This window comes from Otolemur garnettii, unplaced genomic scaffold, assembly GCF_000181295.1.
Source record: "Otolemur garnettii isolate 467f Iridium unplaced genomic scaffold, OtoGar3 scaffold00247, whole genome shotgun sequence".
NCBI classification, from domain to species: Eukaryota; Metazoa; Chordata; class Mammalia; order Primates; family Galagidae; genus Otolemur; species Otolemur garnettii.
In genome coordinates, this window is record NW_003852642.1 from 610,710 (window position 1) to 682,076 (window position 71,367).

Genomic DNA, 71,367 nt, shown 5'->3' on the forward strand with positions numbered 1-71,367 from the left:
ATGCAAAAGTGGTAGTCTAAGTTTCTCTTTTACTAATTGCACTGCTGAAGAAATTGGGGCTTGGGCAGGTTGAGATTACAAAGCCAGCATCTCTCCTTTTGCCTTAGTGGTAGATTTGCTGTGCCTCTAGATCCAGCGAGATTCCCTGAGAGGAGAAAGGCGGTACGGAGAAAAACAGGGTGTGAGTCTGCAGGAAACAGCTGGGACAAATGGTGGAAGAAAAGTGAGGAGCACAGACCAATGAAAACTGATCATGAAGGAGGTGCTGGTTGAATTTCAAGTGGGAAAGCTCAATTCAGTTCTTGAGAAGGAGGGAGAAACTCCGATTTCCAAATCTCAAATAAGGACAGAGCACAGATGTTACCTTGAGCAGTGGCATTCATTTTCATTTTAATTTCAAAATGTTCAGGATATATAAATGTTTTTGTTATAAGGCTTGAGTCAGGGCTGTAAATGTGTCCATCATCTGAATGGTGTTCATTGCACCTGTTAGGTGGGTCTTTTCCCCCCGCCCCCTTACTCCTCTTTTATGCTTGATTTTCAATGATTTTTACTTCTATCTGTGCACTTGTGTGCCCATTGGTTAGTTCCAATTTCTTAGGTAGTACATGTAATGTTTTCTTTTCCATTGTTGAGATACTTAGAGTAGGACAATGGTCTCCAAGTCCTTTCAAATTGCTGCAAAACTCATTAATTTTTTGAACATGAAACAAACCATCCCAAAGGAAAATGGCACCCAGAGGCATTAAAAATTAATGCCAGTAAGAAGTGAAGGTTTATATTTTTTAGAGCACAGAGTCACCCCTGTTACTACTCATCTGGTGAACCACCTTTATACTGCAGAGGGGGAAACTGAGGCTCACCAATGACAGAATCACACCCCAATGACAGACTGTATTGGTGACCCACTGGGAATAAAACCCACTTCTCATTTCCTGTCTTCAAGCCCTCCACAAGGGCTACTGCAGGAGAGATATAAGTTCTTGGGCTGGGAGGCCAAGGATGAGATCACAAGTGATACTTTCATAGTCTCCCGTGGTTCTTCCTCACTTTGTAATGGATGGGGATGGAGAGGGTTATTGAATAGCAAGAGTGACCTCTCAGCGTTCACAGAGTGTCGAATTGAAATATCAATGTATTTTTGCAAAACTCCTAAGAAGTGGAGAAGTGGCATTCAGTCTCTGCTTAAAAGTCCCCAGTAGCATGAGAACTGTTTCACTGCAACTCCCCTCCTGGTTGCCATAGTAACTCTCCGTGGACACTACGAAATCTGTTCTTCTAGTGACCTGCAGTAGAACATAGGTGGTAAGAATATGAGCTGTGTGATCAAAGTGCCAGCTCCACAACAAAATAATTATATAACATTACACAAAAGATTTAATTTCCCAAGGCCTCAGTTTCTCTTTACAAAGGGATTAACACAGGCACCTGTCTCATACTATATCATGAGTTTCAATAAGACAATGTATCTAATATACAGCGTCCTGCAACACTGTTAGTCAACTTGAAAACTGATTGTTTAATTGTTGTTATTATTATCTTTATAACCCTTTGCTCCATTTAGAGGACAAAGGATATTGAATGGAAGGACTTGAACTGATATAGATTCAAGCTGTTTATATTGAGGACCTGGATTTTTGCTGAACTATCATGGTTTGTAATCTTCATCAATAAGCAATACATTAGTCAGAGATTATATAATCACTACTTTTGGGTAGTGTTGATCATTTAAAAGATAGAATTGAAGTGATAAATTACAAAAAATAATTACCTTAATTTTTAAAAAAGAGCACAGGAATAGTAACTGACTTTATCCTTTTTAAGATAAAGCAGGATAAAATTATATCTAGCAGATTGGTGAATGACAAGCTCACACCATAATTACTAGAAAAGCAGTATTGATGTTTAAGGGCACTGATTCTGGAGTTGGGAAATATGGTCCACATTTTGGCTTCACTGCTCACTAATTTTACAACCTCTGTCTAGTTTCCTAAACTCTAGAACAGTCATTTTTTTTTTATATGTGAAGTAAAGTTAAACAGGATTATTGTAATGACTGAAATGAGGTATTTAGAATAAGGTGACCAGATGTCCCGCTTTTGGCGGGACAGTCCTGAATTTTAACAATTTGTCCCACATCCTGCAGCATTTTAAAAAGTCTCGATTTTTGGAAAGAATGCACTATAAGCTAGGGAACAGCAGGAGAGTGGGAAAGGAATATATGGTTGGCTGCTTAAAAGGTTAACATAACTCCATTTGGGAATGAAGAGGTTAATGTAACTTCATTTGGAAATTAAAAGGCTAATGTAGGTGGCGCCTGTGTCTCAAAGGAGTAGGGTGCCAGTCCCATATACTGGAGTTGGTGGGTTCAAACCCAGCCCTGGCCAAAAACTGAAAAAAAAAAAAAAGAAAAAAAAAGAAAAGGCTAATGTAAACTCCCTACTCCCCTCCTGGGCAAGGTTGCCCTGGTGGAATTGGTATCAGAAAGAGACTGGCTCCCTCCCTTGCTTCTAGGCAAGGACAGTTAGGTCAGAAGGAGCCAGACAGTCTGGAACAAACAAGTAGCCCCCCCCCACCAGTAGGTGACCAGATGTCCCGCTTTTGGCAGGACAGTCCCAATTTTTAACAATTTGTCCCACATCTTGTGGCATTTTTAAAAAGTCCCGATTTTTGGAAAGAATGCATGACAAGCTAGGGAACGCAGGAGAACAGGAAGGGAATATACAGTTTTGGCTGCCATGTGGCTATTTCACCAGGATTTGAGTTTTATATTATTTTTGTTAATTTTATAATGTTGAACTTTAATAATAACAAATAATTGTTGAGAATTTATTATCGAGAATTGCTTATCAAAGTTTGCGTTGTTGTCAGGCCCCGCCCCCCCAGACGCCGCCCCTGTCAATGGTGTCCCACTTTACCAATGTTAAAATCTGGTCACCTTAATTTAGAATAATTATTGCCTCATTGCCCCCAATACGAGGTAAGTGCTCAAAAAAATTGTCATTAATGATAACAACCAGAACAGTAGGATAAGGAGGGAGAGAAACCTACTTCACATGAAAGAACAATTGAGAAAGAGAGAAGAAAAGACTTGGGGAAACATTACTTTAATTCAGTATCTATCTTTGGTTCTTTATTTAGCACATTCATAAGAGTCAAGTGCTTGGATGGCAAATAAATGTGTAAAAATATCAAAAGTTTCCCCATGGTCCTGGAAATATAGGAAGCCAAGTAGTCACTAATTATAAGTCATACATTGTCTTGTTATAGGATTCTTGACTCTGAGCTGGAATGCTTATCAGCACCTGAGAAATGAAAAATCCAAACAATGTGACAGAATTCATTCTTCTGGGCCTTACAGAGAACCCTGAGCTGCGGAAAATATTTTCTGCCATGTTTCTCCTCACATATGGAGCCACAGTGCTGGGAAATCTACTCATGGTGGTAACCATAATTGCAAGTCAGAGTCTGAGATCACCTATGTACTTTTTTCTTACCTTTTTGTCCCTTTCAGATGTTATGTTCTCTTCTGTCGTTGCCCCCAAAATGATTGTGGACTCCCTCTCTGAGGGTACAACCATCTCCTGGGAAGGCTGCATGACCCAGCTCTTTGCAGAGCATTTCTTTGGTGGTGTAGGGATCATCCTTCTCACCGTGATGGCCTATGACCGCTATGTGGCCATCTGTAAGCCCCTGCACTACACTAGCATCATGAGACCCAGGGTGTGCCACCTGATGGTGGGAGGGGCCTGGGTAGGGGGATTGATGCACGCAACAATACAACTTCTGTTCATCTACCAAGTACCCTTCTGTGGCCCTAATATCATAGATCACTTTATATGTGATTTGTTTCAGTTGCTGACACTTGCCTGCATGAACACCCACATCCTTGGCCTCTTCCTCACCCTCAACAGTGGGGTGATGTGTACAGCCATCTTCCTTGTCCTAATTGCCTCCTACACAGTCATCCTCTGTTCCTTGAAGTCTTATAGCTCTGAAGGGCGGCGCAAAGCCCTCTCAACCTGTGCCTCCCACCTCACGGTGGTTGTCTTGTTCTTTGTGCCATGTATTTTTTTGTACATGAGGCCTGTGGTCACTTACTCCATGGACAAGGCAATGGTTGTGTCTGATTCAATCATCACACCCATGTTAAACCCCTTGATCTACACACTGAGGAATGCAGAGGTGAAAAATGCCATGAAGAAACTTTGGATGAAATGAGACTATGGTTGCCAAGTAACCATCTAGTTAAGAATATAAGGTGTTTCTCCAAAGAAGATTTCTTTCAGAAATACATGAGAAGTAGACTTGTCTGTTTCCTCCCTGCAGCCAGAGGGACACTTTAAACTATACACCTCAGATTTCCTACAGTGTAGAGATTATAGTGTCGCCTGCCTGTCCCTTCCCTTATGTTCCATTGCCTTGTAACTGCCTTCTGTTTTGCTATGACTCCCCAATTTCACTCGCTGCTGCCTCCCTTTCCAAACAAACCTCAGGCCTTCACCTCCTCCCTCACTAAGCATCGGCCTTAGACCTGCACAAGCCTTTCTCATCTCAGTGCTCTACATCTCTGCCTAAGAACGAGCCTCACCCTCTTTAGGCGGCTGTTTCTCTCCAACTTCTAGTAGCAGTTAAGAGATTAAGTGGTCTTTTCTCTTGAAACTTTCCCCCATGACTCTGTTCAAAGACTCTTCCATTGCTGCCATTATTCTCTACTTCTTCCCTCTCTTAGTAACACTGATCAAAAGTATAATTACTAGTTCACTTTGTTATCTTCTATTCCTCTGTACTGGATTTCAGTGAAGAAATAACTTTTTAAATTTATGCTTGGCACCTATTAAGTTTTTAATAAGTATTTGTTGCATAATTATAGAACACAAGAGGTTTTGTCTTTCTTTTTGCTATTCCGAATCGGCAAATATAGGGAAGAACATAAGGCAGACTACAATTCAATTTAAGTTAAAAAAAGGCAGAGAGTGATTGTTATAACAACTTAATGGAAGTGGGAGACTATAATTATTTTTTGTAGGGTACTTAATAGTGGATAGTCAGAGAAGGATTCTCAAGGTAAGTCATATTTCACTTAATTTTGTGCTGGGAGCCAGCCCCCACACAACCCGTGAGTGTCCCCAGTGCTCAGCAATGATAAGAGAATGAAGAAAATAAAAAAATAGAAATAGAGTAGAATTTACAGAGTGGGCCTAGAGGGACAGTGCCCTTCATTCAAGAGGCAGCCATGACCCTGAACTCTGGATGTCCTCAGTTTTTATTAATTCTTTTGATCAGCAAATGGGTGTTTGCAGCAATAGTATATGACATCGTTGCAATTTCTCATGCACTAATTCTTCATTACCCACCCAATTACCCTTAAAATATTTTCATGACTTTACTTCTTTAAAAAATTTATCAGTAACTAACCAGATTACAGAGAGAAAATAAAGAGGAAAGAGAGCATGGACTTTGGAGCTGGATGCCATCATTTAATCCTCTATGTTACTGCAGGGAAGATAGGTTCATGCCCCCCTACTCATATCAGGAGCCAGGGAGAAAAAAGCTAAATCCTCTTATCTCACACCCTCATGACATAGATTTTCTTGCTCATGAGTCAGCTGCATGTGCTTTCCCAGTTAATCTTAAAATGACTTTCCAAGCCTTTCATGGTCCAGTGAAGGCTTTATGGACTTTTATCCTGTAGTCCTTTCTGGCCTCAGCCAGGCCCTTATAGGCCTTTTTCCTGAAGTCCTTTGATGTTCATGCCAAGCTGCCTCGGGAAGCCCCCTGTTTAGTATGTTCTTGTGGAGGCTAATAACCTCACCTATTATGCTGCACACCTGACCCTGATCCCAAAACTTATGTATAATCATTTCATTATTATATCAATCTAATTCTATTCCCGTAATCCTAACTTCCCTAATGTTCACCCACAGTTTTGTACTCTTTTGAGATTTCCTGAGAAAATGTGAACCATAAGTGTACGAGGAAGTTGAAAAGAAAAGGGATAATTGGCAAGAAGTAAATTTGAGCTTTAACTTTGTCCTTGACAATGGAGCAACTGGAGATTCCAACATGTACTTAAACATCTGCTTGGTTAGAAGGTCAGACAACATTTATGTAGTAGAAAAATTAATTTTATATCAATAAATGAAAACAGCATGATTGTCTTTGCCTGGATGTTTTAACAATAGTTTCTTGGCTGGGCGCCTGTGGCCAAGTAGCTAAGGCGCCAGCCACATACACTTAAGGTGGCAGGTTCGAATCCAGCCCAGGCCCGCCAAAACAACAATGACGGCTGCAACCAAAAAATAGCTGGGTGTTGCAGCAGACGCCTGTGGTCCCAGCTACTTGGGAGGCAGAGGCAGGAGACTCGATTGAGCCCAGGAGTTGGAGGTTGCTGTAAGCTGTGATGCCATGGCACTCTGCCCAGGGGGACAGCTTGAGGCTCTGTCTCAAAAACAAAAACAAAAAACAAAAAACAAAAAACAATAGTTTCTTGGGAAGCTTCATTTCATGTATGAACCATAAGTTTTTGTTTCTTTTTTGGAAAAAAGTAACAGTTCAGGTGGGTTTTTATCTCTGTGTACATAATCAAAATAATGTTTTTGTTCACATCTATTTATATGAAAAAGCAATCCGTTTAAGAATTGTCCAAACCATTACTTTGAAAATAAATGTTTTTTTTTTTTTTTTAAATTCAGGGAACTTTATTGATGTTACATGACAAGGTGGGGCTCCTTAGCCCCCTTCCATGCTTCAGAGGTTCTATTGCGGAAGCTGTGTCGAGGGGAGATTCTCAGTGAGGTGGGCGACTGAGTAGGCAGGGCACCCCAGTAGCTGAGGGCCTCTCTCTTCCTCTCATGCTCTGGCTTGGGCTGGTTGTCTGGGGGCTTTTATTCCTTGGAGGCCATGTGGGCCATAAGGTCCACCACCCAATTGCTGTAGCCAAATTCATTGTCATACCAGGGAATGAGTTTGACAAAATTAATTTTTTTGAAACTCTGGAATCCCATCATTAAACATAGTTTCGTGACACTGAAAATTAATGTTGTTATCAACATTCTCCATGGCATTTGTGACATGACTTCTGTATTATGCATTTGCAGGTGGTTGTTATTTATTTTCGCTACTCTGGATCATGGAGAGTGGAAATACAGTGTCTGTGTTTGTTCTCATAGGAATATTTCAAAATAAGAGCATTGAAGCAGGTGACTGCTTCGCAATATTTCTGTTTTGCCACATTGCTATTTGGGTGGGAAAGTTGCTCGTAATGTTTTCTGTCACAAGTGCTCAGCTAATTGTTAATTTAATTGTTAAAATTTTAACATGCATACCGAATTATGCATGAACAGTTAAATGAGTTTACCACTTGAACACACCGGTGTAACCAACATATGGGTCAAGGAGAGAGACATTAATAAAACTCACAAACATACTTGATTCCCTGTTTTGTTAATCAGCTTTCTTTCATCCAAATAAAATTGTGTACTATACAAACTTGTAACACTAATATATTTGTCTTTCCCAAACCTTATGTAAATACAACTATACAGAACAGAATATGAATATTTAGATCTGGATTATTTTATTGACAATTATGTTTATGACATTTATTCAGAAATGACATTTATTTATTTGTGCCATTTGCAGCATTCATCCCTTTTCTCTGGTGTTTAGTAGTCATTGAATGAATATATCAAACTATTTATACATAGACATTTTAATGGATTTTTAAGATTTGTTTTGAATTTTTAGTGTTCAGCTATTTTGCACAGTGCCATTATGGAAATTTTTTGTTGTGTGTTTTGGAGAGCATAATTAACTATTTGAGCAGGGTGAAAACCTGAGTAAATTTTCTAGGTTATAAAATATACATATGCTCATCTATTTTAGAAACTGTAAAATATGTACAAAGCAAACTCTGAATAGAAGTAAGCTCATGCAACTGTAAATATATGTATCAATCAGGAAAGTTAATAAAGATTATTTCAAAATCATAAAGGGGTCTGCTTACAAGAAAAAGATTGTAATTCAAATTTCCCTTCACTCAATAATAGACCTTTAATACAGGTTAAAAAAATCCAAAATTATAAGATGAAATAGACAAGTTTTTTAATCATCCCTGAGAGACTTTAATGTCCTTCTTCTATTAGTGAATAAAACAATTCAGTCTAAGAGTATAAAAATTCTAAATGGCGTAGTTAACACATTTGTCCTTGCTAACGTGTATGGAAAATTATTCCCAACAACAGAAGCACATATGTGATTGACAGTTCACATCAAACATTTACCAAAACTGTCATATGCTAGGTCATACAGCAAGCCACAGCAAATTTCTAAGGAATCAAATAATTCATAGTATTTTCTTTGACAATGGTGAAATAAATTTTGCCAACATATTCTTTAATTTTAACTTCACTGAGTTTGTTTATGAGTTTCTCATGTATATAGTATATTTGTGGATTTCTATTAAATCTATTTATATTTATATCTAATCTATAATTAATATGTTCTGTTCTAGTTCTGTATTTGACCTTACATATACATAAATATTAAATCCATGCATGTATGTATACATGAGATATATATGTGTGTATATATATATATTCCATATAAATAATTTCTTATCATTTTAGGCGGTTTTGTTTGTTTCCTGCTTTTAGATTTATAGTTTTATCAGAATTTTTGTAATCCTATTTTTATTTTTATATTGTTACTTATAATAAATAAGGTATAATTTACTATTCATAAGCTTTATTCTCCCTATTCTTTGAATTATCAATCTCAGGTGTGCATTCCCCCTTTTCACATTCCCCCTTTTCATGCCTGAGAATGACTTAATTCTCATTCACCACTGTCATTGAACATTTTACACTGTATTGAAATCACTACCATGTTATTGTTTTCCTACCATTAATGGACAAGATTTGTAAGGGATTTCATTACATTTAATTCACTATTTTCTAAAACTATTGCAATGTTCACAACATAGGAATCATTCAAAATACATTTAGTGAGTCAATGCAGTGATTCTATCAGCCAGTTTTGGAGACATATAAAGATACTAGATGGAAAATTATAGATTCAAATTAGGTGTTTAAACTATATTTGTAGTTATTATTTAATAAGTTGCTTTGCATCTCTTTTTAAAAATGACAATGTAAGTGATCAGGAAGTAGTGCATTTACACCTAGTCAAAAATGATAAATGGAGAAAATAAAAACAAAAATCAATAGGTGTGTATACCTGAATGAGGTCACGTGACTTAGCATCCATGTAAACATCTTTTTTTTGTTGTTGTTGTTTGTTTCTTAGTTACTGTCTTTAAAGCAATACAATGAGATTTTTAGTTTCTTGATTTAAATTACGGTATTATTCTGCCATCTGGTGGAATTTATATTTTTAACAATTGCAAAGAGAAAAGCATTTTTTTTTTCTCAGTTACTATTTTGGAGATAGACTATATGAAGACAAATTCTATCAATTACCAGGTAATTTAGCTGAGAATGAGAAAACAAATAGATGAGAGTCAACTTGGTAACACTGGTGGAAAGTAAAACATTTTGTTCTCATTATGTCCAGTGAGGCTAAACTTTAAAAAACAAAACATGGCTTCATGTAAAACAAGAAAGAATACTGTCTAGGATTTAAGAGATCTGGGCTTTATTTTCAACTTCTGATATAATTAGGCATTTTTCTCTAGAAAAATCATTAGAATTAGGATTCAAATTTTGGCTACTACACAATATTTCTGCCAACTTTATTAAATATGTTGAGAAATTCTTTGAGAATTAAATGCAATATAAGTTTGGAATTAAGTTGTAAATGTAATTCTCCAAAACTTAAAGGAAAATAAAAATGCAAATGGACTGTGATTTTTATATCTATTTAAAATATGTATAAACATTTATGTATAAATATATCTGTTTCTATATTTATCAATATTTCCTTGTATGTCTCTATATCTATATCCATATATCAATTTATGTATCCATCTATCCATCATCTATCTATATCTAAATCAATCCTTCCCTGTAGCTGTCTATTTCAAATATCAGGTATAAAGATTTTCTTGCACTGAAATTTAGGTAACACTATTCCAGATGTAATTTCTCTTTTGACAGTGGATAAGAGGAAGCATCTGATAATCAATCTACTTTCAAATTAACATTATAGAATTTCCAGTTAAATCCAGGAAGATTGAACTCATTGTGTATTTTAAAAATTGAAAAATAAATCAAAAGTTTGCACAGATCTCAGGAGTTCAATGAGATGTGACAATAATGCAAACCCATGAGTAACAATTGCTTCATATTTTTGTCAGAAATTTTTATTGTTAGATTTAACATTTTTACTAGGTGAGTAGTGGTATGTCATTGGGATTTTAATTTTAATTTCTCCGATGATAAATATTTCTGTTTTTTTACACTGATTATTGGTCATTTTCTCTGTGTTAAAAATTCCTTATTTTAAATTGGATTGTTTATCTTGTCACTGAGTTATAGTGCTATTTTAATCTGATCATTTATTGGGGCAAAATTCCCAATAAACTTATCATCTTAAACTACATAACTAGAAGTATATTCACTTTAGTTGTGCAACCATCATTTTATCTTCAATATTTTTTCTACATTTCAAACTGGAAGTCTATAACTCCCTTTTCCTTCCTCCCTCAGTCCCTGTAAGTAGCATTTACTTTTTTGTCTCTATGTATTTGACACTTCAGGGTACCTCATGTACTTGGTATCACACTACTTGCCTTTTGTGTTTGGTTTGGTTTGTTTAATTTAGTCTAATGTTTCCATTGTGTATACATCTTAAGTGTTTCCATCTCCAGAAACATTGGCCTATTGTGAATAATCTTGCTAAGCGCACTGGTGTTTTAATTTCTGTTTGAGTCTTTGCTTTCAGTTTTTAAAGCATATACTGGGAGTAGAATTGCTGGATCATATGGTATTTTTATATTCAATTATCTGAGGTACTGCCTTATGTTGTCCCATAGAAGTGTAACAGTTTTATATTCCACCAGTAATATTCAAGTAGTCAAATTCCTTCACATCCCTCATAACATTTGTTATTTTCCATTTTGTTCTTGTTCATCTTGTTTATAATGGCCACTAAAAGATGTGAAGTGAGGTCTCATTTTTTGTTTGTTTTTGCTTTATTTTATTACTGTATTTAGAACAGCTATATGAGATCTATCCTCTTAAAATTTTAAGAGTAAAACACAGTTAAAAAAAATTATAAGCGAAATGTTGTACAGCAGAATTCCAGAATTAATTTTTCCTGGAAAACAAGTTGCCATCCATTGTGGTTTTGATTTATGAGTCCCTAATTATTAGTGATATTTCCCCATGCTAATTAGTCAGGTATATATCTTCTTCAAAGACACGTCTTTTCAGCTTTTTGGCTCATTTTGCAAATGTGTTGGTTTTCATGGTTTTGTGGTTGATTTGAAAGAAGTAGTTTTTTTTATTTACAAGGAAATTTCAAATAATTAGTAAAAAGGGAATTAAAAATAGAAAATATAAATTTTATTTCTCAAAGTACTCTCCATCAAGTTTAATACATTTTTGTAAGAAATAATACCAACCATTTAGTTCACTTCCAAAGAACTGAGGGTCTTAGGAATTTCACCATGTCAATGCAGTATTTTTGTTTTCACATTATTACCTGAAACCTATATATATTTAAGAAAAGAAAAGAAGTCAGAAGGAGCCAATCAGGACATTAAAAGCGGATGCCTAATGATTTCCGATCAAATTCTTACAACATTGCCCTTTTTTGTTGAGAGGGATGAGAAGGAGCATTGCGTTTGTGGAGAAGGACTCCTGGTTTTGTTTTCCCAGGCATTTTTCTGCTAAAGGTTTTGGTAACTCTCTCAGAACAGTCTCATAATAAGCAGGTGATATCATGTGTCCATCCAAAAAGTCAACAAGCAAACCGCCTTAAGCATCCAAAAACACTGCTGTCAGGAACTTTGCTCTTGACTGGTCTGCATTTGTTTTGATGGACACCTCCCACCTCTGGGCAGTCATTCTTTGACTGAGCTTTCTCTGTAGGATTGTCAAGTACACTTCTGCCAGAAATGCTTCAGGATCTTGATCCTGCTGGTTTACAACTTCCTTCTTCAATTAGGGTACATAAAAGATTAATTTTTTTTTATACAAATGGGTGTGGTGATTTGTTCCTAAGGGTTTGACCTTCGGTATTCACTTGCCCTTTCTTTAACAAGGTAACCCTTTGTAAATTGCTGATTTCTTCGGGGGCTGGTCCCTATTAAATTGTTGTAAAGCAGGAATAATTTTTCCATTCTTCCACCCAAGCTTTACCATAATTCTGATGTTTGCTTTTGATTTAATTTTAGCAGAACTCGTGGTGCTTCGACAGGGGCTCTTTTCAAATGATCATCTTATCCCTCTTCATGTCTACAGCTTGTTCAAGCATGTTAGAAATAGTATGAGTTAATTTTTGTGCAAAAATTTTGAAATCCTTGCATAGTTTATTCATAATACGGATGTGCATGAACTTTTTGAAGACCTCTTATATGAGTATTCTGCATATTAATCACCTAGAAGTATGATTTCAAAATATTTTGGATTGGTATTTTACTCTGTTGTTAGTAGTCTTTGATGCACAAACATTTTAATTTTCTTAAAGTCTATTCTGATTTTTTAAACTTTTTTTCCTGTATTTTTGGTGTCACATATAAGAAAGAAATCTCAATATCATCAAGTTTTTCTTCTAAGAGTTTTGTAGTTTCAGCTCTTATCTTTAGGTCTTTGATCCATTTAAAGTTAATTTTCCTACCATGTAATATAAGCTTTCAAATTTATTCTTTTGCATGAAGATATCCAAGGTTTCAATAACACTTGTTAAAGAGATTGCCTTCCTCCTATTGAATTATTTTGGTACTGCAGTGCAATTTATTTGACCATATGTGTATTATTATTTCTGGGTTGTCCATTCCATTCCATTAGTCTATACATCTGTCTTATACAAATAATTCACTGTTTTTATTACTATATATTTATGGTAAATTTTAAGTTGGAAAGTTTAAAACCTTTAATGTTACTCTTTTTTAATAACGTATTAGTTATTTGGTGTCTCATACAATTCTGTATGAATTTTAGGATTGATTTTTTCTATTTCTGCAAAAATATCATTGATATTTTTTATAAAGATTTCATTGTATTTGTATTGTTTTGGGCAGTATTAGCATCTTAAAATATTTAGGTTTACCATCCATGAACGTGAGATATCTTTCTATTTGTTTATATTCTTTTTAACTTTTTAAGTTACATTTTGTAGTTTTTAGAATATCATTTTTCTCTTCCGTTTGGTTAAGTTTATTCCTAAGTGTGCTATTATTTGTTATGGTAAATGAGTTGCTTTTAAAAATGTTCTTGTGAAGTTGTTCATTGAAAGTATAGAAATGCAACTAATTTTTAAATGTTGGGTTTGTATCTTGTAATTTTGCTGAATTTTTTTTTTTATTAGTTCTAAGAGTTGTGTGTGTCGGGTATCTAATTTAGAGTTGTCTACATATAGGACTATGTAATCTGTGAAGAGAGTTAATTTTACTTCTTCCTTTCAAAATCAGATGTTTTTTCAAATTTCAGATTAATATGAAAATACATACAATTAGTTTACATTGTTTGTGTTTGTAAGGTGAAGTCCGAGTTGGAACTCCCAGCCTAAGTAACCCTCCTTCCTCCCTTAGCTTCCCAAAGCACTGGAATTACAGGGATAAGCTGCTTCACTTGGCCTTAAATTCCTTTTAATATGCTACTGAATTCAGTTTCTAGTATTCTGTTGAAGACTTTTTTATTTCTATATTTGTAATAACATTCACAATAATTTTTATTTTTTTCTATTTAATTTAATTTAATTTTATTACATTTTTAAGAAAGAGTCTTATTTTGTTCCCCTGGCTATAGGGGTGGCATAATGGCTCACAGCAACCTCAAACTCCTGGAATCAAGTGATCCTCTTGCCTCAGCCTCCATAGTATCTGGGACTACTGGTGCCTGCCAAAATGTCCAGTTATTTTTTTAGAGATAGAGTTTTGCTCTTGCTCAGGCTGATCTTGAGTTTGTGAGCTCAAGCGATCCACCTGCTTCAGCCTCCCCAAGTGCTAGGATTACAGCATGAGCTACTGTGCCAGGCCTCACAATAATTTTTTAAAACCACTGACATACGTATCTAATGAATTAAAAATAATGCACATCACATTTTAAGAGTTGAACAGCTCTTATAGAAACTGGATAACTATCTATTGCAGAAAAATGAAACAATATTATATTAAAATGGATAATAAACAGTATAACTATGACTACTTATTGTATAAGCCTTGAATCCATATATACAATCCATCCATTACACACATGATATGTGTGTATGTGTGTAAACCCACCCAGGAGTGAGAAAGCCAGAAATACAGACAACATTAAGAGTCATTATCTCTAGATTAGTACCAATAACTTTTCCTATTTTTTTTACTATTTAACAAGTATTCAAGGTCGAGATGTATTGTCTGGTTCTACCCATTTATAAGAAGATGATGGAATTAAAGTTGATGATGAATTTTTTTCCAATCTTTAGAAGAAGTTACATATAAGTAACATATCACAGGGGACATTATTTCCTCTAATTGTTTGGCTTATGTCTTCCCAGGCGGTAATTCTATCCTCTAGGGTGACTGTCTCTAAAGCCTGGGTGGCATTTATGCGTGACACAGTTTAGCACCAGAGTTTAGTTTTTGGTCTCTTGTTGTCTCTCTGTTATCACTGAATTTAGTTTTAAAATATGGGAGAGAGAAAGTTATTTCCTGGAAACATTCACGGAAATACACCTTACTACTTTTTCCAGATTTGCTATAACAATGTCAAAATTTAATTCTCAGTAAGAAATTTCTGGAATCTATTAATCTTAAGAGAGGCTATAGTAAATGAATAAATCAAAGTCTTCCATACTTAGGTGAGTCGATACAATTCTTAATTTATTTCACCTTAGAAGGAAAATAATGTATTCCAACAATCTTTGCAGGGAGCACAGTCCTGTGTAAATCTAACTGCTATGATTACTACTTAGTTCCTTTAATAAGAAATATTTGATTCATTACCTTTGATCATATTTATGAGTATTAATTGGTGTGCATTACCAGGAAATATATTCTTTTTTTTTTCCTTGATCACAATATTCTTGTCCTTAGCTCACAAACTTTAGTTTTTATAAGTAAGAAGAATTATGTCTTGTATTGTTTCATTACAGTTAGGCAGATTGCTTCCCAGGTTAATTCTTAAAGGCAAATAAAATTTGAGGACAAGGCCTACATTGTATGGTGTCTAAAATGCTCTTTACTATGCTGAGTAAGCAATTAGAAATGCGAGGTGGTTGTCACTGAAAAGGAGAAAGAGTGCACTTGACACCTTGAGTGGTCTTTCAGCTAAATGGGAATGACACCCATTCTAATTAGAATGGACCCTGGACTAATTAGGAGACTGGGAACTCTGACCCCAAGTTTGTTTGCATAAATACAGAGTGTAGGAGGTGGATTGAAAAGCTACACATGAATATATATACCTGTATATGTATATATTCTTATCCTCACATCTTTTCCACGTCTAGCTTTTTAACTCACCTCCTATATGTGTGCGTGTGTGTGTGTGTGTGTATATACATACACATACATAAATATCTTTTTATTCTTTGATGACAGCATTTCTTTTACAACTCTGAGCTGCTCAGACATTGTTAAAGCAACTCCAGGGAAAGAATGCAGATTTTGGAAAAAGATTGAAAAAGTAACAAAAGTGTGCTCAGTTATGAAATTTGCACTCAGTCTTATGTTAAACTAAAAAATATAGTTAAGGAGTAATAATAAGTGTAGTAGAATATCAAATCACAAGTATCAAATCAAAGTAGTCTAAAGGAGTGATTAAAGAAGAAAAACTTCAGTTGTATGTGAATCATATCTATGTATCTATCATTTATCTATCTATGCAAGAAATAATTAACACTATGTATCATCCTGGAGGATAAAATGATAACAACTGGATGTTCAATTTTTTCTCTTCTGTGCCACACATTGGAAGAAGAGTTGTCTTGGGCTACATATTAAATACACTAATGATATGCAAAAAGGGAAAAATGTCTGTGCATAATTTTTACCATATCTGCTACCACAGATAAACACAACAGACCTCACGTAATCTGCATGTGGACCACCACCGGCTACAGTTTGGCCACCTCTGCTAGAGCATTAATTTTGGCTCATGAAAAAGCACATAGGTTTACAGAATTCTGTGTCAAATGCTATTTCACTTTTGCAGGGTCTTATTTTAGTTTTCAGTAAGCAGCAATGATGTGATTTTGCAATATGATGGCAGGAAAGGGCAGTTGAATTATTTTGAAGACAGAACATTTAAAAAAATAATCCTGTGTATCATTTCCTCCCCAAATCTTTTCATTTTATGCTAATTTAGGATGCTTAGGTCCCATAGGGTTTCATGATAGCTACTTTTATAGGACTCAAAATGTATATCAATGTGCTATAATTTCACTGTGTGGTCTTGCTTTAATAGGAAAGTCTAACTTCTTTAGTATTACTATAAAATTGTAACATATGTATATTTTATGCTAACAGTTTATTGACTCACATACACCTTCATTTTTCAATAAGTATTATTAAACGCCTACTATGTCCTAGTGTTTCATATTTGCCCCTGTCAATTATATTAACACTGATGAAATGTTAAGTGCTAAAAAAAAAAAAGTAAAATATGTATCATTACAGATGTTGCTTGAAATCCATGTTTTCAAGGGTACGGTTACAGATAATGACACAGTTAGTAGTATGACCATGGCTATGATGAATGAATGAAGTAGAGATAAAAATGTTGGAAGAGATGAGGAAACTAAGAGGATAGAGCATTGGAAGTACGATCTGTGCATCTATTCAAACTGATTCAATACCAAAATATCTCTAACCAAATAATAATGTCTAACTAAATAGTAATTTCTCAGAAAGCAACATCTGTCCTTCAGAGGATCTGAGGTAGACTGTATTCACTATCTGACCATGATGTTGTAGAAAGATCTCCAGCATAATAAAAATGGTCTGGACACATTATTACATTTGTTTTGCACAAAATTATTCTGAATACCTGACATTGTAATATACCAAGAGCATGTAACTATTTTTTATACTTTTCAAAGTTAGGTAATAGCTGTGTATAATTAAGTATATTATTCTTTTACAAGAAAGATCTAAACTATATAGAGAGAATAATGTTACTAACTGTAAGAAGATCATTGGAAAAAGAAATTTAGAAATAGACACAGAATCAACAGAAAAGCACCCATAAGTTAAGAACAAAATTGACACAAGTAAGAAGACAGAATAACATTCAAATTTTTTAAGATAATGTGATTGTGCATATGCCCCAATCCAAAATGATCTACCAAAATCTATTATAATTAATAAAGGGATTTTATAAGTTCTGTTGATGCAGGATCATTAAACATTTTCCTGAATTTGTGATACTTGTCTATACCTTTCTACATCTAGTTAACCCCAGTATCCCCCAATAACAGAGATCATAGCTCTTCTCTGCAGTAATTACTAAGGCATTACTTTGAGCTCCATTTTCCCCCTTTCATCAGTTGTTCAACAATTACCTAAATGATTTAGTGTTATAAATGCTGTGTTTTGAAATACCTAGAAAATATGGACTCAAGCTCTTAGTAAGAATGTTCTAAGAAACCAATCTTCAAATATGGCTATTTAGTTACATCCTTGGCCTTACAGACTATGCTCGGCGCCATCCAAATAGAAATTGGATTCTGATAATTCGTGGTATGTAGAAACATCATGGATGATTAAATTATCCTTTGTGGATGATTACAATTACATGCTTACTGAACCAAAAGGATAGAAGAATTGGGTGGCAGTTTCACAAAACTATTGTGGAAGTGATGGTGATCCTATGAACAGGGAGTATACTAGTGATTTTTAACCTTTTTTATCTCACAGTACACTTAAACGATCACTTATGTTGATCAAAACAAGGCAAAAAAGGAATATACTTACTGTGTTTTGAACTTGTTTTAAAAATAATTTAATTAATGATCTTTAAACATTTTAATGGCATTTTTAGATCCTCTCACAGCACACCAGTGTGCCATGACATACTGGTTGAAAAATCACTGGAGTAGATGAAGAGGAAGTGGACATTCTTCTGAATGCCCTGGAAAGTCTGCAGATAGAAAATCATAAATTCAGGGCATCAACACTTTGGCCCAATTTACTATAAAAGAATTAGAGATATTTTACAGAAGCCATAAAATCATCATTATAAAGTTTGAGATTTAGTGGTTTCTAGTAAGTTTACAATGCTGTACAATCACAGCAATATCTAATTCCAGAATACTTCCATCATTCTGAAAAGGAACTTTGCACCCATAAGCAGGCACTCCCCATTTTCTACAAATACTCCTTCCCTCAGCAAGCACAAATCTACTTGCTGTCCCTGTGAATTTGCCTATTCTGGTCATTTAATAGAAATGAAATCATAGAATATGAGGCCTTTTCTCTGTCCGTCTCCCTTCAATGAGCATATTTTCAAAGCCCATCAATTTTGCAGTGTGCATTAGTGCTATGTCAGATTTAATGATGCCCATTACCCCATTGTCTGGATATAGCATATTACATTTCTCATTTGCTAGTTTATAAACATTGGGTTGTTTCTATCTTATGGCTACTATAAATAATCCTGCTCTGAACATTCATGTACAAGTATTCTGTGGATATTTGATTTGACTTTTCTTCACTATGTATCTAGGAATGGAAATAAGGTCATATGGTAAATCTACGTTCACTTTTTGAGGAATGGCCTAACCAGTTTCCAGAAAAGGTCCATCATTTTATTGTCTCATCATCTAAAGTGAATGAGCATTCTAATTTCTCCACATTCACAGCAATCCTGATTATTTTCCATTTTAGACAATACTATAGCTGTGCACATATCATTTTACCCAGCAGTTCCATTTCTAGAAATGGGTACTACGGCACACACCATCATGCAAATTGATAAATTGATAAGGTTATATATGCCAGCAGTGTTTTAATACCAAAATATTGGCAATACCCTATAACTCCATTGGTAAATCCATAGAAAACCATTATGGCGGTCCACACATTTGAGACCTGTGCATCTATTAACAAAAGTGAGGAAGCCTTCTCTTTAGTGATATAGAAAGATTATGGAAAAGGATATGGAAAGACAAAAGTGCCATTTTTGTTTCAAAGTAATCCTTTGTTTATATTTTAAAAATCTGTGCTCAAAGATTTAATCCCTGTCTTGATGTCTAGGCCAGTCGTGCTGGTATAGGTCAGTCACTGAAGCTCACATAGCCGGGTTCGTTAAACCAAAGCAGGACGGTGTTTTGCAAGTGAAGCAGAGCTGTGAGTGCAAACTGCCCACACTTGGCCTCATCTGCTCTGCTCTGAGGCTCTGAGTGCCTGGCACTCCACCTTCTCAAGTTCTGCTGCTCAGTTTCCTTTTTTTCCTCCTTTCTTTTCTTCTTTCTTTTGCTAAAGTCAAGAGTCATGGTACCGGATGAAGGAAACCAGAGCTCTGTGACCACATTCATCCTGCTGGGCTTCTCAGAGTATCCACAGCTCCAGGCTCCCCTCTTCCTGCTGTTCCTGGCCATCTACACAGTCACTATGCTGGGGAACTGGTGCATAATTGTGGTTGTAAGAGTCAACCCCAAACTTCATACACCTATGTACTTTTTTCTTGGCCATCTGTCCCTTTTGGATTTCTGTTATTCCAATGTATTTACACCAAAACTTCTGGAGACCTTGGTAGTGGAAGACAGAACTATCTCCATCAGTGGCTGCATGACACAGTTTTTCTTTGGCTGTGCCTTCGTGATCGTAGAAATGTTCATGTTAGCGGTGATGGCCTATGACCGGTTTGTGGCTGTGTGCAACCCTCTACTCTACACAGTTGCCATGTCTCACAAGCTCTGTGCTCTCCTGGTCGCTGGGACTTACGTATGTGGAGGACTCTGTTCCCTGACACTCACATATACTCTTCTGGAACTTTCCTACTGTGGACCTAACATCATAGATCACTTTGGCTGTGAGTACTCTGCCATCCTCTCTCTGGCTTGCTCTGACCCTTCTTTCAGCCAGATGGCCTGTTTAGTCATTTCTATATTCAGTGAAGCTTGTAGCCTCCTGGTCATCCTGGCCTCCTACGTCTTCATAGTCGTCACTATTCTTAAGATGCCTTCCACAGAGGGACTGCGGAAGGCCTTCTCCACCTGTGCTTCTCACTTGACTGCCATCACCATCTTCCATGGGACCGTCCTTCTTCTCTACTGTGTGCCCAACTCCAACAGCTCATGGCTCCTTGTCAAGGTGGCCACTGTGTTTTTTACAGTTGTGATTCCGATGCTGAATCCCCTTATCTACAGCCTTAGGAACAAAGACGTGAAAGAGACAGTCAGGAGCTTAATCACCTCCAGACTTCATTGTCCCTCAATATAATTCAAATAAATATGTTTATTGACGTTCAACATCCAACTTGTTTCATATACTTTGTTGATGACAGTTCAGCATTATTTTGAGTCAAAATATTATGTTTTAATTAATCACACATTGCTGATGCCATGGTTTTCAGTGCTTAGAATGCCTTAGCATTATCACTAGTTTAATATAGTTATTATGAAATCGGATTCATTTCTTCTCAGGAGATTTCAGAAAGAAATGTGTTTCAAAATCATCCCAATGAACACTGTGAAATCAGGCTGAAGAAGAGGAAATCTATACTTAGGGATTCACCACTTGCATTATGTTTTCTCTTTAAGCTGTGCTTAACAAGTGCTGAAAATAAGATATAAGTGCACTTACTGGACCCTACTCAAGTCCCCGTATTCAACTGTTTTGGCTCAGCAAGTTCTACACAGTGCAAGTTTTGTTCCACTTTTAATCTTAATTTAAATGAAGACCTCAGGGTCTATATTATGAAAAACATCAGCTGTCTTTAAGAAGTTGATGGTGACATTGTTGGCTACTATTTATCGGCATTATGTAATTTTTGAGTATCAGTGTAACGTGTTATGGTTCAATAAAAAGTGTTGCAATAATGCTGAGTATTAAGAATGTTATTTACTTCTAACAACGCTTTTGTCCATTACTGAGTGATACAATGATCAAGATTCATGAATTCCACTTTTCAATCCCCCATTTTCACAGCAAACTTATTCCTCGATCCAGTTTTCTCCATGTCAGTAAATGTGGTCCTCCTTTACTCAAATGCTTACATAAAGAAGGAAACGTTATTTGTTATTCTGGAGTTTCTCCAAAGCTCAGTCAGTATGTCATGTTCTTTCTATTTCCAAAGTAGATCTTCATTTTGGAGCCATCATCATTATGTCAGCATTAAGAAATTAGCACCACATTTATCTACTATTTTATTTCTTAACCTTATTGCTATGGCTTGAATGTGTCTCCCAATGCAACAATGCTGAGAGGTTGGACGTTTCAGAGGTGATGAAAAATGGAGGGCTTTGCTTTCATGGGTAGATTGATGCTGTGATTATAAGAGTGAATTAGTTCTGTAGTAGGTGCCAGTCAAAAAGGATGAATTGGGCCCCTCCTTCTCTCACACGTGTTTCCTCCCTGGTGTCCTCACTTCCACTTGGGGCCACACATGATACAGCATGAAGGCCCTCACCAGATGGTGGCACTTTTATATTGAACTTCTCAGCCTCCAGTACTGTGAGAAATATATTTATTTTTTTTTAAATTACTCGGTCCTCAGTACTGTTATAACAACACAAAATATACTAAGACCATTAACATATACTAAACTAACATATACTAACATATACTAAGACCATTAACATATACTAAAAGCCATTAAAAATAGGTTACTCATTAAGATTCTTTAGGATGTAAAATCATTTTATTGCAATCTCCAGCTTAGAATTAACCATTCATTTTCCATTATGTTTACAATGAAATTTAACTCTTTGTAAAGTGAGACATTTGCCTACCTCTCTAACATCTTCATTTTAAACTTCAAATATATACAAAAATCTATGTAACTCCCAAGGTGAGGAATGGAACATTACCAGGACCCCAGAAGCCAGTCCCAAACCCTTTCCTCTGACTCCAAGCAACAGCCAAAAGTATGAGTTTTATCCTAAGGATACTTTTGCTTTTCCATATTGATTCAATCTCTATGCCTCTCAAAAAATAAATTAATAGTCCATCTTTGCAGACTTTTTATGAAAGAAATTATGTTCCTTAATTACTTCATTTAGAATAATGGTTTCCATTTCCACCCAGTTTGCTACAAAAGGCATTTTTTCACTCTTTCTGATGCCTAAGTAATATTCCATAATGTGTATGTATATACACATATGTGTACACACACACAGACACACCATTTTTATTTATCTACTCATCATTGGGAGACACTGAGTCTGGTTCCCTATCTTTGCAATTGTGAATTGTGCTGTTATAAATGTAAAGATGTAATTATCTTTTTCATAAAATGACTTATTTTCCTTTGGGTTGATGCCCAGTAGTGAGATGGCTGGATCAAAGAGTAGATCTACTTTTACTAATTTGATAAATCTTTGTGCTATTTTCCATAACGGTTATACTAATTTATATTTCAGCAACAATGTATGAGATTTGCCTTTTTTTTTTTTTTTATAATGACCATTCTGAAAGTGGTAAAGTGGTACACACATATCATTGGTGTTTTAATTTGCATTTCCCTAATGGATTAGTGACATTGAGTACCTTTTTTTCATATGTTTGTTGGAAATTTGTTTCTTTTCTTTGAAAAATGTTGGTTCATTTCTTTTATCAACTTGTTAATTGGGTCATCTGTTTTTCTCTGGCTGATCTGTTTGAATTCTTTATATATTCTACAAATTATGGATAGCTTGCGAATATGGTCTCCCACTCTGTAGTTGATTATATCTTTTGTTGTGCTTTTTCAACATCTATTTAGATGAACAAATGGTTTTTGGTTTTAATTCTATTTGTGTAGTGAATCATATTTATTGGTTTTCATATCTCATTCCTGGAATGAAACTTACTTGATTGAGGTATGGTGATTTATTTTTGATGTGCTTTTAATATACTGTTGAGTTCAGTTTCTAGTATTCTATTGATACATTTTACATATATATACATATATATTGAGACAGAGTCTCACTATATTGCCCTCAGTAGAGTGCCATGATGTCACAGCAACCTCAAACTTTTGGGCTTAAGTGATTCTCTTGCCACAGCCTCCCAAGTAGCTGGGACTACAGGCTCCCACCACAATGCCCAGAGGTTTTTTGTTGCAGTTGTTTAGTTGGCATGGGCCAGGTTCAAATCTGCCACCCTTGGTGCATATGGCTGGTGCTGTAACCTCTGTGTGAAGGGAGCCGAGCCTATATTTCTAATAAAATTCAGTGAATTTTGAGAATCACTGAAATATGTATCTAATAAATTAATATTTCACATCGCATTTACTTGAAGGAAATTTGATCAGCTATTTGTAGAAGTTGAATAGCTATTTATTATGTTTATTTTTTTACTTTTTTATTAAATCACAACCACATAGATCATGTATACATTAATGCATTTATGGGGTACAATGTGCTGATTTCATATAGAATTAGCTATTTCTTATGTTAAAATGAAGCTCACAATACAATGGTATATTTAAAAAGTATAACAAACAATGAAACTACGGTACTTGCCCAAGATTTGTATTTGTATGTACACTAACACATTTATATGATACCCAGAAAACCAGAAATAGAACAAAGATTAAGAGTAGGTATTTTTGAATTGTTTCCCAATAGCTGATTTTTTTCTTTTGTACTTTTTGTATTTTATAAATATTTACAGTCAAATGTCTTATCTTTGGTTCGACATATTTAAAGATGATCATAGAATTAAAGTTGGTGATGAAATTATCCCCAAATCGTTAGAATAAATTAATTGCAACCAAAATGTCACAGGAGGCATTGTTTTGTCTAATTGCTTGATTCGTGGCCTTTAAGGCAATACTTCAATCATACTCTCTAGAGGGAACATCCCCAAGGCCTCAGTGGCGTATATGCATGAGGCAGGTTAATGCCAGGAGTCAGCTTTTTGCTCTCTTTTTCTTTTTGACATTGCTGAGTTTATTTTGAAAGAATTAGAGGAAGAAATCATTTCCTTAAAACATTGAAATATACTGTAGACTCTTGCCACTTTTCTTCAGGTTTGCTATTACTTAAAACATAAAAACTGACTTCTTAACAAGACATTTCCTACAGTATATTAGTTTTTGCAAAGACGTTTCAGTAAATGAATAATTCAAATTGTTCTCCACTTAGGTGAGTTGCTTTAATTCTTACTTTATTTTATTTTACAAGGAAAACAATGTGTTCCAATGTTCTTTGCAGGAGGGAAACCCATGTGTAAATCTGGCTGCCATATTAACTAACCCTTTAGTTCTAACTAGAAACGTCTGATTCATTATCTTTTACCATATTTGTTATTAATTTCTCTGCCTTAATAGGAAATATTTACACTATTTTATTTTTTAATTTTTTTCTGTGTTTTTTTAATTAAATGATAACTATGTACATTCATACAATCATGGGGTACAGTGTGGTGTTTTCATATACAATTTGAAATATTTTCATCAAACTAGTTAACATAGCCTTCATGTCATTTTCTTAGTTATTGTGTTAAGACAATCATATTCTACTCTTAGAAAGATTCACTTGTACCTTTGTAAGATAAACCATAGAAGTGATCCCTCCAGTCACCCTCCCTCCATTCATTCCCCCCTCCCTTTTCCCTGCCCCTTCCCTGTATACTTAGGCTGTTAATTAGGTTATAGCTTTCATATGAAAGCTATAAATTAATTTCATAATAGGGCTGTGTACATTGGATACATTTTCTTCCATTCTTGTGATACTTTGCCAAGAAAAACACTTTCCAGCTCCATCCATGTGAACATGAAGGATGTAAAGTCTCCATCTTTCTTTATGGCTGCATAGTATTCCATGTTAAATCATAATATATTTCTGTTTCTTTGTTTTAATAAGTAATAAGTTATCTGGATGTAGTGTCACAGGCCTATAGTTTTAACAGCTTTGGAGTCTGAGGCAGAAGGATTTCTTGGGTCTAGAAATTCTTTTTTTTTTAAATTAAATGATAGCTGTATACATTAATGCAAACATGGGGTACAGTGTAGTGTTTTCATATACAATTTGAAATATTTTCATCAAACTGGTTAACATAGACTTTGTGTCATTTACTTAGTTATTGTGTTAAAACATTCATACTCTAGTTCTAGAAAAGTTCACTTGTACCCTTGTTAGACAGATCATATAGGTGATCTTTCCAATCACCCTCCCACCACCCATCTGCCCTTCTCCCTTCCCCTACCCAAACCCCTCCCCATATTCTTTGGCTAGAATTAGGTTGCAGCTTTCATTTGAGAACTATAAATTAGTTTCATAATAGGGCTGTGTACATTGGATACTTTTTCTTCCATTCTTGTGTACTTTGCTAAGAAGAACATTTTCCAATTCCAGCCATGTAAACATGAATGAAGTAAAGTCTCCATCTTTCTTTAGGGCTGCATAGTATTTCATGGTGGGGTCTAGAAATTCAAAATTAGAGTGAGCTATTTTTTCTGCTACTACTGCAGCACTCTATCCTGCCTCAAAAAAAAAAAAAAAAAAAAAGAAAGAAAGAAAGAAAGAAAAAGAAACCTAGTAAGAATTGTTTGAGACATTGTATTATTTGCAGTTACATGTATTATTCTTCACATTAATTCTTAGAATAAAAAACAGTTCTTTCCAGGGCCTATATTTAATAATCTTACATCTTTTAATATGCTTATTACAGTGCTGAGTACATAGCCAATATATAATTGTATGGCCAAAGTAGATGTCACCACAAAGGAGGGCAAGAATGTACACAGCACCTTGAGGTCTAATTCAGGTGATCATGGGTGAAACTTCTTGGGTTAAACAGAAGATTGTGAAATTTGGTACCAAGTCTGTTGTTATAAATAAAGAGTGCAAGAGATAGGTTGAAAAGTTACACAGGTAGAAAAGATGTGTGAGAATAAGCCATATATATATGAAGTATATGCTTCTTTGATAACAATGATTTCCCTTTAAACCCTGGTATGCTCACCTTCTGTTAAAGCAATCATAGGGAACAAATACAGATTTTGCAATGAACTTGAAAAAGTGAAAAAAATGTGGTCAGTTATAGAAATTTCACTCCATCAGTTTATGTAAAACAGGAAATCCACTTAGTAATAATAAATTTAGAAGATCAAATTACAGTTAGCAAATTAATCTAAAGGAGAAATTGAAGAAAAATGCATATATATATGATAAATGCTGTACATCTAGGAAGATAAAGTCATCATAACTCCAGCGAAAACAAGAGAGCATTCAATTTTGGCTTGGGATAAGGTATATTATTTTTAAAGAATGTTATAGGGAATTGTATTTTCTTTATACCAAGTACTATTTTAGTATTTAGTAAGCAGTCGTGATGTGATTCTGGATTACAATAGTAGAAAAGGGCAATTGAGTTATTCTGATAAAAGGAAGACCATTTAAAAAATAATTCAATGTATCTCTTTCCCCTAATTATTCTTCATTCATACTAATTTTACAATGCTTAAATTTCCATGAGCTCCTTGTATCATAGGACTAACATGCATCTCAGTGTGTTGTGAAGTTACAGTGTGGTTCTAATGTAACAACAACAATGCCCTTATTAGTATTATTTTAAAATTGTACCCCACACATGTACATTATATGCCAGGACTTCATTATTCACACATACTCTCATGCATTCAACAAATGCCATTGAACACCTACTAAGTCCTAGGATTTAATCTTTGCATATGTTAATTGTACTTTATTGCGGAGCAACAATGATAAAATAGTAAATGATAACAAAGAAGTACTATATGTATAATGTCACCAGATTTTCAAGTAATTGATATTTTGCAGAGTTTATAGTTATTTATAATGACATGGTTAATGAATTAACCATGGCTGTGAAGAATAAAGTGAAGATAAAATTGTTGGAATAGATAAAATTAAGAGAATAAGTGATTGAAAAGAAAATGTATGTTTATGGAAACAAATGTAATGCAAAATAATCCGTACACAAGTGAAAACCTTAGCAATTTCTTGAAAAGCAAGGTCTAATATTGGAGGATCTGAGATTGAACAAACTGACCACCTGAGCATGAAATGCTGGTCTTCGGGATAGTAAATGAGGTGTGGACATACTGTTGTTTGTTTAGGCTCCAAATCATTCTAATGCTTGGTGTTAATGATATCCAAAGAAGAGGCAATAGATTTGCCTTATTTTGAATAACTAGGTACCTGGGTGATGAAGGGCATTGTTCCTTTACAAGGCAGTTGTAAAACGTATGGACGGAAATGTGTGATTAAGTGTCAGAAGTTCACTGGAAAGGGAAATTTAGAAATAGCTAAAAAAAGAGAAAAAGTAATGACCATTTCAGTGAGTCATTATTTTTCTTACTTTCTCTTTTGAGTACTCAGTTCTCAAATTTAAAAGGTGAGAAAAAGAAGAAATCATTGAACTTATGAAAACTATTTCTTTCAAGAATAGCATTTTACTGAACTCTGATTCATAGGCAAAGCAAGATTGGCCATTTGCATGAAGTCGGTTGCCTTAAGATACTGAGTCTTATTGTTTAAAATATATCAGAGCAAATTGACTTAGTTTCTTCCCCCAAGGACTCCCATCTTTTATTATTCCATTTATACCAATTTTATATTTGCTCTATTCCTGTAATATTAGTGAATTCTAGCTTCTGAAATAATGTAATCATTACAACCAAGTATTTTCCATAGCCCTCTTTATGAATAATCAATGAGGCTCTCAACATATCTTTGTTGTAATCCTCTTATCTGAATTTTTCTTCTCACTTCTCTGAATCAACTTTCCTATTTTGTCCTAGGAACCAAGAAAATCACACTGCTGGAGCCACTGCCAGAGCCACCTTCATCCTCTTGGGCTTCTCAGAGTATGCAGACCTCCAGGTGCCCCTGTTCCTGTTGTTCCTGACCATCTACACGATCACTGTGCTGGGGAACCTGGGCATGATCATGATCATCAGGGTCAACCCCAAACTCCACATCCCCATGTACTATTTCCTCAGCCACTTGTCCTTTGTTGACTTCTGTTATTCCACCACGGTGACACCCAAACTGCTGGAGAACTTGGTTGTGGAAGACAGGACCATCTCCTTCACGGGCTGCATCATGCAGTTCTCCTTTGCCTGCATATTCGTGGTGACGGAAACCTTCATGCTGGCGGTGATGGCCTACGACCGGTTTGTGGCTGTTTGTAACCCTCTGCTCTACACAGTGGTCATGTCCCCGAAGCTTTGCTCCTTGCTGGTGGCTGCATCATACTCTTGGGGAATAGCCTGTTCCCTGACACTTACCTACTTTCTACTGGAATTATCTTTCAGAGGAAATAATATCATAAATAACTTTGTCTGTGAGCATGGTGCCATTGTGGCTGTGTCCTGCTCTGACCCTTACGTTAACCAGAAGATCATTTTAGTCTCTGCCACATTCAATGAAATCAGCAGCCTGATGATTGTCCTTACTTCCTATGTTTTCATTTTTATCACAATCATGAAGATGCCTTCACGTGGGGGACGCCATAAAGCGTTATCCACCTGTGCCTCCCACATGACCGCCATTGCCATTTTCCATGGCACCATCTTGTTTCTCTACTGTGTTCCTAACTCCAGAAATTCATGGCTTGTGGTCAAAGTAGCCTCTGTCTTCTACACGGTCGTCATTCCCATGCTCAATCCCCTCATCTACAGCCTCAGGAACAAAGATGTAAAAGATACAGTCAGGAAATTAATCAGTAACAAATTATTTTGTCACACATTGTAAAGTCTGTAAGATTTACTTATTCATTTTCCTTAATAGTGTGGAGAACTATCCAAAAGTTATAGCATTTATAACAATTTGAATTTTTTTTCAAGTAGTAGTGTTCTTTTCATGTAACTGCCAGTTGCCAGATTATTTAACGTTGATGTCATCTAAAGTTTAGTTGGTTTGCTATAAAACAATAAGTAACAAGATAATTACATCTGTGAATATTGAAATTAAGTCTTTAAGCTCAGATTTTATTGTGGAAAGATTTCCTGTTAGTGCACAATAGCTACTTAGCTACTAAGTAATTCTTCTGTTTTTTTTTTTTTTTCCCTCCGGTCTTTGGAGAATGGGCTTATAGAGTTATTCTGAAACTTCTTAGCTTACTATGAGGGTGAATACATCAAATGCAATATAGCAAACTAAGAGATGTTCAACACAGACACTGTATATTATTATTATTTTGAGACAGAGTTTCACTATGCCACCCTTGGTAGAGTGCCGTAGCATCACAGCTCACAGCAACCTCAAACTCTTGGATTTAAGGGATTCTTTTGCCTCAGCCTCCCATGTAGCAGGGACTACAGGTGTCTGCCACAATGCCTAGCTATTTTTTTTGTTGTTGTTGTTGCAGTTGTCATTATTATTTAGCAGCCCCGGGATGGGTTTGAACCCACCTGCCTCGGTGTATGTGGCCAGCGCCCTAACAACTGAGCTATGGGCACTAAGTAACAGACACTTTATTTTAAATAAACATTTATTCTGGACTTTGTGTGGCAAAGATGTGCCTTATCTGCACTTATTGGGCAATATTTAATATTTATTATTTTATTTACTAATAACAGACACTGTATTTTAAACATTTATTCTTATTAAATAAAATAATAAATAATGAACATTACATGACAAGCACAGATAAGGCATATCTTTGCTACACAAAGTCCAGACTATTGTTTGGTTATATTTTATTGGTTAATATAAATCTTATCTGGTCATTGTGCACAAGATTTTAAAATATAAAAAGCTAGATATTTCAGAAATAGCTATTTCTAAGTCTGAATTTGTCTTTCACATAAATCTTGCTTTGTCAATAAGTTATATATTGACCCATAACAAAATAACACAAAATTTCATTGGTGCATAACATCAGGCAATTGTCATTCTTATTTTTGGTCAGTTGATTTGTCAATCCTACTAAGATTAGCTGAAGTACCTTGGCTAACCTCAGCGAGTTTGGTGTAACTAGGACTTACAATAACAGTATGAGCTGTCAATACTCATAACAGTATGAGCTATCAAAATATGTTTGTATACATAGATATACATCCATATATTATAAATCATTACTAAGAATATTCAGCTATGGCTTGGAACTGTAGCTCCTGCCTTTAATCCTAGCACTTTTGGAGGCTGAGGTGCAAACACCACTTGAAATCAGGAGTTCAAGTTCAGGCTCAGCAATATAACAAGACCCTGTCTATGCAAAAAGTCGAAAAATTATCATGGCATGATGATGTACACCCATAGTGCAAGCTACTCAGAGACTGAGGCAGGAGAGTCACTTGAACCCCATTGCTGTGAGCTATGAGGACTCCACTGCTCTGTAGCTTGAATGACAGAACAAAATCTTGTCTCAAAAAACAAAACAAAACAGCAAGAATAGAAAACGAAATTAAAAGTGACATGTATAGTCAATTCATAAAAATATATGGGTAGATAATAATCTCATGAAGTATTCCAAAGTTGTATGTATTGAAGGAATTGGTGATCTAGTATCTTTTGTATCAAACTGGATGGAAACGAAGATGATATTTCTGTGTGAAATATCCCAAGAATGGAACAACAAACACCACATATACTAAGTATACTAAATTGAAACCAGTCAATCAACACCAGTGGAAGTGGAAGTCAATGGAAATTAAGTAGGTGGGAGGGGATAGGAAGGGTGGGGCAATTTACACCTAACTGCTGCAGTGCACATATTCTGGGTGCAAGGCACACCTACACATATAACTTTAACTTAAAATGTAGAAAGGAAAATTACACAACCCAAACGTGTGTACCCCTGTAATATTTTGAGATTTAAAAAAAAGAAATGCAAAATAAATAATAATTTACACACTCAGATTATTCGACTTAAAAAAAAAGACTTTTTTTTTAAAAGCAGGAAGATCATTTTTTTTAAATCTTGCCTTTTCCCAACATCTCATGAACTAATATATCTCTTTCTAGACATTTTTAGATGTTTTTAAGCAGTCTTTCTAACTTTGATTTTTATATTTTCCATATCTCTTTCTTTGCTGCAAGTTGCATCAGTTCCTCATAGTTACTGTGGAATTTACTAAGTCTCTGTCATAACTTGGTTTCATCAGAAAGTCTTTTAATAGTGTAGTGAAGCAAATGAAATATTTTAAGAAAAATGTTTAAAATTAAAATACATGGACAAGTAAATCAAACATTATATTTATATAAAATTACCAAATATTAAAAAATAAATTTTTAGAGAGCAATAATTGTGATTTATTATCCATGCATTAGATAATAATAACTACATACATATGTATTAACTACTATAATTTTAAATAGGGATGACTGTAACAATCTTTTTAGATAGATTTCCTCATACAAATAACATAAATACAACTGTTATTTCTATGGCTAAAGGAACACAAGGGTATTGCTAATAGTGATTTGTGGCCCATTTTCATAATTAAAGGCACACTCGATTTCAGTTAGAGTTAAGTAAAAATAGTTAAATATTTTTTCCATTTTACTATATCATAAACTAGTGGGTCATTAACGTTTCATTTTTGTTTCTTATAATTTAAATTTTTCATGTAGATATCTTCCAAATAAAGATATGCTTTGTGAATACTATCTTGCCTCATGAAATCTTTATCTACATATATCTATTTTAACATTTGGAATTTCTTGTATGAAGTACTTACCACTCTGCAAAATATTATTGTAGTAAGACCACTTAACATAATGTCTATACTTTTTTTTTTTTAATGCAGTTTTTTTGATTAGGGTTGTGTTTGAATTCACCACCTCCAGCATATGAGGCCCGTGACCCACTCCTTTGGCCACAGGCACTACCCCATAGCATCCGTACTTTTTAAAAATTCTTAAGTCTGGGCAGTGCTTGTGGCTCAAAGGAGTAGGGTGCCAGCACCATATACCGGAGGTGGCAGGTTCAAACCTGGCCCCAGGCAAAAACTGCAAAAAAAAAAAAAAAAAATTCTTAAGTCTATAAAATATTATTTTTTAAATATATTATATACTATGTTGTACACATTTAACAGATCTCAAGAACATTTTCATCTTTCACAACTAAAAATTTATGTCCCATATATTTTGAGTGAACAACACCCACTTTCTCTTTCTCCTGGGCCTTGGAAACTTCCTTTCTACTGTCTGCTTTCATGAGTTTGGCTAGTTTACATCTCTTCCATAAATACCATCATTAAGTATTTGTTCTCTGTGATTGACTTATTTAATTCAGCATAATATCCTCTACGTATATCCCTATTGTCACATATGGCAAATTTCCTTCTCTTTAAAGACTGAATAATATTTCATTGTTTGTGTATACCACGTTTTCCTAATCCATCTAAATGCCTGGCCATTGTGGCTATTTTTAGGTATTGTGGAAAACGCTACAGTGACTAGGTCAGCATAAATATCTTTTCAAAACCCCGAGTTCAAGTTTTTTGGATATATACCCCAAAGTGGGATTGCTGTGTAAAACAGTAGTTCTATTTTTAGGTTTTTGAGAAATCCCCATAGCAGTTTCCATCAGGAAATTTTATAGCCCCACCAACAGTGCAGAAAAGTTTCTATGGTTCGATATCCTCACAACACTTACTAGTTTTTCTTTTTAGGCAATTGCCATACAAACAGGGGTGTGGCAATTGCTCAGTAAAGCTTTGATTTGCCATTTCCTGATGATTAGTCACATACCGCATGCATCTTTCATTATAAATATTGGCCATGTGCATGTACCTTATGGAGAAATGTCTGTTTACATCCTTTGACAATTTTAATTAAATATTTGCTTTTTTGCTATTGAGTAGTGGGAGTTCCTTATATGTTTTGCTATTAACTCTTCATAAAACATGTGGTTTGTAAATATTTCCTCCCATTTCGTAGGCTGTCTTTTCAATCTGTTGATTGATTTCTTGGATGTGCCACTTTTTAGTGTGATATATTACCACTTACCTATTGTTACTTTTGTTGTTTCTACTTTTAGAGTGATACCCAAGGAATGGTGATAAGACTAAAGTCATGAAGTTATTACTGTATGTTTTCTTCCAAGAATTTTAGTTTTTGGTCCTGTATTTAATTATTGCATCTACTTTATGTTGATTTTTGTTTGTAGTGTAGAATGAGGGTCCAGTTTAATTATCTGCATTCAGAGATACAATTTTACAAATGCCATTTATTATAAGATTATACTTGTTCCCATCATGTATTCCTGGCACCCTTTTGAAGATTAGTTTGCTATACATGTGAATTATATTTGAGACTGTATTCTGTTGCAATGGCATATATGTCTGTTTGCAGTCATGCTGTTTTAATTATTTGGGCTTTGTAATATATTTTGAAATTACAAACAAAGATGCCTCCAAGTTTTTGAAATGTTTTCTCAAGATAATTTTATCTTTTTGGGTCTTTTCTAGGGTTATAGTACATTTTAGCAATTATTTTTCTTTTTTGTTAAAAAAAAACTTTGGAATTTTAATAGACATTGCCTTGAATCGATAGATATCTTTAAATAGTATGAAATGTTTGAATATGTTGAATTTTCTAATTCATGAACATGAGATGGGAGGCATAATGTTAGTAGAAAAAATGAATTATAAATATTAGAGCAGAAATAAATGAGACAGAGCATATATAATAGCAACAGAATAATCAGTAAAACTCAGAGGATTTTGTTTTAAAAGATAAGCAAAATTGATCAAATCATAAGTGGACTAAGAAAAAGAATGAAAGAATACTCAAATAAAATGAGAAATGAAAGAGGAGATATTGCAACTGATGCCACAGAAATCCAGAGGTATTATCAATGATTACTACAATCATATTCCAACAAATTGGATAACCTACAAGAAATGAATAAATTGTTAGAAACATAGGATCTACCTACCATAACTGACTGTGAAGAAGTAGAAAATATTAACAGACCCAAGTTAGTAACAATCAAATCCTCTGAATACAGGAAATACACAACTGGATGGAATCACTGGTGAATTCTTCAAAGCATTTATGGAAGCCTTAATATGAATTCTACCTAAAATATTCCAAACATTAAAAAAATATGGAACAATTTGAGACTGATTTCATGAGAGCAGCACTTTGTTGATAGCGATGGTAAACAAAGATACTACAAGGAAAAAAAAAAAAACTATAGGCCAATATCCCTGATGTACATAGACTCATTGCTTTATTTTTTGCCTTGATATGTATTATGTATTTTCTATTCTGATATACCTGATTAAGGAAAAATTTCCAAAATGAATTGCAAGAAACAAAATTCATCTTACATAAAATAGCAAAAGAAGAATAAAAGGACTTCAAGAAAGAACCATCGACAGAGTTGCATTTTCTGTGTTTGATTCAGGTTGTGACACTGGTTGGATGACAACATTGTACAGCTTTTGTCAAACCGAACTTTATTGTGAATTCTATTGTTTTTCATGTGTAGCTCCTGGGTGTATAATTTCTAAGACTCGAGATCAATATGTTCTTAATATTCCTATGTGCTATATGGGGTCATCGTCAATGCAATCAGCTTTACTTAAGAAACATTTACAGATTCAGTGCATCATTGCCTCTTCTTCAGTTACAAAAGAGAGCCATAACCTCAGCGGTGAAACACAAATTAAGAAGAACTCAGGCCCCACATTACTACGCAAAACAGCTGCTCAATATTTAGGAATGCCTTTTGGACTTTCAACCAGTAGGAGATAAACTTTTATTAGTATAAGACACTGGCACTTTTTATGTATATCAATGAAGGCATGATGGATAGAGTTACCAAATTAATGAATATATCATTTTTTCCATAATCTGGAATTTTCCACAAACTGGTTTTATTTTAGAAACCAGTACCTCAATTGAGGTACCATATACCTCAATTTTTTCAGATACAATAGTAAATATAAACATTTCAAGATCTTTTGGTCACATCTGAATGTCTAACACATATTGTTTTTAGTTAAAAACAACCTCGATGGTATGGATAGAAAATATAGTTTATAGTACAAAGTTAACAAAAGAAAAAAATAAACAATGTAACATTGTTTAGGCTGCTCTATATTTAGATGTAACCGAAAATACACCTAAAATCTAAAGTAAAATATTTTCTCTCTCTTCTTTATAAGAAGAATCAATAAGGATTAATAATTAATAATATTCTTAATCAACAAGGATTAATAATAGCTATCTCTGCACTATGTTTTATAGCTGATTTTTTCCTTGCATATCATTTTATTTCACATTCATATAAAGTCAACATATATTTAGTATAAAGATTAATTGAGTAAAGTTAATGATACAAATAAATGCTCCAGGGCTTTAGTAAACTGATAGACAAGCAAGATAACACTTGGGACATTGTTACACCTAATTGCTTACATTGTAGCCTCCAAGGCAATATGTTGGTGATATTCTCTAGTTTCTAGGTCCCCAAAGTCTTGGGGGCATATATCTGTGGCACAGTGTGGTGCTAGGACTCAGTGTGTAGTTGTACCATTATGTCTGCTATCTGTGAGTTTTCATAACAGATTGGGAAAAAAAGTGACATATGGATTATTTAATGGAATATACTGTTGGTTCCTATTACAGTTTTCAGGTCTGTTTCTATTAATTGAATATAAAGCTGGAACATTTTTGGAGCTCGTTAATCTTAGAAATACTTTCTTCAGTAAATGAGTCACTCAAGTGCTTCTATATTCAGGTGAGTTTATTTAGTTACTTTATTTCATTTTAGAAGCAAAATACCTTCTAGCAATCTTTGCAGGAGACCATCACATGTGTAGGCTGAGGTGCCCTCAAATTCATAAGTTTGACTTAGAGCTGATGGCATTTTATCCTTATTTCTTCTTTCTTTCAAATAACATCAGACCCAGTTTTCTCATTGGGTTCCACAATAAAATTGACACTTTTGCAAAGAGAAAATAATATTTTAAAAAGACCTTACCATTAAATTTCCTCTAATCTATCTCTAAGGAGGGTAGAGAGAGTTAACAACCTCATCTGTGAATGGTAAGATGCAGTTTATGGAAACTGTGAGTCATAAGAATTGATGTTTCTGGGAAGCACGTGTGGCTCAAAGGAGTAGGGCGCCGGCCCCACATGCCAGAGGTGGTGGGTTCAAACCCAGCCCCAGCCAAAAACTGCAAAAAAAAAAAAAAAATTGATATTTCCATATATAGAGAAGAGAAGAAATAAGGAGTACTATCTTGTAATAGGAAATGGTAAAATAAAGCATTATAAGTAGGAGAATAAAATAAAAAGATGAACTTAATGTAAATTAGCACATGCTACATCCTTGGCAAAGCTTTAAGCTTGGTACAAAATCATGAATGTGTTTTTGCTACAACCTAAAATGTGTTTGTATTATACAGCACTTTCATACTTGTTACCATTTGTCACTTACCCACCTTCTGACATTTGTTGCTGACATTGTTGACATCAACAAATGCATGAACAGCTTTTTATTTGGTATTGGTTCAATTATTTCATCACTGCAGAACAGTATATACACATTTTATTGTGATCCCCTTCTAATAAATAGCATAATATGCCATTAAGAATAACATGCAAAAAAATTTAAATTAGTTCAACGTGACTAAAGAAGTTTATGGTCTTAGTACAGCAAAGCTCCAGCATATGCTGAGTAAGAAGAGGTACAAGGGGCTCTGTAGGAAAAATAAAACAAGCAATAAGTGTCAAATTTACCATTTTACAGGAATGTTAACATTTTATAATTTTTTAATAAAGTTAATTGTCTCATAACTTAGGGTAGGCAGGAATGAAGCTATAGGGAGATCTGACATATATTTACTCTAAAAGAAATACCTGCCCTCAGGTTTCTGCCCAGAGTTAGAGTGGTCCTCACGACGCCAGCTCTCTACGAAGACAGTGAGCCTTACTATTTGATAGAGATCAGAAAATACTTTTTTTTGGTTCTGTCTTAATTTTTATCATTCTATTCATAGAAATATTCTTATTCATTATGCAATTGCTATAGACAAGAACACTAACTTTTTAATTTTTTTAATTTCAATAATCGAGGGATACAATTGGCTTTTGCTTAGATAGACGAATTGTACAGTAGTAAAGTCTAGGCTTTTAGTGGACTACCACCTGAATAGTGCATGTTGTACCAATAGGTAATTTTTCTTCCCTCACCCTGCTCCCACCCTCCCTGACTCTGAGTCCATTCTACCTCTCTGTATGAACATGCACACCAATTGAATCACTCTGATTTACAAGTAAGCACATTCAGTATTTGCTTTTCTATTTCAGTTACTTAATTTAGGATAATGAGCTCTATTTCCATCCAAGTTCATGAAAAGACATTATTTCATGTTTTTGTTATGGCTGATTAGTATTCCATGGTGTACATGCACCACATTTCTTTTAGTTTACTCATAAGTTGGTAGGCGTGTAGGTTGATTCCATATGTTTGATAATGTGAATTGCAGGTGAATTAAAACATTCAATGGTAGTTGTCTTTTTGAAAAAATGACTTGTTTTACTTTGGGTTGATTTCCAGTAGTGAGATTGGTGGATCCAATTGGTAGATCTACTTTTAGTTCTTTGAGGAACATCCATACTGCTATCCTTAGCAGTTTTACTATTTTACATTTCCACCAACAGCATATGAGGCTTCCCATTTCATTGTATCTGCACCAACATCTGGGTTTTTTTTTTTTTTTTTTTTTGGATAGGGCTGGGTTTGAACCCATCACCTCTGGCATATGGGGCTGGCGCACTACTCCTTTGAGCCACTGACGCCACCCTGAGTTTTGTTATTTTAATAATAGCCCCTCATTTTTACTGGGTTAGGTAGCATCAGACTGTAGTTTTAACTGCATTTTCCTGATGATTACTAATGTTGAACTTTTTTGAATACCCACAGTTCCAGGCTCCCCTCTTCCTGCTGTTCCTGGCCATCTACACAGTCACTATGCTGGGGATCTGGTGCATAATTGTGGTCATAAGAGTCAACCCCAAACTTCATACACCTATGTACTTTTTTCTTGGCCATCTGTCTTTTTTGGATTTCTGTTATTCCAATGTATTTACACCCAAACTTCTGGAGACCTTTGTAGTGGAAGACAGAACTATCTCCTTCAACAGATGCATGACACAGTTTTTCTTTGGCTGTGCCTTCGTGATCGTAGAAATGTTCATGTTAGCGGTGATGGCCTATGACCGGTTTGTGGCTGTGTGCAACCCTCTACTCTACACAGTTGCCATGTCTCACAAGCTCTGTGCTCTCCTGGTCGCTGGGACTTACCTGTGGGGTGGACTCTGTTCCCTGACACTCACATATTCTCTTCTGGAACTTTCCTACTGTGGACCTAACATCATAGATCACTTTGGCTGTGAGTACTCTGCCATCCTCTCTCTGGCTTGCTCTGACCCCTCCTTTAGCCAGATGGCCTGTTTAGTTATTTCTGTATTTAATGAAGCTTGTAGCCTCCTGGTCATCCTGGCCTCCTATGTCTTCATAGTTGTCACTATCCTTAAGATGCCTTCCACAGGGGGACTGCGGAAGGCCTTCTCCACCTGTGCCTCCCACCTGACTGCCATCACCATTTTCCATGGGATCATCCTCCTTCTCTACTGTGTGCCCAACTCCAACAGCTCATGGCTCCTTGTCAAGGTGGCCACTGTGCTTTTTACAGTTGTGATTCCGATGCTGAATCCTCTTATCTACAGCCTTAGGAACAAAGACGTGAAAGAGACAGTCAGGAGCTTGATCACCTCCAGACTTTATTGTCACTCAATATAATCCCAAACTATGTATTTATTTGTGTTTCAACTGTGTCCAATTTATATGTAACATGATAGTTTAGCTTTATTTAAGTGAATATATAATTATATTTTAAAACAAGTAATTGCATAAGCTGTAGTTTTTAGTGTTCATTACCTCTAGTTCAATACAGATATTTTGGATCTGGTTCCCTTTATCTCACTCAGTTTAAGAAAGAATTATATTTAATTATTGTTCCAGTGACATTATGGAAGTCAGGAACAAGAAACAATTCATTCTTTCCTGAAGTAAAATGTTAAGAGATCTACTAATTGTGGTTTAACCTAAAGTTCTCTTAATAAAAGCACTGCAGTCACCCATGATTACAGCCTTTATTAGATCTGAAGTCACATCTGTTTAACCAGCTTTTTTGAATCAGTAAGTTCCAGGAAACATGTTTTTTTGTCTCCTTTAAAGCAGAAATGTTGTTCAGTACCACCTGAGTAGAGCAAAATATAAATTTAAGCTATTTCAGAGAAGAATTATAACTTTAGTTTTCAAGAGTTGGATTACCTACTTAATATATATGAAAAATATTTTTTGATATATTTAGGAAATAAATAAATAATAAATAAGTGTAAATAACTTCTATTGAATGAGAAAGTAATTTGGAATTAGATTATACCTAAGGTATGAGAATGTTGACTGTGAATACATAACCATCTTTTTTATAGAAAGCGTTGTGAAATTTTCTTTGTATGCATATTTGTGGTAACATAATCATTCATGTATGCAATGATGGCCTACCACTGGTTTTGGTAATTTGTAACTTTCACGTCTACACAGTTAGAATGTCGCAGAAGTTTTGTTTCTCATTGATAATTTTGGGATCTATTTTGTTTACTTGGCAGTCACCTATTTTTTATTTGATCTTATCCTTTTTGCAGGATAAATTCTTAAATGATTTTTAACTGTGTGAGTGCAGTCACTGGTCCATGTCCATTTTCCATCCAGTTTCCTTCCTAACTGCCATTACTATCTTCCACAGAACCATCAGTAGGTTGTTTACTTATTGTGTTCTTAACTCCATATTTTTTTTTGTTGTTGTTCATTGTTAATATGGACTGTAGCTTTTGCACAGTGGTCAACTTTGTGCTGAATCCTCTGATCTACAGTCTAAAAAAAAACTATGAAAAGTATATTTCAAGCCCATGTTTGAATCAGGACTTTTATCATTGTATCAATAAATGCAAACCAAACAGCTAAGCCCTTTGTCAAGAAGCAAGGAAGTTGTCTTCCTTTTGTAGATATACAGTTAAAGGGCCATTGTCATTGGTACAGAAAGAGAGAGATATGAAATATTGTCTTCATTATTTAAATAGGTACTGGTAAAATTCAGCTGTGAAACCATCTGGTTTAGGATATTCTTTTCTTTTTGGGGGGAAGAGATTTTATTGCTGCTACAATTTTAGTACTTGATACTGATCTGTTCTGCAATTTCATTTCTTCCTGATTGAGCCTAGGGAGGCTGTGTGTTTCCAAGAATTTGTCCATTTACTCCACATTTTCAATTTTATGTGAATAGAAATATTTATAGTATACATATTCAAAGATGATACTTTGTATTTCTGTGGTATCCATTGTGATTTCTCCATTTTTTGTTTTTGTGTGAACCTGGTAAGTGTCTTTTCTTTTATGTTTCTGGTTAATTCAGTGAGAGGCTTGTCAATTTTCTTTTCTTTTTAAAAGACCAATTTATTCTTTCAATAATCTTAGGTATAATTCTTTTGTTATTAATTTTATTTAATTCCACTCTAATCTTGGTTAATTTTTTTCCTTCTGCTGCTGGGATTTGGAATTGGATTGCTGTTCTTTTTCCACTTTGAGATGATTCATTAGATTATTTGTGCTCCTTCTATCTTATGGATGTAGCAATTTATGGCTATGAATTTTCCTTTCAGGACTGCTTTAGCTGTATCCCATAGATATTAATAACTTGTGGCCCCTTTATCATCTAGCTCAAGGAATCTTTTGATTTCCATTTTTGTTTCCTCCTTTACCCAGCTATTATGTGTAGGCCGGTTAGATTTCATGATTTTGTAGAGATGAGTGATTTCTAATTTCATTTCACTGTGGTCTGAGGAAATACATGATATAATTTCTATTTTTAAAAATTTGTTGAAACCTATTTTGTGGTCTAGGATAGATCAATCCTAGGGAATGTTCCAAGAGATTTTGATAGAAAAAAATTTTAAGTGGTTTTTGAGTAGAATGTTCTATAAATGTGTGTTAGGATCAGTTGTCCAAGAGTTCTATTTAAGACAATTGCTTCTTTGTTTATTTTTTTTTTTGGAGAAATGTCCCATTTTGTCAATACATTTGAACATATATTTGTCTGTTGATTGACATGAAGTCCCCAATATAATGTTGAAGTTCCCAGTATAATGATGTTTCTATTTATCTTGACTTGCTATTCATGACTCTGCAATTTAGGCAAATTTTAAAATATTCATTTAGAGTCTGAAGGTAATGATGATGATAATAATAAATAGGTTGCTATTTGAGGGAAAACAGATGATTAAAATTATAAAATTATTTAGAAGGATGGATATATTTAAAATATTATTTTTTCCACTCATTAGGTGCAGTGAAACTATGTGTTTAGATCTATGTTACTACCTCATAATATATTTTATAATTTTCTGTTTTAAAAATTTGAACTTTTTTTTTCTGTATTCACCATTAGGTTTTGGTTTTTATACTATTACTATGAATGGTTTATTAGTTAAATTTTTTGTTTCCATTTACTAATGGTCTGTAGATGCAAACCATCATTTTATATCTTTTTTATTTGGGTAAAATATATGTAACAAATTTGCCTTTGTAACTGTTTTTAAGTGTATAATTCAGAGACATGAATTATATTCACACTGTTGTATAACCATACTGCTATATGTTCTAAAATATAGAAACATATCATTTTATCATTCCAAACATAAACTGTATGACTATTAAGCAATAAATCTCCATTCTACCCATAACACCCTCTCTGGTGACTTATAAACTCTAATCTAGTTCTTTATGAATTTATCTATTTTATATATAAGCCTAATAATACCATTTTTGTACAGTATTTTTTCCACCTTTGCATTTAGCTTATTTTACTGAGTATAGTATTTTCAAGGTTAATCCACATGGTGGTATGAATCAGAACATCATTTCTTTTAATGGCTAAATAGTAGTATTCCTTATATCAGCAGTTTTCAACCTGTGGGTCGTGACCCACAGGAACTGCATTAATGGGCCACAGCATTAGGAAGGTTGAGAACCACTGCCTTACATGTGTCTATCACATTTTATTTATACATTCATCTGTTGATTGACATGAGATATTTCCACATTTTGCTCTCGTAAATAATTCTTAACATTATAATGGAATATAATATTTATTTCAGTGTCTCTTACCAATATACTGGGAGTGCAATTCCTGAGCTGTATGGTAAATTTATGGCTAATTTTGTGGCTGCCTGATTTTATATTTCCACCAGAAATCGAGCAGTGCTCCATCTGGGATTCTACACCCTTGCCAACATGTGTTGGATGTGATTTGCTGTTATTGAAGATTTTGTATCTCTACTCACAAACAACATTTATAATTATAATTTCTTTTGAAGGATCTCTAATCTAGACTTGCTTTTATGTAATGTTAGCTTCACAGAGGGAGTTTGGAAGTATTCCCTTCTTTGCAATTTTGTTTTTCAAGAGTTTGAGAAAGGTTGGTGTTAATTTTTTAATTTTGATAGAATTGTCAATGAAGCTATCTGGTAGTGGCTTTTCATATTGGGAAGGTTTTTGACTTCTGATTTAATTTTTTAACTTATCATAAGCCTGGTGAGACTATTTCTTCTTGAGTCAGTTTAAATTATTTGTGTGTTTCTAGGAATTTGACATTTTTATTTTAGTTATATGATTATCAAATGGCTGGTGTAGTATGTTTAACTTTTCAGGAAACCACCAGATTCCTTTCCAAAGATTTTATATTGTTTTTCACATTTCATTTCAACTGCCAGGGTCTGAAAATACAAGTTTATCCTCACTGACACTTGTTAGGGGCAATCTTTTTAAATTTATTCATTCTACATATTAGGTGTGAGGTGGTATCTAATGCTGGTTTCATTTAGCATTTTCCCAATAACTAATTATTCTGATCATCCTTTAATGTATTATTGTTTTTTATATTAATTTCTAGCCTGGCCTCTTGGATCTCAAAACATTTTTGAAAAATAAATTATTTGCTATATCTTAACAAAGCTTGTTCTTTTTGTATTACTTTGATTGTCTCCTGCCATATCTGTTGTGGTAATAAAACTATCTGCAAATATCTTCATCTGTAATGATTCATAGCTTCCTTCAGCTATTCGGCATCTACCTTTCAAATACAGGGCTAACCACTGAATTTAAAGTACCTTATTGTAATAATTCTGCACTGTAACCATGAAGAAGTATAGCATCCGTACTTAACATCCCTATTTCTTTTAACTGATTTTGTAAAAGGAAATCTCCCAATTCTAGTTTGGAGAAAGTGCACTATGGACTTCTGTATCTAACGGCATTTTTTGAAGTTTATGACTTAACTACTGAAAGCTAAGAAGAAAAAAGGATAAATACAGTTTTAGAACTAACCACACAGTTCTTCCTTAACCAAAAACGGCATGCAATTTACAAAAAAAAAAAAAAAAATTATAGAATAAGGACTTAGATGTACAAGATACTAATGTTTTGACACAATTAGTCAAAATGTAAAATATTGCACAAAGCTTTAGTTGCTTTTCTGATTTAAGGTTTGGTTTATATGCCATGCTAAAAAACATGTCAAACAGGGAGCAAACTCCAAGCATCATTTTTATGTATTAACACAATCCTTTGTTTATATTTTAAAAGCTCATTTTCAGTGATTTATTCCGTCTTGATTTCTATTAAAATTTCAAGTGGTTGTGTTGGTATAGGTCAGCCATTGAGGCCCTCATAGCCTTCTTACTTAAATCAAAGCAGGGATTTTTTTCTTTTGCTAGCCACCCTCTAATAAAATAGTTCACAATTCAGTAAACATAATAAAAACATCAAATATTTACCTTAATTAAACATTAGGCTGCTTAATTGTAGGCCACCAAAAATAGCTAAATCCACCTAGCCAAGTTATAATGTTCAATTCCTTTGAATTGTTTTGGTAATTCTGTTTTCAACTTCCTTTTTCTCTACACACATCTCAAAGTTTTCTGATCAATGTACTAGTTTTTCTTTCCTTTTTGTCTTAATGTTCACTTCATTAGTTGATTCAGCAAACACATAAATATACTCCAAATATCAGTTCTGTGAGCTACAAAGCTGTACTTCAGAATGCAGCCAGTCCTGTTGTCACACTTTCAAAACAAAGATATATTCAGGTTTATTAAAGGCATAGAAATATGACTAAAAGGCAGAATTTGAAAATATGTGTTGTATAATATTACAGGCACTTATAAATAACTGCACAAGTATAAAACTCAAAATGGAAAGACAAAAAAATTATATCCACCATATACATATTCTTTCAGTGTCTTGCAAGTGGTATTATTTTTGTCATTTTCACAAATATAACCTCTTCATTGAAATAAACTTTAATTAAGCACAAAACACAACATGAAAATGGTGTAGGAGAAATTTCATTCTAAATTAATGAAGAGGAAGCTTACTCCAATTATTTAATCATAATTCTCCTGGGGCTGGCTGTGTCCCTAAAGTCAAACAGATATATGTATAATAAACACCATGATTGTGGCACATAATTTCCAAGTGTGTCTATTACTCAAAGGTTTCTCTATGATCCCTTCATGATTTCTTAACAACTAGAAAAATGACATTGATTGAATCCTATATTGAATTATATTTTCAATAGTCACTCACCAATTTCAAAATGATAGGAATATTTATAAGAAAATTTTAATTTTGAGAGAGATTGTATATGTTGTTTGTTAATAATAGAAAGACAGCCATCAATAAAAAATATACATCAGGAAAATCTGGCTTTGGTGAGTCATCTTTCACTCATTAAAAGAGGTATGTTAAAGCCTGGGAAGATTTTTGGTATGGAAAAAGTAATATGACCTGAGTAGAGCAGTATCAACTAAGTTCAGCTAATGATGTAGACATAAGAGCCTAAAGTCTACTTTAATGTTCTAAGGATCATTGCACTGAATTTGAAATTTTGTCTTTAAATGCTATTTTAGGTACACTAAGCATTTTAGATGAATTTTTAAATATTTTTTTCCTTAAAAAATTTAATGAATTTAGAAAAAACACACACACATAAAATCAGTGAAACAGGCTAGCCATTGTATAAATACTGTGTTAATATAGGATAAAGGAAAACAGAGTAGGAAAAAGATAGTGATATTTTTATTAACCAGAAAATTTTTCATGAAAGAAGTATATAGGAAATTTCTCATTTAAAGATGATATGGTCTAAAATGGTAGAGGGGAAAAAGTGTCATTTCCATGGATTAGTAGAAATTATTATAGAATAAAATTTTCAAATGTTTGAGTGAATACAGCATTATGTTCAGTGAAAAAATAATGTAATTTTGAGATGAATATTATGAAAATCCACATAAAATAGTTTCAGTCTGATGCTTTTTGCAACAAAGTGCTTTCAAAACACTTTATTTATTATATCTAAGACTAAAGGATATTTTGGTTTGCTTTTCCTAGACTAACAAGGAACTTTGCATCAAAATAACAATTAGTGATGATAAGAATGAAGAGGAAGGAACATTCTGAAATTTCTGCTTTTGTTGGAAAGACTGACTTTCCAATAATCAGAAACCTTAAAATTATGAAAGGATAACCAAAAAACACCAGTCTATGATGAGAAAGCAGTAGGAAAGTGAAGATTACTTATCACTGTTAATGTGTATATTTGCAACTCACTTCAAGTAATCCAAGATCCTGCATTGAAAGATAAGCTTTTTTTACCAGCATATGTGACTAAATATATGAAGCTAATAAAATGTCCACCCCAGTTCTTAATTAGTTGAACATTATTTTTCAGCTGATGCTTCTTAATTAGTTGAACATTATTTTTCAGCTGATGCTCTGTTCCTATAATTAATAGTGGTATACAGAATGGAGGGCTGTTTTTTGTCACAGACAAGCCAAATGTGCCAGTTCACAGATGTGTTCAAGATGGCAGAATCATATCTACTGGGTCTTGAAATCACCTTCTGGAGTTGGGCTTTCTTTTTAGGGTTAATTACATAAAATTCCTAATATTGAGACTCATATTCTTTTACCAAATAGTTCATATTTAAAAATTTTATGTATTTCATTCTTCTATACCCTCCTTATTTACATTTGTCATATAAAGAAAGATCCTGTGATGTTTCTATATGAGAAATTATTTTTTAAAACATTATGTTTGTTGTGGTTAATAATTGCTGATGAATAAGAGATTGCTAAATTCTATTTCGTATAACATGAACCACAAAACGCCTCATGCAACAGAAAATAATCAATCAAGAAAATCTTAAGAATATCTCAAAAATATTTCTGCTGGAGATAACATTATACCATTGAGTATCTGAAGCTTTCTAAATGACCCTATGATGGCTCTATCATTGAGAGAACATAGTTATCAGTGGAATTTCTGATCAGACCACTCAGAAATACTCTTAAGCAGATGTTTAATGATACCTTCATAATGCAATAAACTGAAAGTAGTTAATAATCTAATATATGAGTACAGAGCTGTGGCTGTCTGAAAAGATATACCTTTCCTCAAAGGAATTTCCTGTTGTGTTTTTCCAGCTGCTCAGTTTTGTTGCTGCTGTTGTTGTTATTGTTGTTGCTTTTGTTATTATTCTTTCTTTCTTCCTTTCTTTTTTTTTAAATTAAGGGCCATGATATCTGATGAAGGAAACCAGAGCTCTGTGACCACATTCATCCTGCTGGGCTTCTCAGAATACCCACAGCTCCAGGCTCCCCTCTTCCTGGTCTTCCTAGCCATCTATACAGTCACTATGCTGGGGAACTTGGGCATAATTGTGGTCGTAAGAGTCAACCCCAAGCTACACACACCCATGTACTTTTTCCTCAGCCATCTATCCTTTTTGGATATGTGTTACTCCAGTGTTTTTACACCCAAACTGTTGGAGACCTTGGTAGTGGAAGACAGAACAATCTCCTTCAGTGTATGTATGGTACAATTTTTCTTTGTTTGTGCATTTGTGATCGTAGAAATGTTCATGTTAGCGGTGATGGCCTATGACCGGTTTGTGGCTGTGTGCAACCCTCTACTCTATACAGTTACCATGTCTCACAAGCTCTGTGCTCTCCTGGTCGCTGGGACTTACCTGTGGGGTGGACTCTGTTCCCTGACACTCACATATTCTCTTCTGCAACTTTCTTACTGTGGACCTAACATCATAAATCACTTTGGCTGTGAGTACTCTGCCATCCTCTCTCTCGCTTGCTCTGACCCTTCTTTCAGCCAGATGGCCTGTTTAGTCATTTCTATATTCAATGAAGCCTGTAGTCTCCTGGTCATCCTGGCCTCCTACGTCTTCATAGTTGTCACTATCCTTAAGATGCCTTCCACAGGGGGACTGCAAAAGGCCTTCTCCACCTGTGCCTCCCACCTGACTGCCATCACCATTTTCCATGGGATCATCCTCCTTCTCTACTGTGTGCCCAACTCCAACAACTCATGGCTCCTAGATAATGTGGCCACTGTGCTTTTTACAATTGTGATTCCGATGCTGAATCCTCTTATCTACAGCCTTAGGAACAAAGATGTGAAAGAGACAGTCAGGAGCTTAATTATCTCCAGACTTCATTGTCCCTCAATATAATTCCAAACTATGTATTTTTATATATGTCCAACTTTTTTCATATGTCTAGTTGAATACATTACCATTTTAGATAAGCACATTATGATGTTTTAATCAAATGGCTATTTCTTATGCCATGGTTTTCAGTGTTCAGAATGCCTTAATATTATCTTTAGTTAATACAATTATAAAGTAATGTATTCCCTTTCTCTCTATAGGTTTGAGAAAGAAATATTTTTCAAAACCATCTCACTGAACTCTGTGAAAGTCAGGATGATGAAAAATAAATTTATATTCAGAGATTTAGTACTTATGGTTTAATTTTAAACTGTGCTTACAAAGTGTTGCAAACACAGGTGATAACTGCTTGTTTAAAGTAGTTACTAGATCCGTGCTTAAGTCCTCATAATCAATTGTTCTGATGGCAAGTACTGCATCCTATAAGGTTTTTTTTTTTTTTTTTTTACTTTAAAGCTTTATTTCAAATAAAAAGTGGGTTTACATTCTATATTATGAAAACTATCAGCTGGCTTTATGCAAGTGGATGCTGAACATATTAGCTACAATGTACCCTTTATTTTTGGAGCATAAATGTAAAATATTTCACTAGAAGCTATTGAAGTTATGCTGAATATCAAGAAAAGTTCAATTTACTTCTAACTACTTACATTCATTAGTGAGTTATACAAAGATCATGATTAATAATATCTACTTTTTAATTGCCAATGTTCCCATCAAACTTATTCATTTTCACCTTTTTTTGTATCACTGAATGGGTCCACCATCCATATTTAGTCAGTTGCTTAAACAAAGGAGAAAAGATTATCATTCCAGAGATTCACACAAACAACTGTTTATAAGTCTTGTTCTTTCTATCTCCAAAACACATCTTCTTCATGTATCTGCTCTCTGAGCCATCTTTGTCATTAAGTTGATAACACGCAGCTAATGCCAAATTAATCTGCTTTTAAATTTCTTAACTTTATTGCTATGGCTTGAACATGTCCTTCAATTTTCATGTCTTGGAAACTTAGTTCCTTAATGGAACAATGCTGAAGGGTCAGACCTTTTAGAGGTGTTGTGGAATTGGGAGTTGTGCTCTCCTGAATGGATCGATGCTGCTATTATGAGAGTGGGTTCTGGTAAAAATGATGAGTTTGGACACCTTCATCTCTCATGTGCATGTGCTGTCTGGGGCTCTTTCTTCCATCTTAGACCATGAGGTGATGCAAAACAAAAGCCTTCACGAGGTGTTGGCACTTTTACATTGAATTTCTCAGCCTTCAGAACTGTGAGAAATCAATTTATTTTCTTTATCAATTACTCCGGTGATAATCTGCTATGGCAACACAAAATGAACTCAAATATTTATGAAAGCCATTAATTATATATTATCCATTATGATTCTTTAAAAGGTAACATTGGTTTATTCCATCCCTAAGAATAGAATTTCCTCATAGTTATCTTGTATTTGTGATGAAAATCAAACTCTTTGCAAAATGGGGTGTGACTCTCTGACGTGTCATTTTAAATTTGAAATATATTTAAAGTACTTTTAAACAAATACCCACGTAACACCCAAATAGGTGCACAGAACATTTCCAGCATCCCCAAGTAAATCACCAGCCCTTTTCCTCCCACTCCCAGCAACGGCCAAAGGTACGATATGTGTAATAATGATGCATTTTCTTTTCTACATAGACTTACTGTCTATGCCTCCCAAAAGTAAATTGATATTCTCTGTTTTCAAACTTTTTGTAAAATAAATTGTATTAGGATTAATTTGACTTCCTCTTTTTCAGTTTTGGATGCCCTTTGTTTCTTTCTCTTCCCTGATTGTTCCAGCTAAGACCCCAATATTATGTTCCATAGCAGGGGTGAAAGTGGACATCTATGCTAGTTCCTAGAGGGCATGCTTTCAACATTACCCCCTTTAAGATGATGGTGGCTGTGGGTTTGTTATATTATTTTCAGGTATTTCTTTTGTGCTTAGTTTGTTAAGAATTTTTATCATAAATAGGTGCTAGATTTTATTGAGTGCTTCTATGAGATAATCATATAGATTTTGTTTTTAATAATATTTAGGTGGTAAGTCTGTTTGTTGATTTGTATATATTGAACAATCCCTGTATCTCTGGGATGAAACCAACATATTATGGTGAATTATTGTTATTTATTTTAATTTGTTGCTGTGCTCTAGTATTTTGTGGAGCATTTTTGCACTTTCAGTTATGGGGCATATTAGTCTGTAGTTTTCTTTTTTTGTTGTATCTTTTCCTGTCTTTGGTTTCAGGGTGATACTGGCTTTGTAAGATGAGTTTGGCAGGATCCCCACCTTCTCTGTTATGGAACATTTTCAGTAGGAAGGGCACCAGTTCTTTTGTGCAGATCTAGTAGAATTTGGCTATGACTCCAACTATCTTTGGACTTTTTCTGGTGGGAGATTTGTTATTCATTTCATCTCAATACTCATTATTTGTGTCTTCAAGATTTTTATTCCTTCCTTATTGAAGTTTGGGAGGTCAAATCTTTCCAAACATTTGCCCATTTCACTGCTTGGAGGCAGATGAGCAATCTTGGGTGATCTATTATATTTCTATAATATCATTTATAATATTCCTTTTATTTGTAATAGAAATATCTTCCTTCTCTTCTTCCTTAGTGTAACCAGTGGTCTGTGTATTTCGTTTATAATTATAAAGAGCCAACTTTTTATTTCATGGATCCTTTTCATTGTTTTATGTTGCTGCTGTCATTCCATTTTGTTTAGTTCTATTCTGATGTTTGTTATTTCTTTTCTTCTGCTAAGTTTGGTTTGTTCTTATTTTTCTAATTCCCTGAGGTATAACATTAGGCTATTAACTTGTGATCCTTCTGTCTTTTCCATGTAGACCTTTAGTACTTTTTATCTTCTTCTTAGCATTTCTTTTAGTGTGACCCAGAGATTTTGTTTGTGATGTTACTTTCATTCAAGTAGAAAACAAACAAAAAATTCCATCTTAGTCTCACTATTGATTCGAAAATCTGTCAGCAGTAGGTTGTTTAATTCTATGTATTTGTGTAATTTTAAGGGTTTCTCATGGAATCAATTTCTAGTTTTATTCTACTGTAGTCTGCTAAGAGATGGGGTATGAGTTAGATTTTTAAAAATTTACTGACAAATCTTTTGTGATTTAACATATGGTCTATTTTGGGAAATGTTCCATGTGCTGATGAAGATAATGTGTATTCTGAAATTTTTGACAGAATGTTCTGTAAATTCTGCTAAGTTCATTTTTTCTAGAGTCCAATTTAGGTCCAGGATTTCTTTGTGAGTTTCTGTCTTGATGATTTCTGTAGCTCTGTCAGGAGGGTGTTGAAATTCCTCATTACTGTGTTTATGTCATTCCTTGGGTTCTAGTAGCATTTGTTTATGTGACTACCTTTATTTCTTTTCTTCCTTCCTTCCTTCCTTCCTTTCTTTCTTTCTTTTTTTAACCATTGTTGGTTTAAAATCGGTTTTATTTGTCCTAAGCATAGCTACTCTTGCTAGTTCTGGTTTCTATTTGCATGGGGGCATTTTTCCTACCTCCTGTTCCTTGAGTCTATGAGACTTCTTATTTGTTAAATGGGTGTCTTGAAGACAGCATGTATTTGAGGTTTTTTTTTTTTCATTTTATTTTTCCCACCTATATATTTTATGTGGGCCATATTAATATTGAAAAGTGAAATACTGCTCTAGACAACATGTTGATTATTGCCATTTGCTTTATATTCTCTCTTTTGTTACTGTTATAAAAGAGTTATGAGTTTTTGCTTTTAAGTGTCTTTTTTACCTTGGTAAACATCAACCCTTCTTTTTTGGGGTTTAAAGCACTTTTGAGCACGTCTTATAGGGCGGGTCTAGTGCTGACAAATTCCCTCAGTGTATACTTTTTTGTGAAAGTCTTTATGTCTCCTTCACTTATGGCAAGAGGCACATTCTTGGCTGACAATCTGCATAAAAAGACTGAAAATGAAAATCCCTTCTGGCTTGTAAAATCTCTGCTGAGATATCTGCTGCTTGTCTGATGGATTTGTTTTGAGTATTATCTGATGCTTTTACTTCACAATTGTAGGCTTTTCGCCTTCATTTTGACTTTGGCCTGTCTGATGATTATGTGTTTTGGCGATGTCTATTTTGCTTATTTTTATTTGTTTTTGTTACATTTAATTTTTTAGTGCGTGGATATTGAAATTTTTCCATCTACTTTCCTTCATTTCATAAAATAATTATGTGATTTATACCTTTAATATTTTAATGTAGAAATTTGCATTTTTGAATTATCCTATTTGAACCAAATTTTTTGAGAAAACAAATTTAAATGTCATATAATATAATACACTTATTATTTACTGATAAGTTAATGTGTCCATATGTCATTTAGAATTTAAAATTTTATGTTTATGATAGAAATCATTCTATAATTTTCGGTCTAATCTTTGTTAATTTTTTGCATCACAATTATATGAACCTCTTAAAAGCATTTGGCAAGTGTTTCTTCTTATACAATATGGTGAAATATTATTGGCAATGTTAACATTCACTGAAAGATGAGAAATGTTGTGTTTTCAATGATGCACACACTTTTGTTAATAGTGGTATGGAAGTTATAATCTCATTATTCATCTTGAGTTAGCTTTATTGTCTTTTTTCTTAGAATTTACACATTTTAGCTAAGTTTTTGATGTTATTTTTACAATTTTTTAAAAGAATCTCTTTCTAAAGTTGGTAGGAACTATAAATCTACTTATTTTCCATTGCTGGCATCAGTTCTTATTGCCTTGTCTCTCTTTTTTCTTTGATTTGGTATAGACATGTTTATTCACCTTATTAGTTTTATTAAAAATTCCATTACATATTTATTTCCTCCATTTTTTATTTGTTATATATTTTATTACATTTTTTATTACATGGAGCATAACATGTAGGAGATTTTTTTCTAAAAAAATATCTTTTGAATCACATTAGGTAAATGTATTATATAATCAAAGATCACTATATTTAATTAATCACAATTTTTTAAAATGGAAATTTATGATTAAAACCCACTGACATAATATCCATTTTGTGATTAAAAAGGTATCTTAAAGTTTGTGATCACAAAGCATCTGTCTCTATCTGTACGTCTCTCTGTAAGTATATTGATAGATGCACATATTTGCAGGTGTAGATTGTATATTTTTGTGATATAGACACAGTTAATGTGTAATCTATATGTAAACACATTTGTATTTTGCATATTCAGATTGTAAATTTTAATGTAGATACTATAGATTTCATGTATGTATACATATATTTTCAGGTATAATAAACATCTTTATACTACTTTATGTGCTAGGATATATTAGGTATAAAAATAACATCAATAATTAATTTCTATTGAATACTTTTAGAAAAGTTATTATTGTCTTTTTTTAGCTACAATGTGGGGCATCGATTTTTTTTCAGTAATTATTTTGACTTTTTCTGGCAATGGTAGTATTTTGCATTCTGTTTGATTAATGAAATAATAAGCTTTCTTTCTGCTTCCAGGTTCCATTAGTAGTCTTTCTCTTGCACAATTAGCTTTCACTTTCAGAGATTTTTTCATCCTGCTATATTGCTTGGTGCCTTATAGGGCTACAAATACATCAGGGAGTTAATGTTCTGGGGAAACATTCCAATTTCTAACTCTAATTATTGATGGCAGGTTGAAAGACTTTATAAGAATTTCCAGAGTGTAAAACTCCACAATGTATTTTTCTAAGTGGGCATTAAAATCTAAGCATTTTTATTTAATCAAGCAAATGCAATAAGAAATAGAGAATTGTGTTGAGAATGGCAATTTTTATTAACAAATATAAATATCTTATGTGAGATACTGATGTTCATCTATTCATTTCACAAATACTTTTTTTTTTTTTTTTTTTTGGTTTTTTGAGACAGAGCCTCAAGCTGTCCCCCTGGGCAGAGCGAGTCTCCTGCCTCCGCCTCTCAAGTAGCTGGGACCACAGGCGCCTGCCACAACGCTTGGTTTTTTTTTGGTTGCAGCCATCATTGTTGGCTGGTGGGCCCGGGCTGGGGATTCGAACCCACCACCTTGGGTGTATGTGGCTGGCGCCTTAGCCTCTTGAGCCACAGGCGCCCAGCCCACAAATACTTTTAAGAGTGTAGCTTGGCACCAAGTTAGTCACTAGTTCCATAAATACAGTAGGAGTTTCAGAGTGTAGTAGGGAAAGTAAGGAAATCACATCCCAGCCCTGTGGTAACTGGTATGAATGAAGTGTTACTATGATTTTGTGGCATCTCTCTTCAAAGGGAGGATTGTATTTGAATCTTGATTACTCCACATGCTGGTATTGTGGGCTGGAATAATAGATGTTTTAAACATTGTTTATTTCTTTGTGAACTGTATGCATTTTATTATTAGAAAATATTATACAGGTTTGCATGCACTAAATTAATTTCTATTTCATTACTCATGAATAAATACTGCATTCCTAGAGATATTGTCTTTCAATAATTCACATTCTGATTCTGTTCTTTGCAAAATTTAACTATCTGTTCTCACAGAGAGAAAATCTTGGCTAACACCTGTCCCCTCAATAGCTAATGCAATTTAGAATGATATAGCAAATCCACACTAAATATGTCATCCTTCAACTGTAGCCTGTTACAAAACTGGGGATGCTGTGCTGCGTTTGCATGGAGCTAACAATAGTTAGAACTTGCTGCGAAGTGTCACTTAAAATAGTTACAGAGATTTTGCTGATGAAAGGTGCAATGAAATGAGACCTTCTGGATCTGTTAATACGTTTTTAAATCAGTGGGGTAAACTTTCATGTTTTTCTGTCATGTAAAGTCAACCATCTGTACAAACATGCATCCCATTTACCAAATTCAGTCCAACTTCACAACCTTTATCTTGAAAGTTTTTGAAGATATCTATTCTTTTCCCAAGTATGCCCCAAATGGGTATCTCTCCCTAACCAAGAAAATCTGCTGTTATGACCTGAATGAATTTTAAAACCTGCACCAAGTTAGCAATATCAATGAATTCATTCAAAGTGAATAATACTATAGTACCAAAGGTTGAGGCTGAAAAGGTTCATGGTGGATTCTAACAAATTGAAAAAGAACCAAGGAGCCGAAGGTAACTGTGAAATGCTTTTTATTCAACTCTTGGTAGCCAGTGGGCAGGCATAAGGACATCCGCCTTCAGTCAGCTTGTGAGGTCAGGTGAGCCAGCATAGGAAGCTTCTTTCCCCCTCCAGGTAGAAAGTCTTGGGACCTTATAGAGAAGCCAGGACAACAGTCACACCAAATAAAACACTAATGATGATTACTCAGGAAATCATGGCACCTGTAGGCTTAATCATAGTTATTCAAACCAACCAGGCACCTCTACTTTAGCTCATCTTCTCCACAAATATACATTTTTCTTTTGAACTACATCATGAAGTTATTCTGTTAAATTGAATGCTAAATCCATGATGCCAATTAGTTACAGTGCTCCTTATAAGAGGCAGTTGTTTTCACTTTGAAATGTTACTGAGGGCTAAATATCCCACAACTTTTACAATGCGTTCTTTTACAATTTCTACATCACGGAATGGCTTCCCTCTTTTCCCGATTACATAAGCTACTTTGTAGATTGAAAGAACTGTTTTTGTTTTTGGTTTTCATCTTTTAATTTCTGCAATACAAACTTTGGCACCTCTTCCTCTCATTTAAAATATGTGAGTGTTAGGATGCTGATGAGCACTGAATTTCGTTAATGTTGCAATCTCACAAGGCAAATGAATCCTCTTATATTTGGCAGAAACAAAATAATATTGCAATTCCCAATTTTCATTAATGAATTCTGTTTTGTTCCTTCAGCATTCTTTTGGTCTTTGACAAGATGGCCTGTTAAGCAGACAGAATTAAAAATAAAAAAACACTTTTAAGCTGTGTGACTACTCACAAATTCCACTTCACACAGAAACACAGTGCATCATTGTCAATCCCTGATAGCAGGCCGGCATACTCCTGCCAACTAGACCGCAGTGGTAGTGGTGCCAGTCAGGCAGGAGAAGTCACAACTGAATCATGAGTATTGCAGCCGTCATTTAAGCCATTATTGTGCTGGCAATCTGGAAGTTTTATTTTATTGAAATTTATTTTATTCTTTAGTATTTTAAATATGTTAACTTTAAAAATAAAATAAAAATATAAAACATAAACAAAATCATGGTAATGAAAATAAAATAATTTGTTTTATAAAATTTGGATTCAGTCAAATGGGTGCATTTAATGAACCTAAAAGGCCACCCTGGTGTAGCAAACTGACATAAAGGGAACAGAAATGGGTGTTGACCAAGTTTTTGTTATACATTTACATTGTTTTAGGTCAGAGAGAATGAGGCTTTTGCATGAAACCATGCTGGTTGTGGTGGTGGAGATTCAATGAAATGAACCTGTAGTGTGAACTTTTAGGTCTGATTTTATTTCTTTATGTAGTTATTTTTAACAGTTTTTTTATTTGTAGATATTTATGGGATACAAGTACAACTTTGCTCCATTGATGTTATAGTATTGTGGTAGAGTCGGGATAAATGTTGAGATTTTAAAAAATTAAAATTGGGAATTGTAGATTTCTAAAACTATTTTCAATATTGTTCAGATAGTTCCCATACATTCGTAACTCAGTAATCCATATTTAATATCATACACAATTACCATCACAATTTTGCCAAAAAACTTTTTCAAAGAAACTATCCAATTAACAGAGCAAAAATTTAACTGAAATAAACTGAGAATATATTTGCAAATCCTGAGTCTGATGGGGATTAATATCCAAAATACATAAGAAATTCTAACAACTCAGTTACAAAATATAACATGATATGGTTATTTTAAAAATGGGCTAAGAGCTAACATGGCTGTTTCTCCAAAGAAAGCAAAGAAATGCAAACAGGTTTATAAAAAGAGTGCTTAATAGCACTAATTATCAGAAAACTGCAAAGGGATGTTACCTCTCATCTGTTACACTGGCTGTTATATTAAAAAAGAAAAAGACAAATGGCAATATGTGGCTGGATCCATCTCTAGATTATGCTGTTCCATAGATCTGTTATCTCTATCGTTGCACCAGTACCATGTGGTTTTGATCACCAGAGAGTTGTAGCATAACCTCAAGTCTGGTTCCGTGATGCCCAGATTTTGTGTTTACCTGAATAAAATTGAAACACATTATTATTAATAACGTATCTCAAGAAGGAAAAAAAATCCAATGTGCTCAATACTAATATGAAACCAATACATAAACAACTACCTGTCCACAGGAATGATAAAACACAAATCTAGTCTAACAAGGGGGAGGGGCGAGGAAAAAGAGGGGAGAAAGGAGAAGAGAAGGCGATTGGCAGGAAGAGGGAGAGCAGTGGGAGGGATCTCACCTAAAGTACACAATGCGAAAGTGTTCAGCTGAGGAATATGTCAATTTTAATTCCCAGGAGCCTATCTCTCCATAGTCTTGGAGGCAGGTATAAGGCTCAGTATTTGGCTGAGTCAGCTTACAGTTTTCTTTCTTTTTCCTCTCTGAGATTTTTATGTCCTAGAAACAAGATTTCATCTTACTAGTATGCTCATTAACATGAACTGCCAGTTTGTTAGAAACCTAGAGGGAATAGTGATCTTAAAGATCGTTCGGTGACTAAGGAGAAGAAAGTACTTGAGGTTCATTCATCATAAAAATAAATTATCGGTAAATTAATCAAGATATTTTTGTTTCAGGTAAGTTTATCTTTTGCTATCTTTTAATTTAGATGGAAAACATGGAAGTTCAGATCATACAAACTACTCTGAGAATTAAATAGGTTTCTCTTTATGGTCAGAGATATAATTTTTAATAAAAAGGCATGAGTGTCCATTAGAATTAAATTTTGTAGAACAGAAACTGATAGCAGGGATGCTGCTGAGGAATAATGACGTTTCCAAAAAACTTATGGGGTTTTTGTTGATTTTGAACTCTTATAGACTTTCTTTTGATTTGAGTACAAGCCTAATGCTAACCCATTGATATTTACAAAGTTCATTTGATATTGTAGGGCTTAAATAGGAAGTCTCTTTATGAACATTGTTTTGTTTTATTTTTGACTTAGTAATTTTTCCAAGTATCCAGAGAAACTGTATCAGGATTTAGTACCTTTTGGTCAAGTGTTGAATGGGAAGTCATTGTTTAAAATAGTACGAATGATGATGAATGATTGACATGCCTCCATCCAGACCCACTTGCTAGTGGGAAGAATATGCTCATGAAGGGGATTTCTGTGTCTGGGTTGCTTATTATGTATTAATGGACCCCACGGGTTAATTCCAGAGCCTGGCACTTGTTCCAGCTCCATTCTGCTGTGTCCTTATGTCCAGGTGTTATTCATTCTTGTTTTTGTATATCAAAGCCATTAATTTAATACTGCTTGTATATCCCTATCTTTTTCAAGTTTGTCTTGTCACAAATGGGTATTATTTCTCATTGGTCAAGAAAATATGTAATATTCAGTATTCTTTTTCAAGTTTGTCTTGTGACAAGAGGGTATTACTTCTCATTGGTCAAGAAAATATGTAATACATTTTTCAGTGTACCATAGAACATATATTGCATTAAAATATTGTTTGTGATTATAAGATATTTCTATTCTATTCTCTCTCTATACTATTTATAGAATGAAAATATAATATAAAACATGTAGTATATAACACATATGTTTTATATGTTTCTATCTGTAATATATATCTCAGAAGGGGCAACCTAAAGCAGATTTACAAACTAGTAATAAAAGTTTAATTGATTAACTGTGTTTAATAAAGTAGTACAACTTATTACATGTTAAAATGTCGATAAGGGATCCATAAAAGTACCCCACAGCACAGTGTATATTGATGGAGATTTTAACGGAGCTTAATGAAAATCCAATTAGTTAGACTTAGCAAAATAACAAGTACTGTGATAAAGCACAGACCAGATACTTTTTAAGGTATATTACAATTATTAAATTATATGATCTTTTAATTTTGTATCATTTTTTCAAAATGTATTTGTGTCATAAATGTATATGTCCAATTCTATTACATATCAAAGATACTAAGGGGGTGGAATTTTAAATAAATAGAATGATGACTGATAGAATGATGAGATTGCCCAAAAACGTATGTACATTTTAAGAAATGAAAAAAACGTCTAAAAATTATGATACTCAATATATGTAAATAACGAAAGATGAATACAAGTCATGGTGAGCACTCCTTGTAATTGCAGAAGGCAAACGTGACTGGAGTATTACAGTTTTGATGCAGCTTTTCTTGTTTTAAGTGTTTATATATTTTTTGACACCCTCTGTATATTTATACACCGGTGGTTCCTACACATTACCATGCGTCAGAATCTCCTAGAGTATGTGATTGTGGGCCTCATCCTGGACTTGTTGATTCAGAAGGTTGACAGTGGGGTTGGAAATTGTCAATCCTAAGGAATTTCTGGAGGATAAAGCTGCTGCTGGTTTGGAGACACACTTTGTGAATCCCTGTATCACTCTTTATAGAAAGTCATGAAGCTTCTTTCCTCCCTCTCTTACTTATTTCTATTTCGTTCCACTTTTCAAAAATATAACTTTTTCTTTATTCAGCAGGAATCATTATGTTATCTGAAGGAAACAAGAACAGCACACCTATTTACATTCTCTTGGGTTTCTCAGAATACCCCGAAATCCAAGTTCTACTCTTTTTGCTTTTCTTGGCTATCTACACAGTCATGGTAGTGGGCAATTTAGGCTTGATTATCAAGATCAATCCCAAACTCCATACCATCATGTGCTTTATCCTTAGTCACTTGTCCTTCATAGATTTCTGTTATTCCACCGTAGTCACACCTAAACTGCTGGAGAACTTGGTCGTGGAAGACAGGACCATCTCTTTATCTGGTTGCATCCTGCAATTTTGTTTTGCTTGCATTTTTGGAGTGACAGAAACTTTCATGTTAGCAGTGATGGCTTATGACTGTTTTGTGGCAGTCAGTCTGCAACCCCTTGCTCTACACGACTGCTCTGTCTCTTTGGTGTCTGGGTTGTACACGTGGGGCATTGTGTGTTCCCTGACACTCACATATTTTCTGCTTGAACAGCCCTATTGTTAATCTAGCATCAGAGATAATTTTATCTGTGACCACTCTGTAATTGTCTTTATGTCTCTGTGACCCCTCTCTCAGTCAGATGCTGCGTTTTGCTGTTGCCATATTCAATGAGACAAGTAGCCTCATGATCATTCTTGGATCATACGTACTCATTTTCACTGCTGTTATGAAGATACCTTCTCCAAGTGGGCATTCAAAAACCTTCTCCACCTGTGCCTCACACCTCGCTGCCATCACTATCTTCCATGAACCATTCTTTTCCTTTACTGTGTTCCTAATCCTAAAACATCTAGGCTCGTTGTAGAAGTGGCTTCTGTTTTGTACACAATAATGACTCCCATGTCGAACCCACTGATCTATAGCCTTAGGAACAAAGATGTGAAGGACACGTTTGGAAAATTAGTTCCCACTAAATCACTTTGTCACTCATTATAATACTATTAGATTTATTATTTTATTACTTAAAACATCATTTACTATACTACAGATTATGCAGCTCTTCTAGTGCAATTGATATCTCAAATTGTTCAATCAATAGAATAAACATTAATATATCTACAATAGCGCATTTTTTTATTATTGATTTTTGTATGCATAAAAGTTTAGTGAAATAGTTCTAAACCACATATAAGCCACATATTAAAAAATTTGGACTATCTGTTGCAATATTTAAAATTTTTTTTTTTTTGAGACGGAGCCTCAAGCTATCCCCCCTGGGTAGAGTGCCATGGCATCACGCTCACAGCAACCTCCAACTCCTGGGCTCAAGCGAGTCTCCTGCCTCAGCCTCCCAAGCAGCTGGGACTACAGGCGCCCGCCACAACGCCTGGCCATTTTTTGGTTGCAGCCATTATTGTTGTTTGGCGGGTCCGGGCTGGGGATTCGAACCTGCCACCTTAGGTGTATGTGGCTGGCGCCTTAGCCACTTGAGCCACAGGCGCTGAGCCTAAAATTGTTTTTAAAAACTTTAATTTATGTACTAGAATTTTATATGTGTGCTTCCAAAGTAAAACTAATTTCCAACTCATCAAATATGTTCAGGTTCTGAATCAGTCCCTAAAATTGGAATCAGGAAACACCCACTACTGAGTGTGAGTGTCTTTAACAAATGCCTCAGCTTACTGTATCATTCACAATAATGCAATCTTTTCTTTTTCTTGTGTTGATTGGCAGAAGTTGGTGTTTTTATTTATGGAAAATATAGCATGCTGACCTGCAAACAAAATCATACATAGTATTGTTCTACCTTTCCTAAACATATGCCCTATTTTATTTCAAAAGATTATTTGACTAATTGGGCCAGTGGAATATTATAATAATAAAGTCCCAGAGTGAAATCTTTCATACCTGGTCATTGAAATTGCAACAAACATGTCATTATAATGCAAGGAGAAAAGATGATTTTTAAAGAAATAATTATGGAAGGACGGGATATCCATATGGATAAAAGTGCCTTAACTTTTACCTCTGTGATATACATCTAATGACTTTGTAATGACCTAGACCCCTTGATTTCCCACTAAGACCAGTGGGGAACAAGCCCTCTACTCTTGAAAGGGAAACCTCTTCTAAGCCTTTTAGTCCCAGCCCCCTCAAGGGTGAAGAAGTAGTCTGAAATTAAGGAAGTATGCAAGGAGGGGTTAAGCCCTTGGTGGAAAGTCCCAAGTTCCGTGGAAATTTGTGCTGAACTGTATGACTCCCATCTTGTGATCTATGAGTTAATGTGCCTTATAACCCATGAAATAATATGTATCCCTGTTTTGAATTTTGTAACCCTTAATGTGATTTGTTTAGTTAAGTCGGCATGTACTTTCACCCTGAGTTGTGTAACCCCTTATGAGCCAATGTATGGACCCCTGCCTTGTGACCCTTGAGTTGTGCTCAGTTGTTATAAGCTAATGCATGTACCTTTACCTTGTGACCCCTGAGTTGCTGAGCTGTGCTTACTTCAACAAAGATTGCAGTATATAAAGCCTTTGAATATGCCATTCCTGGTTGCTTGTTGGCTTACCACAACAGCTGCCTGTTGCACCTGCAGGTGTATTAAATTCCTAATAAATTTCTATTAATTCATTACATCTGAAGTGGGATCCAAATTTCTCTCTGCTGCATGAGATCATAAGAATTTGAATTAAGTGAAATATATTTAGATCTAAAAATAAATGTTAACAGCACAAAATTATAACATAAAACTTAGGGAAACTCTTTCAAATTTGGAGTGGAACTTTTAAAAATTGAATGTAATAATGATGACTCAATAAACAATTGATAAGAGGAATTTCACTGATATTAGAATCTTAGGGTAGCATTTTCTTCCTGGTGAAAAACAGTGAAAATGTAAGCCAGAGATTATGTGTAAATATTTGCAATATGCATAAAGGATGTCTGACCAAGGATTCAGATGTAGAATATATGAAGAGCTCTTTCACTCAAAACAGGAAGATGAACCAGCTGGTTTAAGAATGCCTGAAATATCTGAACAGACACTTGACAGGACACATACACAAGTACTTTATAAACACCTGAAAAAACTAAGTATTATCATCATCTAGGAAAGTCATATCAAAACCATGAGGAAATATTGTACACCTGTTAGAATGGCTAACCTAAATACAACTAAAATCCTGATTATTGGTGAAACAATGGAGTAGTGTAATGCTGGTGCATTTCAGATGTGGTAAAGGGTAAAATGACTTCGAAAATACATGAACAGTATCATATGAAGGGGCACGCAAACTTCCCATCCAATCCACAATCCCTTTGCTAGTTAAGAAAGCACAAGAAATGAAATCCCATATTTTAACTTGGAAGAAAATTCTTATCTTTGGCATATACAATAATATAAGGAAGTTAAAAGACAAAAAGAAACTACTATGTATAGGATATATGTTTTTTTTTGTGTGTGTGATTCAGTCTTTAAAACCTTATTTTCCTAGAGAAGAATAATTTTCTTACAAGAAGAAAAATTTTCCTCCACAAAGAGCTTTTGATGCAGACTTATCTGTATCTCAAGGATAAATAGGAGAAAGCAGGAAACATCTTGTTTGACGTGAAGAAAGTTACGTATAGGTGTGTAAGTATACGTGCACATATATGTTTATATATAATCACATACGTACATCAATGTATACATATTGTATATGGTACAATATACATATGTACACTTGTAAAGATTAAGTTTTAGTTACCTATTGTACAGCACAATGATCATATTTAATATCAATGTATTGCATATTTCAATATTGCTAAAGACTATATTTCTAAACATTCTCACCACAAAAAGGCTGAGTGTGTGATATGACGGGCATGATAATCAGCCTTATTTAAAATTCCACAAGGTAAACATATACCAAAACATCACATTGCACCCTGTAAGTACAGGTGATTATTATTTGTGCATTAAAAAAGATAAAAATTACAAAAATTACAAAAATTATACTTTACAAAAACTATACTTTCCTACCTAGGAATAGATATTTCCTACCTGGTAATATGTGTATTGTGCCAGTCCTTACACCAGGTATGATAGACAGACATCAAGCTAACTACTCCTACTTCTGTGTTTGCCTTTGCTCACTCCACTTCCACTGTGGGCAGCCAGACCTGTGACTTACTTCTAAACAATACAATATAGAAAGGCAAATGAAGACCATTCCTTTGATTAGGTTGTGCTTATAGCACAGTGAAAAAACTTGCACAGGTAATACAGGAACAGGATCACATTCCTCCACAGCATTTGAAGTTAGACTCTCTTCTTTTCTAGCTTTGAGGACACAGCCTGCTGTGTTGTGAGTAGGCTGATGGAGAGGGCCCAGGAGCAAGAAACTGCAGATGATTTCCAGGATCAGACAGTAGCTGCTGTCCAGTGGCCAGCAAAGAAGACATCTGCAAGAAGATGGATTCTGCCCAGTGTGGGAACTCATGCCTGCAATCCCAGCACTCTGGGGGGTCGAGGAGGGTGAATTGCTTGAGCTCAGGAGTACGAGACCAGCTTGAGCAAGAGGGAGACTTTGTCTCTAAAAAGTAGCCAGGCATTGTGGTGGGCGCCTGGAGTGCCAGCTACTTGGGAGGCTGAGGCAGGAGGATTACTGGAGCCCAAGAGTTTGAAGTTGCTGAGAGCTGTCATGCCACAACTTTACCGAAAGTGACTGGATGAGATTGTGTCTCAAAAAAAAAAAAAAACAAAAACATGAATTCTGCCAACTGGGTGAGGGCTTTGGAAGATATCTTTCCCTAGTCCAGACTTTGAGGAGCCCACCATTCTTGCTGCACTTTAACAACATCCTGCTGAACTCCTGACAAATACAGAAAACACATCTCAGTTATTCCATGATGTCTGACTTGCAGAAACGATGACATAAAAGCATGTAATCAGTAGTAATTTCTTGTACAGCCTAAAAAATATTAATATAAGTGATACAGAAGCTCTGTGACACAATGTAAGTGACACATATTTAAGTGGCTTGGAGCAAAAATTGACTTCTGAGACAGTCCAGGTTGCAGCGGTGTCAGTGGAGGCTCATGATAATCACAGTGGGAGAATGGGGAGCACAGCACTAGAGAACCCTGGAGGTCTGGCCCAGGGTCCCACCGTAACAAAAATCCCATGCCCTGTAATGAACAGCCTGCATTGTTTTAGTGTTCTTTGGTAGAGAGTATGACACCCATTAGTATCTTGTCAGGAGTCCAGGCAGAGCCTAAGTGTATCAAATTCTGGGGTATTTAAAAGTCCTGGTATTGCTGGAATCCCTTGGTTGGGTCTGTGGTCTTAGAAATTCAAAGATTGAATTTATGGATCACCATGGGTAAATGAAAGGGTAGATTTTCTTGATAGCTAAGAGGAGAAGGAAGACAGAGCCTCTGACACAGGTGAGGAGGATCCTGAGTGGGCACACCATTTCGGGTCTCCATCTAGGGGTTTATATGCAGTTTTTCCTTCCCAGCAGGCAAGGAAGGTTTGGGGAGATGGAACATGTGTTTAAAATATGTCACAACCAGTTGATGTCTCTGGGCAGCAGTTAATTTTAAAATTGTCCCTGTGTAGGAATGTGACCCTGTTTAGAGCATGCCTCTCCTCCTCTGAAATGGCAGCTAAGATGGAGCATTGACTAATCTGTTTTATGAGCCTGTTTGGGCTCAGAAAATGGGGTCTGTGTTTAGCCCTATGTAGAGAGAACCTGAATCAGTGGAACCAACACACTGGTTGACACCCAGTGGTTTTAGAGAGTTAGTTGTGCTTCAGAAGTATTTCTGTTATTTTAAGCAGGTGCAGACACAAAGATATTTCATGACTTAATGATAAATATGAGCTTGGAAGAGTGGCCTAGTCATATTTAGAAAGAAACATGAATTACTTCCAATGAAGATGAATCACTGGTTCCAAAGGCAATGACCAGTATTTTATGTTAAATTAAAAAGGCAGAATATACATTGTATTGATTATACATCTCATGACACACACATGATATGAGAGAAAAATAACACAAGAGATATTTATTCATAAAAGTTATCTCTTCATTGTCGCGTTTGAACTGATTTCTCTTGTTCTTTGTGTTATTGTAGTTACCATGTTTTCTAAGTGAATTTGTGTAGTTTCTATAATAAAAATTTCTAAAATAACCAAGTAAAGTAAACTTTTTTTTTTTTTTTTGGTGGGGGAGTAAAGCAAACTTGATGAGGCATTGACTCAAGTGATTTAGAAGAGTTTACAACTCTACAAAATGCAAATGGAAAGACATTTAATCTAATGTCTTAGTTTGTGTTCTAAAAATAATGAGTGCAGTAAATGTTCTCTTGGGTCTAAATCTCCAAGGTCATGGAGGCGTTAATAAGCCCTACATTGTGTTCCTAGGAATCAGAACCACCTTGTGTACCTTTTCTTCTCCTTTCTCTCTCATCTTGCTTCCTTTCCTTCAGTTTCTCTGGGTATTGAAAAAGAAATATATTTCTGGTTTGTTAATTGAAATTTATTGTGGGACTACTGCTATAAATACAGAAATCTACATCTTAAGTAATCCCTAAATTCTGAGCGGGGAATTCCTTGAAGACTACTAATAAATAAGAACAGGAAGTTCAGGTGAGTTGGTTTCAGATGGAAGATGTATTATTCGGTGCTATCTTTCGCTCATTTCCGGGACACTGAGGTCTTGCCACCCTGGATGTAGAAAGAAAACTCTCCATTATTTAAAAGTCAAATCAACTCAGTCTATATTCCCAAGGGATGATTATGTTGATGAGTAATAATTTGTGCTTTTGGGGGGTAACAATCCTGATTTTTGCATACTGGGCATCAATCATCTGCTTACCATAGTACAATCACACTGACAAAGTATCTTTTTTCCTTTTTTTTTTTTTTTTTTTTGAGACAGAGTCTCACTTTGTCACCCTTGGTAGAGTGCTGTAGCATCATAGCTCACACCAACCTCAAACTCATGGGATCAAGTGATTCTCTTGCCTCAGCTTCCCAAGTAACTGGGACTACAGGTGCCTGCCACAATGCCAGGCTATTTATAGAGACAGGGATCTCTCTCTGGCTCAAGCTAGTCCTGAATCCCTGAGCTCAGGCAGTCCACCTGCCTCAAGCTCTCAGAGTTCTAGGATTATAGGCATGAGCCACTGCACTTGACCCATAATTACACTGACAAAACAAAAAAAATAAAGAATATTATAAAATCTGGAACCTCTCATATCTTGCAGAAATAAAAGCTAACAAGCATAAAGTAATAGTGAATAGAATATGTCGTGACAATTTTACTTCCTAATAATAATGCTTATTGGTAAATCAGGAATGTAGAAGATATTGCTGGAGTGAAAAGGCATCACTACTCTGTGATAGCAGTTTTTGTCTAATTTATACATTGCAAATTCTGCCTTAGTGTATTACAAAAACATAATATTGCAGGTTAAATATGATCAAAATCAAATAAGCCAAAGAGTAAGCGAGATACATTGTCCAGTATAAACTGAGAATGCTGGTGTGGATAAAGAAGGTTGAACACAGGGGAGCGGCTATGGTAAGGCATCAGGGAAAAACAAGCACAGACTTTCACATTTGGCCACAGAGAACAGTTGAGGCTTTGTAATCCCAGATGGCTATAATAACTACCGAACTTGAAGGACGAAGATTCAGAGATCTCGCAGTGCAAGGCAAGAGCACTGCACTATCTCTGCTCCTGTGATCTACTGGGGTATTGACAGCAGTTTGGTAAATCTTCTGTAGGCACCAACCTGAGATGAGAACCAGAGCACCAGAAGGTATCAGTTAATTAGCAGACAGCACAGGAAAGGGAAAACCGAGCAAATTTATTGAAGGGTAGTTAGTAAATTTGGAGTAAGGAGGAGCAAGGGAGTTCCAGGAAAAAAGAACCAAACTAAACTTTGGTGTGTTTTCATCTTTCTCCACGTGCCTATTGTGTCCATATTGGCCCTTGATGAGTTTCTAGGTGTTCTATAATGACTTTTTTGAAAAATAAAGTTAATTAGTCATAAAACTAAGGGTTAAAAGGATTAAGAATAGGGGAGCCTACATGTTCTGGACTCCACAATTGTCAGACTCTGAACTGAGTATAGTAATTGCCTTCATTTCCTAAAATAATGTAACAACCTGATAAAAAGATGAAGGTGTATTTTTGATGTGTTCCCTCATTCCTGAGTAAGGGGGAGCAAAGAAACAGACTTAAACTTTGATGTTTTCAATTTTACTCTTCCCATATGTCCAGTGCTGCTCACTTTGGCTCTTGGTCTGTTTTCTAGATGTTTTATAATGATATAAAGATTAAAAAAATAACTCCAATTAGCCATAAAACTAAAAATTAAAAGGAGCGAGTATAGGGGAGCCTACAATTTCAGTACTCCACATTGTCTAATTCTGAGCTGAGTCCATCAGCATCATCTCTCAATGTAATTCTTACCTCCCTGTGACACATGTAGCATCTGATCAGAATTGTCCTCACCTTATTGATAAAAAGTTGGGGCTAAGAAAATTTGAATTATTTGTGGAAATCTACACAACAAATAACAAAGTCTGAAATTGAAATAAAATCCGTGTTTCCAAAGCCTGTGCTCCCTTCACTCTGCTGGTCTGACGTGAGCCACTTGTCATTTCCTTTCCTTTATGAAGGTTATGCATTTTTTTTAAGTTTCAAAAATAATGTTTAGCTACAGAGGAGATGATAATTCCTTTCTACTTTGAACTGTCAGATAAAAATGATATCTTTGAAGGGTTCACACTCACATTCCTTTATTAACCTAACCATTTCAGACATAGGTTTGTTACTGCCTCAACTTGTTTTGGAATAATTATGAAATGATTCAAGGGACATTTGGCTATGAACTGCTTTTGAATTTTAAATACTTGTGCTTTCTCAAATAACATTTTAAATATCACATAGATTGCATGACTTGAAACAAGATAATTGCACAAGTAACTTCAATCAAAACTCTCTGTGATACCTAGGGTGGCAATGTTCTTGTCACCAGAGATTTTGCGGGTCATTCCATAGGTACTGGTGACTATCATCATATTCTCTGGCTTGCTTTCCAGAACAGTAGAAGGATTTGACAAAACACTTTTTATGTTACTCTCCAACTCAGAGTTTCCCTAAGTGTTAAATAATAATACATATAATATTCTGCTGTATTTACTAGATTTAAAAAATGAATTAAATGATAATGAACAGACAATGAACAAGAGATCTACATGTCTGTGTTAAGAGCATCAGTGAGACTAAGTGACAAAGCATTTAAGTTGAAAAGAAAAGAAGGGAATGAAGGAACACATCACAAATATCTTTTTATCAGGTTGCTACCTTATCTCAGAAAATGAAGGCAATTAGTGAAATCAAGGACGGAATCAACAGGTTTGCAGATACACAAGGCTGTATTTCTTTCAGTATCAGAACATGTTTTCAAAACTCAAAAATCCTTTTGATAACTTATACAAACTGCCTTCCCTATGATCCTCAGACTGAGTATCTGCCATGCTGCTATGGCACTGTCATCTCTTTGAATGTTTTACCACTCTTTATCCTTTATAATTTTTAGTTCCAAATTAATATTTATTGCTATGTGAGCACCATTAAAGGGTACAGACTTTCAGAATGATAGAACTGTCCAATAACATTTTCCACAGCATTGTAGAAGAATTTTCTATTTATCCCAAAGAAAACTACAATAGTGCCCCTTTCCTGTGGTTTCACTTCCCATGGTTTCAGTTACCCGTAGTCAACTGTGGCTGGGAAAAATAAATGGAAAATTCCAGATATAAACAGTTTATAAGTTTAAATCATGCCCCATTATGAAGAGTGTGATGAAATCTGAAGCTGTGCATCCTACCTGGGACGTGAATCATCCCTTTCTCCATCCAGCTTCTTCAGGCAGCATACGCTTTCTGCCCCTTAGTAGAAGCCACCTCCTTTAACTGATGGATTGTAGCTATCTCATGGTGCTTGTGTTTAAATGACCTTTATTTTACCTAATAATGGCCATAATGTACAAGTATGGTGATTCTGCAATTTTTAAAATAATTGGTCAATTATTAATTAATTTTTTGACAACTCACTAACTTCAGTCAGTTTACTTGGAAACAAATGCCCAGGGTTTCAAAGAGAATAGCCTGATCTCCAATTCATCACGTGTTGGCCAATTTAACTTGCAAGGAAAATGATAGATGATTTAACAAAGTGAGTGGCTGATGCGACTTCATGTTCCACGCAGAGGACTTTTAGGGGTGGGAGTGAGTTAGGGGTTGGGGGAGGATAGAAAAAGCCTGGAGCATGAATTCTAAACCATAGTTTTTAAGAAAAACCCACATTAGTTACATTTTCCCCAGTAAGAATCTGTCATAAAACATCCTCACCATTTTCAAAGCTAATGCTTTTAATCCCATTCCCTCTCTCTCTCTTTTTAAATTAAATAATAGCTGTGTACATTAAGGCAGTCATGGGGTAAAATGTGCTGGTTTTATATATATATACCATTTGAAATATTTTGGTCAAACTGGTTAACATAGCCTTCATTGCATTTTCTTAGTTATTGTGTTAAGAAATTTATACTCTACACTTAGTAAATTTAACATGAACCCTTGTAAAATTCACCGTGGATGTGGTCCCACCAATTATCCTCCTTCAACTCATCCTCCTTTCTCCCCTCTTCTCCTTCTCTCTTTCCCCATATTCTTGGGCTATAATTGGCTTATAGCTTTCATACGAAAGCTATAACTTGGTTTCATATTAGGGCTGAGTACACTGGATATTTTTCTCCCAATCATGAGATACTTTGCTAAGAAGAATATGTTCCAGCTCCATCCATGTAAACATGAAAGAGGTAAAGTCCCCATCTTTTTTAAGGCTGCATAATATTCCATGGTGTACATATACCACAATTTATTGATCCATTTGTGGGTCTATGGGTACTTGGGCTTCTTCCATGACTTAGAAATTATGAATTGGCCTGCAATAAACATTCAGGTACAAATATCTTTGTTATAAGGTGATTTTTGGTCTTCTGGATATATACCTAGTGGAGGAATTGAAGGAATGAATGGTAGGTCTATTTTTATTTATTATTTTTGTAGAGACAGAGTCTTACTTTTTTGCCCCCAGTAGCATGCCCTGGTGTTACACAGCTCACAGCAACTTCCAATACATAGGCTTAGGTGATTCTCTTGCCTCAGCCTCCCAAGTAGCTGGGAATACAGGTGCCCACCACAACTCCTGGCTATTGTTTTTGTTTTTGTGGCAGTTTGGCCAGGGCTGAGTCAGAACCCATGACCCTTCGTATATGGGGCTGGTGCCCCACACATGAGCCACAGGCATTGCCTTGGAGGGTCTATTTTTAGATCTCTAAGTGATCTCCAAACATCTTTCCATAAGGAACGTATTAGTTTGCATTCCCATCAACAGTGCAGAAGTGTTCCCTTTTCTCCACATCCACGCCAACATCTCTGGTTTGGGGATTTTGTGATGTGGGCTAATCTTACTGGAGTTAAATGATATCTCAAAGTGGTTTTGATTTGCATTTCTTTGATGATTTTCATGTGTCTATAGGCCATGAGTGTATCCTCTTCAGAAAAATTTCTCTTCAAGTCCCTTGCCCACCCAGAGATGGGATCATTTGTTCTTTTCTTGCTAATATTTTTGCATTCTCTGTGGATTCTGCTTATTAAACATTTGTCAGAGACATAACCTGCAAATATCATCTCCCATTATGAAGGCTGTCTAATTGCTTTACTTACTGTATTTTTGGCTGTGGAAAAGCCTTTTAGTTTGATCAGGTGCCAGTAATGTATTTATGGTGTTGCTTCAATTGCCTGGAGGGTCTTCCTCATAAAATATTCACCCAGGCGGATTTCTTCAAG

General features: G+C 34.8%; 5 protein-coding genes and 1 pseudogene across 5 annotated transcripts; all 6 read left to right on the forward strand.

The window, feature by feature from the left end:
* Positions 1–3,312: 3,312 nt before the first annotated feature.
* Positions 3,313–4,221, forward strand: LOC100947428 (olfactory receptor 4C6-like). Its single transcript, XM_003802390.1, has one exon. It carries the CDS (start codon positions 3,313–3,315, stop codon positions 4,219–4,221), a length of 909 nt encoding a protein of 302 aa, XP_003802438.1.
* A 15,385-nt stretch (positions 4,222–19,606) lies between these two features.
* LOC100961814 (olfactory receptor 5D18-like) lies at positions 19,607–20,557 on the forward strand. The gene has a single exon (XM_003802429.1). It carries the CDS (start codon positions 19,607–19,609, stop codon positions 20,555–20,557), a length of 951 nt encoding a protein of 316 aa, XP_003802477.1.
* A 5,478-nt stretch (positions 20,558–26,035) lies between these two features.
* Positions 26,036–29,001, forward strand: LOC100962131 (olfactory receptor 5D13-like). Its single transcript, XM_012813137.1, has 2 exons — positions 26,036–26,085; positions 28,047–29,001. Exons 1-2 carry the CDS (start codon positions 26,036–26,038, stop codon positions 28,999–29,001), a joined length of 1,005 nt encoding a protein of 334 aa, XP_012668591.1.
* Positions 29,002–38,110: 9,109 nt separating this feature from the next.
* On the forward strand, positions 38,111–39,016 carry LOC100962442 (olfactory receptor 5D18-like). The gene has a single exon (XM_003802431.1). The coding sequence runs from the start codon at positions 38,111–38,113 to the stop codon at positions 39,014–39,016; it is 906 nt and encodes a 301-aa protein (XP_003802479.1).
* A 7,895-nt stretch (positions 39,017–46,911) lies between these two features.
* On the forward strand, positions 46,912–47,862 carry LOC100962748 (olfactory receptor 5D18-like). Its single transcript, XM_003802432.1, has one exon. It carries the CDS (start codon positions 46,912–46,914, stop codon positions 47,860–47,862), a length of 951 nt encoding a protein of 316 aa, XP_003802480.1.
* An 11,657-nt stretch (positions 47,863–59,519) lies between these two features.
* LOC100963061 lies at positions 59,520–60,446 on the forward strand (annotated as a pseudogene).
* The last annotated feature ends 10,921 nt before the right edge of the window (positions 60,447–71,367 follow it).

Excerpts from the sequence above, each read along its gene's own strand:
- LOC100947428 (XM_003802390.1), top strand. The coding sequence starts at position 3,313 with ATGAAAAATCCAAACAATGTGACAGAATTCATTCTTCTGGGCCTTACA.
- LOC100961814 (XM_003802429.1), top strand. The coding sequence starts at position 19,607 with ATGGTACCGGATGAAGGAAACCAGAGCTCTGTGACCACATTCATCCTG.
- LOC100962131 (XM_012813137.1), top strand. The coding sequence starts at position 26,036 with ATGGGTGAAACTTCTTGGGTTAAACAGAAGATTGTGAAATTTGGTACC. Across the intron at positions 26,086-28,046 it reads ATTGTGAAATTTGGTACCAA|GAACCAAGAAAATCACACTG; the intron begins GTCTGTTGTTAT and ends ATTTTGTCCTAG.
- LOC100962442 (XM_003802431.1), top strand. The coding sequence starts at position 38,111 with ATGTTGAACTTTTTTGAATACCCACAGTTCCAGGCTCCCCTCTTCCTG.
- LOC100962748 (XM_003802432.1), top strand. The coding sequence starts at position 46,912 with ATGATATCTGATGAAGGAAACCAGAGCTCTGTGACCACATTCATCCTG.